This window comes from Temnothorax americanus, unplaced genomic scaffold (assembly GCF_048541705.1).
Source record: "Temnothorax americanus isolate GAGA-0224 unplaced genomic scaffold, ASM4854170v1 Scaffold23, whole genome shotgun sequence".
NCBI lineage: Eukaryota > Metazoa > Arthropoda > Insecta > Hymenoptera > Formicidae > Temnothorax > Temnothorax americanus.
In genome coordinates this window covers 250,039-321,974 of record NW_027509371.1, presented here as the reverse complement: position 1 = coordinate 321,974, position 71,936 = coordinate 250,039, and the positions used below count along the sequence as shown (strand labels likewise).

At 37.7% G+C, this 71,936-nt stretch overlaps 7 protein-coding genes, 3 long non-coding RNA genes and 1 pseudogene across 25 annotated transcripts in view; 5 read left to right on the top strand and 6 right to left on the bottom strand.

Moving 5' to 3' along the window:
- LOC143898290 (CCR4-NOT transcription complex subunit 6-like) overlaps nt 1–653 on the bottom strand; it is a 379,988-nt gene extending 379,335 nt beyond the window's left edge. For 9 of the 11 annotated variants that reach the window (XM_077407671.1, XM_077407669.1, XM_077407664.1 and 6 more), the window contains exon 1: nt 260–653. The gene's annotated coding sequence lies outside the window, so the exon portion shown is untranslated. Of the gene's footprint in view, nt 165–259 lie in introns of those variants that run through there. The other 2 variants (XM_077407661.1, XM_077407662.1) reach the window with 2 other exon arrangements.
- Nucleotides 654–5,090: 4,437 nt separating this feature from the next.
- On the top strand, nt 5,091–5,687 carry LOC143898298 (uncharacterized). Its single transcript, XR_013257165.1, has 3 exons — nt 5,091–5,184; nt 5,277–5,467; nt 5,573–5,687. It is a non-coding gene; the product is annotated as an uncharacterized LOC143898298 (long non-coding RNA).
- On the bottom strand, nt 5,352–6,034 carry LOC143898299 (uncharacterized). The gene is made up of 2 exons (XR_013257166.1): nt 5,709–6,034; nt 5,352–5,603 (listed from the first exon to the last, which is right to left on the bottom strand). It is a non-coding gene; the product is annotated as an uncharacterized LOC143898299 (long non-coding RNA).
- Nucleotides 6,035–7,104: 1,070 nt separating this feature from the next.
- LOC143898294 (uncharacterized) lies at nt 7,105–7,982 on the top strand. The gene is made up of 2 exons (XM_077407675.1): nt 7,105–7,335; nt 7,585–7,982. Exons 1-2 carry the CDS (start codon nt 7,270–7,272, stop codon nt 7,912–7,914), a joined length of 396 nt encoding a protein of 131 aa, XP_077263801.1. The 5' UTR covers nt 7,105–7,269; the 3' UTR covers nt 7,915–7,982.
- Nucleotides 7,983–9,391: 1,409 nt separating this feature from the next.
- Nucleotides 9,392–14,659, bottom strand: LOC143898309 (uncharacterized; annotated as a pseudogene). Its single transcript, XR_013257172.1, has 6 exons — nt 14,634–14,659; nt 14,495–14,575; nt 14,169–14,273; nt 13,931–13,990; nt 13,260–13,468; nt 9,392–10,201 (listed from the first exon to the last, which is right to left on the bottom strand). The product of XR_013257172.1 is annotated as an uncharacterized LOC143898309 (transcript).
- Nucleotides 14,660–21,612: 6,953 nt separating this feature from the next.
- LOC143898368 (uncharacterized) lies at nt 21,613–26,812 on the top strand. 5 transcript variants are annotated; one of them, XM_077407793.1, is made up of 4 exons: nt 21,613–21,923; nt 22,623–22,853; nt 22,940–24,370; nt 24,446–26,812. In XM_077407793.1, the coding sequence occupies exons 1-4, from the start codon at nt 21,728–21,730 to the stop codon at nt 26,401–26,403; spliced, it is 3,816 nt and encodes a 1,271-aa protein (XP_077263919.1). In that variant the 5' UTR covers nt 21,613–21,727; the 3' UTR covers nt 26,404–26,812. The 5 variants fall into 5 exon arrangements, with proteins under 5 accessions (XP_077263919.1, XP_077263916.1, XP_077263920.1 ...); XM_077407790.1 differs by having other exon boundaries at nt 22,940–26,812; XM_077407794.1 differs by having other exon boundaries at nt 22,610–22,853; nt 22,940–26,812.
- A 313-nt stretch (nt 26,813–27,125) lies between these two features.
- On the bottom strand, nt 27,126–28,125 carry Snrnp-u1-c (small ribonucleoprotein particle U1 subunit C). Its single transcript, XM_077407795.1, has one exon. The coding sequence runs from the start codon at nt 27,919–27,921 to the stop codon at nt 27,394–27,396; it is 528 nt and encodes a 175-aa protein (XP_077263921.1). The 5' UTR covers nt 27,922–28,125; the 3' UTR covers nt 27,126–27,393.
- A 13,165-nt stretch (nt 28,126–41,290) lies between these two features.
- Nucleotides 41,291–42,211, bottom strand: LOC143898308 (uncharacterized). Its single transcript, XM_077407685.1, has one exon. The coding sequence runs from the start codon at nt 42,209–42,211 to the stop codon at nt 41,291–41,293; it is 921 nt and encodes a 306-aa protein (XP_077263811.1).
- A 3,103-nt stretch (nt 42,212–45,314) lies between these two features.
- LOC143898307 (uncharacterized) lies at nt 45,315–47,309 on the top strand. The gene is made up of 3 exons (XM_077407684.1): nt 45,315–45,534; nt 46,077–46,260; nt 46,371–47,309. The coding sequence occupies exons 1-3, from the start codon at nt 45,315–45,317 to the stop codon at nt 46,927–46,929; spliced, it is 963 nt and encodes a 320-aa protein (XP_077263810.1). The 3' UTR covers nt 46,930–47,309.
- A 10,643-nt stretch (nt 47,310–57,952) lies between these two features.
- Nucleotides 57,953–58,945, top strand: LOC143898401 (uncharacterized). The gene is made up of 2 exons (XM_077407854.1): nt 57,953–58,140; nt 58,223–58,945. Exon 2 carries the CDS (start codon nt 58,376–58,378, stop codon nt 58,943–58,945), a length of 570 nt encoding a protein of 189 aa, XP_077263980.1. The 5' UTR covers nt 57,953–58,140; nt 58,223–58,375.
- A 574-nt stretch (nt 58,946–59,519) lies between these two features.
- Nucleotides 59,520–69,406, bottom strand: LOC143898402 (uncharacterized). The gene is made up of 5 exons (XR_013257192.1): nt 69,264–69,406; nt 68,722–69,123; nt 68,436–68,609; nt 68,231–68,322; nt 59,520–59,907 (listed from the first exon to the last, which is right to left on the bottom strand). It is a non-coding gene; the product is annotated as an uncharacterized LOC143898402 (long non-coding RNA).
- Nucleotides 69,407–71,936: the final 2,530 nt, after the last annotated feature.

The window sequence follows — 71,936 nt, the reverse complement described above, 5'->3', positions numbered from 1 at the left end:
CTATGCGGGCGGAATACGAGAGAAGCTCGCCGATCTCGACGCGAAACACAACGCCGGACCGCTCAAAGGTGATCTGGCCGCGCGTGAACAAAAATTTCACCAGGTGATGGCGAGTTTTTTCACCGTCAACCACTGGTCCTGCCCGAGAAAGCCCATACGCTCGCGGAGACGGGCTGACGCGTTCGTCTGATTTCCACGTACGGGACGCAGCGCCGACCGCCGAGAATGGCGTCCCGCGTGCGCGACGATCGTTACGTACCTTCATCTACCCCTTCAGCACAAACGAGACGCGCGGAAAGTTGTTACCGAGTGAAAATTTTCGCGTAAACAAAACTACCTTGACAAACACGAATCCTCCATTTATCAACTGCACCGATCGTGCGCCAAACGGAGCTGCCCGATTGGCCGAAACTTCCCGAAGCAGCCGACGCGACGTCGCACCGAGAGCGCAGGACACGCAAGTGCCACAAGCGAACATCGATAGGGAATATTTATCTGGGCAGCGATCGCGTAACTTTTCTCCTAGAGCGGAAACGTGAAAATTGGGATGCTAAAGCCAGAGAGAAACCTGAGAGAGGCCATCCCGGCATTTTTCGTCAATTTTTCTGTGTCGCATTTTCCGACGCGCCGCCTGAGAAAGTGCGCATCAACTACGTCGTTTCGCTCGGTAACCGCACATGGTTTGCGTCCGTGATAATGGTTCGTGTCCGAACTAGCCAGTTAGAGGGGGGATATGCTGCGGCTAGAGCACAGTATAACCATACCCAGTAGCGACACTGAGTGTCGGCACCTTTGATGTAGTTGTCCTCAAGTCACGTGGTACGTCGCCATATTGTCAGATGTACCGGCGCTACAATTGAAATGTACATATATAATTAAAAAATGTATATGAGTATATATAATCAAAAAAGATTTTTTGCGCAATTTTAATTATAATCCAAAGAATTTCTTGAAGTAGAAGAAATGAAAATAATACTTCTGTGTATTTTGTATCATTTTATTTCAAAATTTTTCGTAACTTATTGTGTAAATAGAATTGTAAAATGTATACAAAATATATATAATTATTGAGCTCAAAAGCGAATATAGATCATTGGGCGCAAAAGCTAATATTTTTATTTGTTCTGTCATTGAGTAAAAAATGCATAAAAATATTTAAAAAAATACTTATGTTTATTCCGAATACTTGCGTTAAAATTTCATAATTTTTACTGAAAATTTTAGTAATATATAAATATTAAGATATCCATTTTTTTTTAATTAATTGTTCCTCATGGACATCCTTCAGTAGAAAGAATGTGCTCCAAATGTCAATGTCAACTGAAACAATAATTGGAATAAGTGAAAACATGTAATATTCACTATCATTATGTGCTGTTACTGTATAATACTTACATAAAAAATAGTAAAAATGTTAAAAAAAGTAGCAGAAATGTTAAAAGGAGTAGCAGAAATATTAAAAATTTATTTCAGAAAGTAACACATGCATTTTGACATTCACAAAGTTGCCAAACACATTTAGTTTTATAACAATAAAATTATAAACGAACTTCAATAATAAATTTAATTAACGAAAACACATTTACTTTTATAAAAGTAGATATTAAATAATTTGCATTTATAAGGAAAATACAGACATTAAATTCTAATCGTGACGTAAAATTATAGTTTTTCTGTGTCCGGATTGCGATTTGAAACGTTTATTAATAAATTTTAATGTATAAAATAGTCGAACTCGAGCATATAATTTCAATAAATAATTATGCGGAAAATGTTGACACGGATGAATAAATTCAACTTCTTTAAAAATGGTAATGAGGATACGAATTATATGCTTTTGTACAATCAATTCCTCAATTTTAGAAAAAAATAAATTTTCCAACGTTTTAAGATATATTACGAAATCATCGTGCGGCATAGATAAATTTCCGAAAGGATTATCTTCAGTAGAATTGTAAGCCCTAAAGAAACAGTAATATGAAGTTTCATTTAAGTCGATGTACGAGTGTGCATATTGAGAACAAATCTCACACGAATGTTTTTGAAGACATTTACGTATTACGTATCCACAAATATATCGGAACGCATCTTGTTCGTTTACGTCCATCTGACGATAATCATGATCATCCAAAAGTATTGGTGTAATGTCATCTGTCTTAGGTTCAACATCCATATAATTCTTCTCTCTAAAGTTTGTAATAGCTACAAATATATCAGCACTGTCTCTTTCACAATTTCCAGTTTCAGCAGTACAATATTTCATAGAAAAAATTTTTCTGAATGAATAAAAAAACTGAACTGGGGTAGGATTAATAACATTGCCGTTCAATCCTCGAATAGCCGAAAAAAAGTGTTCCAAACAGTCCTGAGTAAAACGGCGTAATAATAGAAATTGCATTTCTGGAAACACATTTTGCAAATGTTCCCACATTTGAAGAAGAGAATTTATATTGTGTTTCATGCATTTGAAAACTTGAACTTTATTAGAAATATTAACACCAGTTTTATTAAATATCGTTATTTTGGATAAATAATCTTCAATTTTTGAAAGAAATTCTAATTGATATTGCGCTCCCCGAAAAGCTTGTTTAAATTGTGATGGATGTTGAACCGAAGATGAATTGAATAGATCAAAGTAATCGTTCATATTTTGGATAAAATCTGCTGTTCTAAGTGCAATTGGAGCAACCGCAGGTTTAAAAGCTCCAGAAATTACCATTTTCCTCAAGCTACTACTCACTGTAAAACTCAAAATTTGTGTAGCCAAATATACTTTCATTTTATCGAAATTTGAAAATTTCATATGCTTATCAGTGAGTTTAGGTGCAAGTCGAAATTGCCTAGTTTGATCTTGTTGAAATAAATCATCAACGCACTTCCAAGATATAGGTTTAGAGTCATACTCAATAATATTGTCATGGAAATTATTCCTGACAGCTTTAATTATATGAGGTGAATCAAAAAGATGTGAGATTCGCTCGTTATTAACAAAAAAAAATGGATTGTTCTCTGTCACACCTAAGTATTTAGCGGTTAATTTAAAATTCCCTCCCATGTCTGAAACAAACGCTACTACTATAAACCCCGCATTTTGCAGTTTTGTAATTGCTTGAGGAATAATGGTTGTTAATTTCCTAGCAGAAAATGAAGAATGAAGAAAGAAGTAAGCCAAAGGTTGTTTCCAATTGTTGCAAATCCCTCTGATCATTAAAACTGCAACATTACATGCTGGAAGATATGATTTACCATCACCCAAGTCTTCAAATCCAATGACTTCATCCTGACTTATATTATAATACAGATTTGCTTTAATTGATGCTTCATCAATGCATAAAATGCAATACTTCTCGAGAGGTGACGAAGAAGCCTGTAACTTTTTTTTCAAAACATCGAAAACAAAATCATGCAAACCTGGAGTAATTTTCAAATGTTCAATCATGCGTTGTAAGGTTCTTACACTGGGAAGGATAAATTTTTGTGCAAAAGAATTATAAATTCTGCCTCCCCCAGAAAACAATATATCTAAACAAAACTTTTTAAATGGAAGCGAATATTTTCGTCCTTTGGCTGACTTATATCTACTAAGACGTACTTGAGTTTTTACAAAATTTGCAATCTCTGGTGGTAGAAATTCGTCTGTAGCTTCACAATATTCATTCAAGGACATTTTTTGTCTTATTTTTGAAGTTTGTATCTTATTTTTCTGTCGTTCTAATTGTTGTTTTAATTTTCGAATTTCTCGATGTAACGCTTCAATTCTGCCTCTCAAAATTCTTTTGCGCGGGGAATGATTAGAAAATTTTGGCTCTGTTTGACTATATTGATGCAACTGTTGTGGTTCTGTTTGAGCATATTGATCCAAATATTGTAGCTCTGTTTGAGCATACTGATGTGACACTGATTCCACTTGCTCATGTTCATATTGCCCATGATGGTCGTTAACTATAATATTTAAAAATACTACATCACTTATGAAACTTAAAAAATTAATGATTATATTCCATTCATTACAAAGAAAGAACGAATATATAAATTATAATAACCATACATCAATTTTATTTTCTAATTCACAAAAATTTCATGTTACTAGCATTAGTTAATTCTATATTGAACTAAAATTATTACCTAATATTGACTGACATTCAACTTTGTCTGAAAAGCCAGTTTCAAATAATTCCAATTGTTGCTTATCATAGTTAGATTTAATGATATCACACTCAACTGAAATATAGTAATTATGTTCACAAAATTTTTGATATTTCCAACCATACACACACACACACACACACACACACAGAGTTCAAAACTGCTTACCTGATATTACTGTATTTTCCTCAGAATCATCACTCAAATTAAATGTTGCGTTGTTTTCACTTGATAATTCAAAAGATTTATCATTTTCCATTTGTTCGGGGATTGCATGTGGTTGAAGTCTGTTTTTCAAATCGTTTAAAAACATCGACGATTTAAAATGATCACCACAAACTTTGTAATTTTTATATAAATTTTCTGGTGACGTGTTAATTTCGCGACCACATTTTTCCAACCACAATTTTGCTCTGAAAGATGTTTTGTATAAAATATTAATGAAAAAACACTTGATATATAATTCAATTAACAAATCCGCTAATGGAAATTATTTTTACCTATCTGGGTCTTTTGGAAAACGAAAAAAACTGGGACCAGATTCACGCCCAGAAATATTTGAACAATTCTTCATGGCACAACTATATCCACCTCTCTTCATTAACTTCATTTTAATGTAGCACGTCACACCCGGAATTTTCTTATCACTAATAAAAAGACACAATTTATTCAAATAAAAAATATGTCATAAAACTGTGGAGGTTGAGGTTACCTACGATGTTCGAGACGCAACTGGGCGCAACCATGTTGTGAGATGTACGGACTCGCACATGCGCACTAAAATTTTATTCCGGGTCGGACGGCTGAGTGTCGCTACTGGGTATGGTTATACTGTGGCTAGAGTTCTATATAAAGAGAGAAGCGACATTGATGTCCGAACTTCTGATTGGTAATCTGATTCGTATTCTGATTGGATATTCCCTCCTAAGTTAGCAGCCATATTGGGACCGGAGCTGACCACGATCTTACATATACGTATGTACAACTGACATAGTTAGGTTAGGTGAAATCCAAGAGGCCGAAAGAGAAAAAGGACTGGTTAGATTATAATATTAAAATAATTATTGTTGTAAATAGACAGTCATATATATAACCCATTTGATTTATATCGGTTCTTATCTTTTTTACAGTTTTAAATATTAATTAATGATAAATAAATATGGTAAAAAGGTGCGAAGTTTCTGGCTGCCCTGTTAGGCAAGGTAAAGGGTTACGATTATTTTATTTTCCAAAATGTGAAAAGCGACGTTTACTTTGGCAATCTTGGATAAGAGTCAACCGACCTGGATGGAGCCCTAAAACGAATAGCCGCATATGTGAGGTAATTACCTAATTATCTTTATGTCACCATATGACATTCTGCTGTGATATGATTTTACGTTTTGAATAATGTAACATTTCTATTATTTTGTATATTTATTTTCAGTTGCACTGTATATTTGGGAAGCGCTCACTTCCTAACAAAATAGAAAAATATTAATGTTCAAATACATTATGATCTTATTGGAATAATGCATTCAATAAAATTAGAATCGATTGTATATATACAATACGTCATTTACCTCTTTGCATCGAGCTTTGCATGACATTTTCAATTTTCACCATCAATTATCACTCAATCACCACATTTATTCAATAAAAAACATGAAGAGAATAAAACTGCAACATGTATTAAACATATGTATCGAACATTTTAACTTCACGCTGACGGAGTATGTTTATATATATTAAATGGAGTTTGATGTTTGATGATATGGAGCGGTCCCAATATGGCGGTGCTGGAGGTGATGGTGGGGATGCGAAGTCTGTAGTGGGGGTTCGATGTCGCTTCTCTCTTTATATAGAACTCTAGCTGCGGCCGGTGCCCCGGCGCTCGCCGCTCGGCAAGCTTCAAGCGAGGAGAGAAGGACAGACATACGATTTACTTTACTGTCTCGGTTGTCTCCGTCTATGACGTAGGTGTTTCGCCGGCTATGCGACGTTGCCACGCATTTCGGGTATCGCGTACAGTGTCTCGCCGAGTGCCGAATCTCGAGTTGGCAAAACGACGAGATGCGCTACGTTACATTTATAAATATTTATAAATTATATATATATATATATATATATATGTGTGTGTGTATGTATGTATGTATGTATATATTGTGTGTGTGTGTGTGTATAATATATATAATTTATAAATATAAAAATTGTAAATAAAACAAAATAAATATTTATTAACATAAAAATTATTTGTTAACGTAATACTATTTTTATTAATTAAGGAAGGAAAGGATTTTTAGGTAAAACATTTACAATAATTAACTTAGACCAGCCGTTGGTGCTAATGAGCACTATAAAGTTCCGTCATCTGATCGTCTACGAATTAGTTGCTCGCATGATAGTATTAAAATAATTCTCAGACATTATACTTTAAAAGAATTACACGATTCGAATTTAGTGTTAGCTGCTTAGTGTTGAAATTAATTAATTAATCAATGGAGCGCGCGCTTCGCGGATAAACTAATTAATTTCAACGCTATACAACTAGCACTAAATTCGAGTCGTAATACTTTCTTAAAGTACAATGTCTCAGGATTATTTTAAGACCATAATCACGCGAGCACCTAATTCTTTGACGATCGTCAAATTATTGTAAATGTTTTACTGTTAGCAATGAACTCAGATTTAGGAAATATACGTTTTCGATCATTTTAGTAACGAATATATTCATGCAGCAATCTTTTTAAGTGATTGTGTCGACCGCGACGGTACTGTGTTCAATATATAGTGGTATATTTAAATAAATGTTATAATCTGTCAATATTTTATCGTTTTTTTAGAGCACTTAATTAGCACTTAATTAGCACTAAATTATAGTGTACTTATCTTTTCTGTAGGACCATTTTCTGATATGGGGGGGTCCAGCTTTACGGCAAGCTGGACCCCCCCATTTTTTACGCGATTTCCTGCTAAACGGTTCGAGCACCAAAATTCGGACTAGGGCACTTAATTAGCACCTAAATAGCACTAAATTTTTTACTTAGTGCGAACTTGATTTGCGCTGGTGAGGGGTCCAGCTTAATAGAGGTGCCTCTAGAGCCACGACGTCAAACGACGACTCCGGCGGTCGTAACGGCGCCCATGGCCACGGCAACGATGTCGACGACAGCAACGGCTCCGACGGCGACTCAGCCGATCGTATTAAACGTAAGTGTTAAAATAATGGGATAATTTCTTATCATTATTAATAAGTTGTTAACACTTTGCAACGACAGTCGCACATATCACATGTGACGCATACGTGACAGCGTTCGACAAAGTGTTAATAATGAAATTTATTTACGTGTATATATATATATATATATATATATATATATATATATTCCATTATATATATATATATATATATATACACGAAAATGTCATTTTACTTAAAATATTTATTTTTTGTTACAGCCTGAAACGTTAAGCTCGTTGATGCGGGCGGTATATAACGCGATGCGAGGGAGAGGCAGAAGCAGAGGCAAAGGCAGAGGCAAAGGCAGAGGCAGAAGCAGAGGCAGTGGCAGTGGCAGTGGCAGTGGCAGTGGCAGTGGCAGTGGCAGTGGCAGTGGCAGTGGCAGTGGCAGTGGCAGTGGCAGTGGCAGTGGCAGTGGCAGTGGCAGTGGCAGTGGCAGTGGCAGTGGCAGTGGCAGAGGTGGAGGTAGAGGAAGAGGCAGAGGCAGAGGCAAAGCTAGAAAAGAAAAAAAAATCACGGGAATTCAAATTCATTATTATGAGAAATAACTTTTATATCATACGTACTTCTTTTAATTTTTACTTTGAAATAAAATAACAATATTAATATACCTACATATAGGTAATATATTTTATTTATGCGTAGCTGTTCCTTTGACTCCTAAAAAATCCTTTCCTTCCTTAATTAATAAAAATATAGTATTACGTTACAAATAATTTTTATGTTAATAAATATTTATTTTGTTTTATTTACAATTTTTATATTTATAAATTATATATACAATATATATATATATCTATACATATATATATATATACATACATACATACATATATATATATATATATATATATATATATATATATATATATAATTTATAAATATTTATAAATGTAACGTAGCGCATCTCGTCGTTTTGCCAACTCGAGATTCGGCACTCGGCGAGACACCGTACGCGATACCCGAAATGCGTGGCAACGTCGCATAGCATGCGAAGCAGCTACGTCATAGACGGAGACAACCGAGACAGTAAATCGTATGTCTGTCTTTCTCTCTTCGCTCAAAACACAGTATATACAGTAGCGCAACTCCCTGTCGGCACCTTTGATGTCAGCGTGTACGAAATTCAACTGCACATGCGCGAGCTAAGTAGATAACCAATCAAAGATCTGCTCTTTTTAGCTGAACTTCTTGCACCGTTTATCTTACCTCTTTTTCTCTCTAACGAGGAGAGAGAAAGAGGCAAGATAAATGGTGCAGAAGCTAAAAGAACAGATCGCATACTACTGGGTCATGTTCCAAAACTCACTCTAGTTAACTAGAATGCTATAGTGTACGTGACGTAAACTACAGATTTTAGTTACCCAGAGTGAGTTTTGGAACATGACCCTGGGGGTCGATTCTGTATCTTGGGGGACGAGGTGAAAATTACAAAAGTGAACAGATTTACTAGATTTCGACAAATGAAATTGTATATTCTCTAGTGAATTTGCTCACTTTTGTAATTTTCACCTCGTCCCAAAATGAAAATAATGTAAACAATTAGCTAATCACATATAGTATACTTTATAGACAATAAAAAATATGTCAGAAAATAATTTTAAAAAACATAAAATTATATGAACATCGATTAATATAAAAACTAATATATGCACTTATATATATATATATATATATATATATATATATATATATATATAAAATTTAATGTATATAATATATAATGTACATTTTTGCGATAAAAAAATACACAAATGAGATAAAATGTTGAGAGAATCTAAATAATGAAGCAAATAACATGTAGAATAAATATTTATAATAATAATGTTATTATAATTAAAAAACGTATGTGTAAATATTTTTTTATTTAGTCTATAAATATATATACATTTATTTATTAAAATAATATATACTATTTATATTACTTATACTACATAATACTATTTATTGAAATAATATATATACTACTTAAATCAATATCATAAACTTTTCTATTAAAAAAATACAAATACATTAACCGAAATTAATAAATAGAAATCAAAGTACATTATTTGTACGCAATAATAAAAATATCTTATGTCGGAAAGAGAATTTATTTAAAAACATTAGAAATATGCATTACAAACACATCATCACGCATACATACACGTATAATATAATATATATATGCTCGGATAGTTAAATTTGTCAAGAATAGATTTAGAAAATATCTGCTATAAATTTAAGACTTATTTTCTATTGCTCAACTAGTGCAGCCATTTCGTTCAGTTATAGAAAACAGACCCTTAAGAGAGTGTCGACAGGAATAATATATAACAGGAATCTGCAGAACATGATGACAGATTTGACTGCAGAAACTGAGCAGCCGTTTCGTAATCATTTAAATAATAATTGTATTTTATTTAAATATTTACTAAATGACAGATTCTTTTCGGTTTCTGCAGATAATTTGTTATCAGATTATATCGGCAAAATCTGTCAGCAAAACACGAGTTTAATGCGGATACAGATGATACTGGATCTGTTGTAATATCTGCTGCCAATCTGTTATTGTCATACTATGGGCAATTTGTTTAATATAGGTATATATATATTCTCCACAGTTGAATCATTTGTCTATATTGCTATTTGATCCAAATTTTGATATAAATCAAAAGAAGGTGCAAAAGAAAAATAAAATCTCTCTTCTTTAACCTGCCAATATACTTGCCATGATACTTAATTTAAGTATGTAAAAGATGCACATTTATGCAATGGGGAAATGCTCCGTCTTCTTTGTAGTCTTCTATTTATTTATGCGGCAATTATGACTCTTTGCGCGAGAAGCACAGACACCTATTTACGTTATAAACAAAATATTAGATAGCAAGATTTAAAAATAAAGATAAATATCTTATTTTATATTTTATTAACACAATTATACGAATATATTACAAAAAAACTATAGTTAAAAACTATACATATTGTGCATATAACAATTGTATGTAACAATCAACTTTAAGAAACTTTAAACCTAAAAGACGAAACAATAAACACATGCATATGGATGTATGAGACGCGCACAAAGTACATAGTTATATATATAAAAAGTTTTACATGACAGTTAATTTCAAGAAACATTAAATCTAAAAGATGAAAGAATAAATCCATGCATATAGTTATATAAATGACACACACATACACATACAAAGTACACAGTTACAAAAAATGTTATGAGTTAATTTCAAGAAACCTTAAGCCTAAAAGACGAAACAAGAAACATATGCATGTAGATATATGACACACACACAAAACACAAACTTGGGAAAAAGTACATTATACTATATGGACATACATGCATATAAATATATATTGAAATATATCTTTATTTCTTCTCTCCTAACTCTCAATCATTTGTCTGTACCTTAGCTACTCGATCCACCTCGGTACGAGCCAAAGAGAAAGCGAGAGAGGAGAAAAATTTTCTATAATAATTAACCCTGTATGATTTCATAGAATATATAAATCGCAAACCTAAAGAACAAACGGGAAATAATAATAAGTTATAAAAGATAATCCATCATTTGACTACTAATTAGCCGAATTTCATAATAATACGCATATTATAGTGAAAATAAGACTGCATGCAAACAAACAAGTAAAGAATAAGTCAGAAAAGAAAAGAATTATAAATGTAAAATATTAAGAAGTTTTCTATTTTTTTTTAGTGACTTTTTTATCAACATTTTTGGATGCTTTATTATGTTGAGACAAAGTGTAGTAAATACGCGCGCACACACACACACACACACACACACACACACACACACACACACACACACACACACACACACACACACACACACACACACACACACACACACACACACACACACACACACACACACACACACACACACACACACACACACACACACACACACACACACACACACACACACACACACACACACACACACACACACACACACACACACACACACACACACACACACACACACACACACACATGCGCATAAATAATTTTATTAAATAAACTGTTGGAAAATTTGGACATGGTGCTTCAAAAGGTACGGCTTGTGCAAGTTCAAATAAATATTTACCTATCTTTTTTTGGAAATAATTACTTTCAAAAGTAGTGACAAATATTTTTTCTAATTCATGTATATAAAAACAAAAATTATGACTTGCTACGTTCAAATTTCCAAATTGATTTTCTTCTGTGGTAGTAAAAGCTCGAAAAGAACAATATAAACTAGTATCATCTATGACAGTCTTGTTTTCATTAAGATAAGTTGTACATGCTTCACATGTATGTATTTGTAGACATTTCTTAATTAAATACCCGCATACATATCTAAACGCATTTTCTTCTGGCAGATCCATATTGTAATAGTCATGATTGGGGATGTCTAAAATTGGACGCGTCGCCGAAGATGGAATGAACGCAGAAGATGATGAAGGACTCGAACATGATTCTCCAATTAAATTTAACATTTCATCTGTATCTACAGCACAATTTTGCGTATCTGTATGTTGTAAAAGTTTCATACTGAATAATTTTTTAAAAGCGCGAGTAAACTGTATTGGTGTCGGATTTAAGCAATTACCGCCTTGTTGTCTAATGGAACCAAAAAAATTTTCAATACAGTCTTGATTTATTCTTCGTGTGCGAAGATATGGAAAATCATAACATTTTAATTTATTCCAAAGTAGCATTATACTTCTAATTGTTATTTGCCAACATTCAAAACAATTAACTCTAACTCGTGAACCTTTTTCATTAATTACTTTTATATTTTTCATAAAATTTATCATTTGTTCTAAGAAATTAATTTGTCTTTCGCTTCCTGTAAATACTTTTCCATATTCTTTAGGGTTATTTATTGCAGAGGAATTTAAAATATCAAATAATTTGTCAAAATGATCGATGAAATCTATTGTTCCTATGCCTCACTTGAAAGAAAGCCAGAGGACATCTGAGTACACATGCCTGCAGCTACGCGATTACTAAAAATTTGAACGGCATATTTGACTTTCATTTTTTGAAAACTGGTAGGTTCAATATGATTTTTAGATAGTTTCGGAGCGGTTTTAATCCATTGCTTACTATCTATGTTTTAAAAATCGACAATATGAGTCCATAAAGCAACTTTGTCCATTCCAAATTCTATACGATGTTTGTATAAATTATTGCGTGTTCTTTTCATTAAATGGGGAGTATCAAATATGTACAATATTTCTAAATCGTCAACTAAAAAAACTGAATTGTTTATTGAAATGCCCAATTCACGAGACAGCTGCATGAAATTAGACCCCATATCCGAAATTAAAGCATGCACGGTAGCACCACAATTATGTAATTTACGTATAATGTCAAATATAATAGGTTTTAATATATCTGCTCTACATGTTGTTTCAACAAAACAAAAGCAAACTGGAAGTTTCCAATCACCTGCAATGCTGCGTGCCATAACAACAAAAGCATTTTTTGCAGGTTTCGCTGATCTCTCGTTGCCTGTATTTTCAAATCCAACTATTTCATCTTGTGAAAGATTATAAAATAAATGAGCTTTTAAACTCATTTCATCGATGCACAATATACAATGTCGTTCTAAAGGCGGTAATGAATTTAATTTCACAGATAAAGCGTCAAAAATTTTGTTGTTTATGCCGGGTTTATGTTGCCATGTGTGCGTGAATGAATGTAGACCACGAATGGAAGGTAATGCAAACTGTTTCCTTAGTTCTCAATAATTTCGCGGACTTAAAAAAAATAAGCTTAAAGCAAACCGTTTAAATTCAGGACTATATCTTCTCCCATGTTTGCTTTTAATTTTTGCGTCAATTTGTGCAGATAATAATTGTGCAAAATTAGTCGGTAGTAACTTACAGCCTAATTGACGAAGAATTTCGTGTTCCTTAGATTTTTCCTGAGACTTTGTCTTGCTTTTTTCCAGGTTCTCAACTTTCTTTCGAAGCCGTCTAAGCCTTTCACGCAGCATTTTATTTTCTGCTTTTAATTTCAAACGTTGTTCTCTCTATTTCTTCTGCCGCGAAGTTTCTTTTACAGCTGCTGAACACATGCTGCTGGATGTGCTTCTAAACAATAGAGAAATATTATAACATTACAGAAATTTATATTGCATGTATTGAAAAAAATAAAATAAAATTATAAAACTAGAAAAAATATAAATTTATTGAGAAAAATTAAGTAACAATTTTTTAATAATTTTACAATCCTGTACAGGAAAAAAATAAAGTACAAATAACATGAGAATTTTAAAGACTTCTAAATAAATGTAATTAGATACTGAATATATTATGTAATCATGTAAATAATTATTTTTTACATTTATTTTTATTGTTTTAAAAAATTAAGAAAAAAACGACAAAATAATATAAAATATAAAACTGAGAAATATAAGTTGAAATATATTTCAATGCGTGCATGTGTATTTATAAATTGAAATAATTACTATCATAAACTGTATATATCTTTACAAATAATACAATATAATTAAAATGCACACACTACATATGTTGAATAAAGTAAAAACTTACGGTTTAGCAATTTTAGCATTTCTATCCATGGCTAGCGTTGCGTTTGACGTCTGGATACTACTGAAACATATCACATACATTTTTCATACCCTACATTGATAGAAAAATAAAATATAATATATTTTGCAAAAAAAATATATTTTAACAGCAAAATCTATTTTTGTTATTATAAAAATATGTTATTTAGATAGATAGAGATTTAGATAAGTTATTTAGATATATAGAGATTGAGAAGAACCTGTTTGTTTCTTCTTGTTGTTCAACAACTTCAATCACTGCTTCATCTTCCTTATCATTTCTTTCTTGTGTATGTTCTTCTGATGCTGTTATCACAAGTGTATTGCTGTAAAAGTTATATTATGGATAGTATTATTATATTTCATACATTATCAAATATTGTTTATATTATTAAATGTATATTATTATTTTATATTATCAAATGTTTTTTATCTTATCAAAAATATATAGTATCATTTTGTATTATAAAATATTGTTCATTATTAAAAAGTTTAAATATTATTTAGAATAAACAATAATGTGCAGTATAAAAAGTTTATTACTTACTCTCTTCCAAAAAATATTGTAGGTACAGCATCAGGATGAAGAGAAGCTCTTTTTTGGCCTATTTTGTACCACGGTACTTTTCTTCAAAATGCAAGTGGCATAGTCGATAGTTGCGATGACCATATTCTGGGCCCATCACTTGCAAGTCGAGTCTTCCGGATGCATGTATCCATTGCAACCATCTAAAAATGTTATGCCAATTTGTTATTAACATAAAAATTGTACCTATCATGTTCCTTAAGAAATAAAAAAAAGTGTCTTTTCTCCGTACTATTATTGTTGCACTCCTTTGCAACACACCATAAACTTAATTTACGATTCATCTTTTTCGATATTTTTCCTGTCTTCTAAGAAGCAGCACCTGCAACAAAGCTAAGATCAAAAGTGCTTTTTGGAAGAGAATAGAAAATCTGTACAATATTATTTATATACAGATTAACTATTCTCTCTAAGACTAAATATAATTTTTCTTGGTTAACTGTCAATTTTAAGTTTTATTTCTTTCACTCTTTATCTAATTGAACACTGAACACTGAACACTTAACACTAAACACTGAATACTCCTGCTCACTTTCTCTATCTTTCACGTCTAACTCCGATTTCTCGCACACTTCACTTCTGTAAGATGTCTGTTACCGCCAATTTTAACCGCTATATAGGTAAGAGAGAAAGCGCTATAGAAGAAATAGAGAGAGGAAGTGCGACAGAAGATCAGTTCTGTGATTGGTTATCTACTTAGCTCGCGCATGTGCAGTTGAATTTCGTACACGCTGAAATCGGGAGAGTTGCGCTACTGTATATACTGTGACCATACTTACTGAACACAATTGTCGAACTCACTCCAGGAACCCAGTCTGCACGGTTAACATTAGCGATCCACAGTTTTCTTCTTTTCTTTTCTCGTGGGCATCTACACATTTGGAAGCCTTTGCTCGATGAGTTCGTACAATAATCCGCAGTGCAACCCGTCATATTTCTTTTCCTGTAAATAAAACATACGTATTTATAAATAATTGTATAGGTTATGTGATATGCAGCTGCAGCTGTCTCGTGAATTGGGCATTTCAATAAACAATTCAGTTTTTTTAGTTGACGATTTAGAAATATTGTACATATTTGATACTCCCCATTTAATGAAAAGAACACGCAATAATTTATACAAACATCGTATAGAATTTGGAATGGACAAAGTTGCTTTATGGACTCATATTGTCGATTTTTATAACATAGATAGTAAGCAATGGATTAAAACCGCTCCGAAACTATCTAAAAATCATATTGAACCTACCAGTTTTCAAAAAATGAAAGTCAAATATGCCGTTCAAATTTTTAGTAATCGCGTAGCTGCAGGCATATGTACTCAGATGTCCTCTGGCTTTCTTTCAAGTGAGGCAGTAGGAACAATAGATTTCATCGATCATTTTGACAAATTATTTGATATTTTAAATTCCTCTGCAATAAATAACCCTAAAGAATATGGAAAAGTATTTACAGGAAGCGAGAAACAAATTAATTTCTTAGAATAAATGATAAATTTTATGAAAAATATAAAAGTAATTAATGAAAAAGGTTCACGAGTTAGAGTTAATTGTTTTGAATGTTGGCAAATAACAATTAGAAGTATAATGCTACTTTGGAATAAATTAAAATGTTATGATTTTCCATATCTTCGCACACGAAGAATAAAATCAAGACTGTATTGAAAATTTTTTTGGTTCCATTAGACAACAAGGCGGTAATTGCTTAAATCCGACACCAATACAGTTTACTCGCGCTTTTAAAAAATTATTCAATATGAAACTTTTACAACATACAGATACGCAAAATTGTGCTGTAGATACAGATGAAATGTTAAATTTAATTGGAGAATCATGTTCGAGTCCTTCATCATCTTCTGCGTTCATTCCATCTTCGGCGACGCGTCCAATTTTAGACATCCCCAATCATGACTATTACAATATGGATCTGCCAGAAGAAAATGCGTTTAGATATGTATGCGGGTATTTAATTAAAAAATGTCTACAAATACATACATGTAAAGCGTGTACAACTTATCTTAATGAAAACAAGACTGTCATAGATGATACTAGTTTATATTGTTCTTTTCGAGCTTTTACTACCACAGAAGAAAATCAATTTGGAAATTTGAACGTAGCAAGTCATAATTTTTGTTTTTATATACATGAATTAGAAAAAATATTTGTCACTACTTTTGAAAGTAATTGTTTCCAAAAAAATATAGGTAAATATTTATTTGAACTTGCACAAGCCGTACCTTTTGAAGCACCATGTCCAAATTTTCCAACAGTTTATTTAATAAAACTATTTATGCGCATGTGTGTGTGTGTGTGTGTGTGTGTGTGTGTGTGTGTGTGTGTGTGTGTGTGTGTGTGTGTGTGTGTGTGTGTGTGTGTGTGTGTGTGTGTGTGTGTGTGTGTGTGTGTGTGTGTGTGTGTGTGTGTGTGTGTGTGTGTGTGTGTGCGTATTTACTATACTTTGTCTCAACATAATAAAGCATCCAAAAATGTTGATAAAAAAGTCACTAAAAAAATAGAAAACTTCTTAATATTTTACATTTATAATTCTTTTCTTTTCTGATTTATTCTTTACTTGTTTGTTTGCATGCAGTCTTATTTTCACTATAATATGCGTATTATTATGAAATTCGGCTAATTAGTAGTCAAATGATGGATTATCTTTTATAACTTATTATTATTTCCCGTTTGTTCTTTAGGTTTGCGATTTATATATTCTATGAAATCATACAGGGTTAATTATTATAGAAAATTTTTCTCCTCTCTCGCTTTCTCTTTGGCTCGTACCGAGGTGGATCGAGTAGCTGAGGTACAGACAAATGATTGAGAGTTAGGAGAGAAGAAATAAAGATATATTCCAATATATATTTATATGCATGTATGTCCATACAGTATAATGTACTTTTTCCCAAGTTTGTGTTTTGTGTGTGTGTCATATATCTACATATGCATATGTTTCTTGTTTCGTCTTTTAGGCTTAAGGTTTATATTGAAATTAACTGTCATATACCATTTTTTATAATTATATGTATTTTGTATGTGTGTGTGTGTGCGTGCGTCATATATATCTACATGCACGGGTTTATTGTTTCGTCTCTTAGGCTTAAGGTTTCTTGAAATTAACTCATAACATTTTTTGTAACTGTGTACTTTGTATGTGTATGTGTGTGTCATTTATATAGCTATATGCATGGATTTATTGTTTCATCTTTTAGATTTAATGTTTCTTGAAATTAACTGTCATGTAAAACTTTTTATATATAACTATGTACTTTGTGCGCGTCTCATACATCCATATGCATGTGTTTATTGTTTCGTCTTTTAGGTTTAAAGTTTCTTAAAGTTGATTGTTACATACAATTTGTTATATGCACAATATGTATAGTTTTTAACTATATTTTTTTGTAATATATTCGTATAATTGTGTTAATAAAATATAAAATAAGATATTTATCTTTATTTTTAAATCTTGCTATCTAATATTTTGTTTATAACGTAAATAGGTGTCTGTGCTTCTCGCGCAAGGAGTCATAATTGCCGCATAAATAAATAGAAGACTACAAAGAAGACGGAGCATTTCCCCATTGCATAAATGTGCATCTTTTACATACTTAAATTAAGTATCATGGCAAGTATATTGGCAGGTTAAAGAAGAGAGATTTTATTTTTCTTTTGCACCTTCTTTTGATTTATATCAAAATTTGGATCAAATAGCAATATAGACAAATGATTCAACTGTGGAGAATATATATATACCTATATTAAACAAATTGCCCATAGTATGACAATAACAGATTGGCAGCAGATATTACAACAGATCCAGTATCATCTGTATCCGCATTAAACTCGTGTTTTGCTGACAGATTTTGCCGATATAATCTGATAACAAATTATCTGCAGAAACCGAAAAGAATCTGTCATTTAGTAAATATTTAAATAAAATACAATTATTATTTAAATGATTACGAAACGGCTGCTCAGTTTCTGCAGTCAAATCTGTCATCATGTTCTGCAGATTCCTGTTATATATTATTCCTGTCGACACTCTCTTAAGGGTCTGTTTTCTATAACTGAACGAAATGGCTGCACTAGTTGAGCAATAAAAAATAAGTCTTAAATTTATAGCAGATATTTTCTAAATCTATTCTTGACAAATTTAACTATCCGAGCATATATATATTATATTATACGTGTATGTATGCGTGATGAAGTGTTTGTAATGCATATTTCTAATGTTTTTAAATAAATTATCTTTCCGACATAAGATATTTTTATTATTGCGTACAAATAATGTACTTTGATTTCTATTTATTAATTTCGGTTAATGTATTTGTATTTTTTTAATAGAAAAATTTAAGATATTGATTTAAGTAGTATATATATTATTTCAATAAATAGTATTATGTAGTATAAGTAATATAAATAGTATATATTATTTTAATAAATGAATGTATATATATTTATAGACTAAATAAAAAAATATTTACACATACGTTTTTTAATTATAATAACATTATTATTATAAATATTTACTCTACATGTTATTTGCTTCATTATTTAGATTCTCTCAACATTTTATCTCATTTGTGTATTTTTTTTATCGCAAAAATGTACATTATATATTATATACATTATATATTATATATATATATATATATATATATATATATATAAGTGCATATATTAGTTTTTATATTAATCGATGTTCATATAATTTTATGTTTTTTAAAATTATTTTCTGACATATTTTTTATTGTCTATAAAGTATACTATATGTGATTAGCTAATTGTTTACATTATTTTCATTTTGGGACGAGGTAAAAATTACAAAAGTGAGCAAATTCACTAGAGAATATACAATTTCATTTGTCGAAATCTAGTAAATCTGTTCACTTTTGTAATTTTCACCTCGTCCCCCAAGATACAGAATCGACCCCCAGTAGTATGCGATCTGTTCTTTTAGCTTAGAGAGAAAAAGAGGTAAGATAAACGGTGCAAGAAGTTCAGCTAAAAAGAGCAGATCTTTGATTGGTTATCTACTTAGCTCGCGCATGTGCAGTTGAATTTCGTACACGCTGACATCAAAGGTGCCGACAGGGAGTTGCGCTACTGTATATACTGTGGTATGGTACCAACATAATATATTTATTTGACTTATGTCCATTTTTACCAATATAGATTAATTTTAATCACGGTTTAACTTACTTTTTATTTTTTTCTAGTTCTTAAAATTAGAGAAAGATAAAAGGTAAGAGTTAAGCCAAAGTCAAAGTTAATCTGCATTGGTAGAAATGGATATTAATGATAAGAAGAAGTTTTAAAATAAATTTTGCTTATTTAAAAGTTATTGTTTTTTGCATTTTTTATAAAAAAGGATCACTATAAGTATTAATTATTATTTATCATTTTTACTATTAACTATTACCAGAGAGAAGACTATTACTTATTATTTTTAAGGACTAAATAGAATTAACAAAAATAACAAAGTTTTAATACACAAAAATAATCTATATTTTATTGTTATTCCTTATTTTTCTAATTAAATTATTCAATATTTTTTTCAGATTCTCTCATTTCTCAGACGAGATGTGGAAAAAACACGGGGAGGTAAACGCCGCTTGAAATCTACAGCAGTTCCAACTATTTTTGGTGATCGTCTGATACTAGTAAATACATCTGAAGAAAATGATGAATCAAGGAATATTCCTGTTCATGAAAATTTTAATGAAACATCGCAAGAAGCACAGGAAGAAATACCCGTAAATAATGGTAAGATCTCATTACATTACAGTAATACATTTATTAGTGGTAATATAAAAATAATCAAACTGATTTGTTCCAATTTGAAACAGGTAAAAACGTGGATTATTCCCGCGGAATTTGATCACGCCGAGGCGGAGTCGATCGAGGCACTTGATTTACGAAGCGGACACCGATGCGGATCACAAGCTGACGAAGAACGAGAAATACGAGAAATACGACATCTTCGTCGGATCTCAGGCGACGGACTTCGGAGAAGCGTTAGCGAGAGGCACGATGAGTTTTAACGAGGTGCAATCTCATAAAAAAAAGAACGTACTAACGAACAAATTATTTATAATACTTAAAGCTACTTAAGATCTAGTTCATCTACGAAAAAGAATATTTATCTACTTGCCTTAATAAATAGATGTTATATATCAGTGGGTATTCACATAATTAATACAGTAGATGGAAGGAATGCATGAAATGCTATAATTGCCAAAAATTGTGACTGAAGGATATAATATCGAAGTGTGTACCTGTAAATCTAAAAACAACTTTATTACTACGTTTACGCGAGCGTTACTTCTGCACTAATTTACTACTAATTTACTACAAAATTCCGTTTACACGAAGGACAATCCCGTTTACGCGAAGGAATTATCGTAAGTTACTATAGAAGTAACCCTCGCGTAAACGTAGTATATGCCCTGCAACTCAACAGTAAGAGAAATACACATTCACTGTTAATTATTTCTGTAGCTACAGTCGTTTCGCTGTTTATGTATAAAATTTTCGAAATTTCTTAACACTTTCGGCTTATTCTATTTCTTCGATATAAATAATTGTACAAATTATGTATATTTGATATTTATTACAATTTACGTGTGCAACTATTAATACTTTCTTTTCGGTAATATTGATGCCATATTCTCACTAAAATTCGCTTAAATACGATCAGTCAGCATCGGCGACTTGGTGACAGATTGGGCAATGTGATTGACCGATTAGAGTCGGCAGTCGCGATCGGCAGTCGGGTCGGCCTTCGCAGTCGGTAGTCTGATACGGGCTTAAGTCGTGAGTCGTAAGAATTGACCAATCACAGTCTATTATTCTTCTTGCGGTCAAAAAATAATTAACTGTGATTGGCCAATTTTTAAGCGGGAAGCACACACTTCTGCACAACGCATAATGCGTAAGCATAAGAAAATTGATTGGTCATCCATACACATGTGCATAAGGAAATAGACCAATCAGTTTTCTTATGCTTACGTATTATGCTTTATGCAGAAGTGTGTGCTCCCCGCTTTGTTACGAAAAAGTGTGTGTCCGGGGCTTTATGCGGGTTGTGGGTCGTGGAAAATTGACCAATCATAGTCGAATTTGAGGAGAATAATCGCCTTGGTGCCGATCACGAAAAAGAAGAAAATCGGGTTTTAATGGATCTAGCACGTGCATGCGGTGCATAGTTCGAAATGTCGAATACCGTTTTTGTGCTTGGCAGCTTGCCATAAAATTCATTGTTATATTTCAATACTTAGTATTAGTCGGTTGCAATCAAAATTTTTTCAATTACTTCCGAGATTTATCTAAGAAATATTCAGGAGTCATGTCAGACGGCATCACTGAGAGGAAGATCAATTCGTTCGAAGGTGAATATAACCAACGATTCTTTTTTAATTATGATGGAGAGGGGCTTCCTCACCAATTTGGCTAAAACTTCACAGTTTTGTGTATTTTGGTGCGTAAAACATGAATCTATAAGTTAAAATTGTCGCTCTCAATTAAGAAAAAAGTTTAAAGTACAAGTTGATACTTGTGTGGTTAGGATGTCTGTCATTTATTATACTTAGTATTTATAGACTAGAAGAGTTGTTTCAGTTATTCTCTGCTTTAACTAAAAACATAAATTATTATTTTCTTTGGAAAATATGGAAAAGTTGCAGTTTTGTTGTACTGAATATATACACAATATATTGAATTAAATGGTTAAAAAAAATAATAGAAATAGAGTTATTATGCTTTTTTTAAAGCAGAAATAAAAATTGGCATATTGGAAAGAGTCTATAAATACAAAGTATAATAAATGACAGACATCTTAACCACGCAACTGTTAACTTTAGTACTTAATAACTTTTTTCCTAATTGAGAGCAACAATTTTAACTTATAGATTCATGGTTTACGCACCAAAATACATAAAATTGTAAAGTTTTAGCCAAATTGGTGAGAAAACCCTTCTTCATAATTACCATTCTTTGAAACCAGCAATTATCTCACTTTATTACCAAAAATATATTATGTTTTTTATGATAACGACGTGAGTATTAATTATGACAGTTGTATGTTATAGATTTTTACAAAACCGACAACTTTGATGATAGCGAGTTGCAGGCTCGATTGTATGAAGGAATCTACTATGATTTCTCGATTCAAACTGATTCGGACATTAAAGGTGATTCAAGAACCACAGATGCTCCAAGGACGATTCAACTTGATAGCATGACCACTGAGACGAATGTTAAATCAGACATGCTGCAACACAAATCTGAAGAGCAACCTTTGGCATCTAAAACCACTGGAGGTAAAGCTAGTAAAACTAAGAAGTCGAAAATATTAATAGAATGTTATGATTAGAATACTTTAAAAAAGAATTCCATTGAATTGCAGAACAATTGATTTGCAATAATACGTATATACGATATTCAGCAGATTCTCAGATGATGCCCTCTACAGATCGGACAGAATTTACTCAAGTCAATACATTGGCTGGTAGAGAGATGAATCCTTCGGCACATGGATGTGACAATGGAAGTCCAGAAGATCTTCCAGTTACACAAGGAAAGGAAAACGAAGAAAATTCTTCTAAAAATTATAAATCTTCCAAATATACGAAAAATGAACATCAAGAAAGCTCTAAGAAAGACCATGATGATACAGCATATTCAAAGTACAATGTTGTTTCGAAATGTGTGAAGAAACAGAGGCTTTTAGCCAAACAAACCGATAAAGATCAAGACAATTCCGACTCTGAAGAATCCATATGTGAAGTACCTATTTCACCAAAACCAGAACCGCCGCTCATAGATTTGCAAGATTCTGATGAAGAAACCAATACAAGTTCAGGGATAGATTTGATTTTGAAAAAATGGAAGAACATTGCTTCGACAAAAACAAATTCAAGAAGTACTTCAAATCATGAATTAGAAGTCATAGAAATATTAAGTGGTCGTCAGAATACATCTTTCAAAAGTAAGAATACCAATACAATAAATCCCAATAAAAGTATCCAAACATCAACTTGTGTGCAAGAAGTTACAGAAGATATTGTTTTGAATTGTACAGCAATTCAGAGAGGCGCTAAAAGTGTAAGTGAAATTAAGCAGTTGTCTAAAAGTACCGTGGCAAATCAAGGAAGTAAATCGATTGAGGATAAAAATCAAAACTGCAAGAAAAAATCACCGCAGAATAAGTTGAAAGGAATTAACGAAAATAATGCTAATCTTCAACAAGAAATGTCTGTAATATCAGGAAAAAAATCACAAATAAGGATGCAACAAAATATTGACAAAAGTAATGTATACAATGTTAGGCATACAGATCAAGACAATACAAACTATGCATTGCGTGACTTGGGACTGGAGTTATGTAATCCAGCAATAGACGGGAAGAGACAATGCAATAACGAGGTTGACAACCATCCTAAACAAAAGCGACAGTGCACGATACAGCAGAATAACAAAGACGTTATGCCACAAGATAACAATGGTGGAAAAAAAAAGAACGCAACGTGTAACGAGTCAATGTCGGAGGAGATGAGACATTACTACAACTCGAGTCATGGCCAAGAGAATTTTGACGTTGGAAAGTTACAGCAAGGGATGTCGAAAGATCCACGAATGTGGGCGATCCTGGATGAAGACTTAATGCCGTGTCCTTCTAGCAGACGTAGATTTTGGAACGTCAAATGCACTAATTGCCATCAGGAGGGCCACCAGCGCTATGATTGTTTATCACCACGTAGAATATCGTGTTGCCACATGTGTGGTATGAAGGGCCACATGGAGTTTCGATGCCCGCAGAAGATGTGCCTGACATGTGGTAAGCAGCAGAACACATTTCGTAACACGTGTGAATATTGTCGCGTTCTACACTGTACTATGTGTAATTCGGTAGGACATGAACAAGAGCAATGTCCTGATCTTTGGCGACGATACCATCAGACGATCGACATGAATAGTGCACCGCAGGACCTGGGTAACGTGATGAAGCCATCGAGATTGTTGTATTGCTGTAATTGTGCCAAGCGCGGTCATGAATCGTCCACATGCAGGGAATATCGATGGTCTGAGAACTTTTCTACTCCAGCTGTCGTCACAAATTATACAGACGGGCCCACATATGGCCCATGCGCGCCAAGTTCCTCTGGATCTAATCCCGAAACTTATTTCTTGCCGTCTGGCGCGACAGGAAGCAAAACATTGATTCCACCAAATTCTACTAATATACAACATGCAAGGACCGAAAACGTGGAACCTTCTGCCAATATAGACGCGTTATCATCACGTATTAATTTTTATATTCTACCAAAAGAAGCTGAGGACATTTCACAAATGGAAGAAAATTCTTCTCCCGCAGTAATTAATATTTGGCCCATAAGAACGAAGCTCAGACAAACCAAAGTAAATAACGTAAAATTTATTGACATTATATATTCCTATGGTCATTTTCGCAACAAAAATCACCAGGACGCGCGGATGATTTTGAAAAATCTTAGTATGTATTTTTGTAGCAGAAAACCTATGTTAAAGAGTTTAATAAACCGCAAGATTGCTCCGGTTTTTCTTAACACATTGCTTGAGAAACCAATAGAGTTTGAAGTGAAGATAGGCTTTACCAACCGTCGGAATCTACAATTACACTTACTAGGAATGAAAGAATATATAGAGGAGTTGTATGATTTGTTGAGGTATTGGCTTAACCTCCGAGATGATGAGAAAGATTATGGGATAGACGTGACTACTCCACCTATAAATCCTATAAAGATGTTCAACTTCCTGAATTCAAGAATGCCGCAACTCGAGAAAATGCGTTTCATATGTTATGCTGAACATATAGGAGGAATGAATGATCCGCGATGGATTTATAGTTGTATAAACAATGAGAAAAATAAGTTAGTACAACACGAAAAGAATACGAAAATATATAATCAGTCGCGAAAAAAGTTGTGGCGATTGCAAACCAGGCTTCTGATGATTGCCAATACGGAATCTGAACCAAATCGTTTAGTACGTATGTTTCAACTTTTGATGAGGAAATTCGAATCGGATCGACATCTGATGGGCGAAAGACTTGACACTTCCACTTATCTTAGACTTATTCTGCTTTACAATCAGCTATTTGTACCTCACACATCGGAGAACGTACGGAACATGTTACGTCGCATCAAGTTTGAGGAAAAGAAGAAGAATGATGAGAAAAATTCACAGCAGATGCAGCAGGAGATAACGGTACGTGACCAAGGAAACGTTGTATACAATGTATATTCCTCATCCACGGCATCTTGCGTCCCACAGAATATCAACTTCGAAAATTATTCCGCAATTAATCAACAGAATAATGAAATATTAGTTGAGGGACAAAATATGAACAATATTGCGCTTGAGACGAGCAAAACAACGGATCGCAGTTGCGATGAGATAACAATATATTCTCCTACGCAGGATTCTAAGATTATTATGCCATTAAATATCGAGCCCGTGTCGCTTAAAGATTATGAAAGAAACGAAAGTCAATTATCAACAAGCGAAGTAAACATCGAACCTAATCTACTTGAAAATAAACGGAACATAAATGTGAATAACATGGTACACATACCACGTTTGACGAAAACACACAAAAAGAGATTGAAAAAATTAAATATTAAAATAGAGAATAGTGTAGCTACAGCGGTAGGTCTTATAAGGAAGGCTCGTGCTTTTAAAGTACCACATATGATGAATGCAGCAGACGAAATGCAAAGACGGATTAGGAATCAGACAATTAGGCCCAAGCATATCAAGACGTTGTCTAAATTGGTTCTGATAGAGGAGAAATATCAAAAAGAGGTAAATGTATATTGCAAACATTTGTAAAAGTAGTTTCTAAAAATTAATTACACGCTCGTTCAGTAATACAATGATATCACCGTCTGACATGCATCCGTATAATGTACGAAATGGTTTGGGAAGACATCTGTACATTTTAATTGCATATGGAAAAATGTTTGTGTTGAACGATATCAAACGACCTGACAAATATATAATAATATATTTGATAGAGGACAGAATATATATTATGGCAAAACTTGTAAAATATTTTACAAGTACACAAAATTTAACTATATATATATTATACTCCTTGTTATGTGAATCATTCTCGATGATTGTAAAACAATATTTTGAAATATTATTTGTTTTATGTTACACGCTACAATAAAATAAGTCAATTATTTTTTTTATAATGCTATATTTTTGGACAAATTATTAAAGAATTCTGCCAATTTATGCTTATTTTATTATATTCATTAGCATAACAATGAAAAGTATACCTTAAAATATTTATTTTGTAGCATTTCTGTCACATCTTAATTAACATTAATAATAATTAATTAATGAAGATTTTATCTCGTTTTGAAAATTCTAATGTTCTAATGTTTTAACACGCTTATCATTAAACATTTTACTATTGTATTTATATAGCTATCTTGGCAATATAAAATTTGACAATTTAAAATTTCAGACTATTCAAATTGCATATTTTACTTGCTTTCACTTTTTAAATTATTATTGTTATAATTTTATGCACTAAATGAGTGATATAAAGATGTATACTATATGAAAATTGTTAGTTACATTTGAAAAAAATTCATGAATCATTTAGATACAAATCAATGTTATAAACAAATGTTATAGAAAGTTCCAAATTATAGTTAGTGTTACGGTTTGTACAGAAATCTTAAATAATGTATGCAATTTAGTGTATGTGTAATATCACTCTAGTAATCACATTCACAACTAAAGTTCGGTTTGGTTTCAATCGAATCCAACATGACACACAAGAGATAAATGTCCTTAGTCTGATTGTTATTTCTTCATTGGTGGTGGGCCGACCATCGGAGGCGGCGGTCCGTTCATCGGTGGTCTCATGTGTCCCATAGGACCTATAGGGCCCATCATAGGACCCATCGGCCCCATCGGTCCCATCATAGGTGGTCTCATGCCCATCATAGGAGGTGGCATCGGTCCGTGCGGTCCCATCATCATCGGACCTCCTGGCCCCATCGGACCAGCTGGATGCATACCCGGCGGTGGCATCATTCCCGGAGGTCCCTGTGGCGGTACTCCGGATCTTGAGCCGAGGTTGGAGCCGAGGTTCGGCGGCGGTGGTATCGCCGCGCCCTTGTTGGCCGCAAAAGGGTTGGAGGCAATCTTACCGGCCTTGAAAGCGGCCGTCGTCGCGTCGATCAAATGCTGGGCCTGTTCCTCCATCCATTTCTGGTAGAAATACTTTACGTTATCCTTGTGCTTACGACCCTGGCAATGGGTCTTCCGTACGCTTGGCGAGTCATGTGTTAAATAAGTGTCACAGTAGTCGCAATAGTATTTCGGCATCGATGCGCCTATCGATAAATTGCGCTGAGCTGCTAAATCAATGCAACTTTCCGAATTTTTCTCGATTTAAATTGCAATTGCTGAGAGCGAGAGAGAAAGACTAGCCAACAATAACTAGAAACTTCTAGGTTATGTGCAATATATGGTTATGTATCGTCAGCAGCCTGCAGCAGCCTTGTCCTTGTGGCTCATGGTTGCGTTCCAAAATTCACTCTGGGTAACTAAAATCTATAGTTTACGTCACGTATGTACACTATAGCATTTTAGTTAACTAGAGTGAATTTTGGAACGCAACCCAGTAGTGTAGGGCGCGTTCAGCAGACCAAGCCGTTCAGTAGCAGTCGAACGTGATTGGCTCTTACTTTTAGAACCAACTAATCAACGTAGAGTGTTGATAAGACGTAGGCTGCGGTCCACTTGACGCTACAAAAATGCTTCGAAGCATTCCTCTTCTCTTTTCTTTCAATGAAAGAACGAGAAGAAGGACGCTCCAAAGAATTTGTAGCGTCAAGTGGACCGCAGCCGAACTCAACAGTTGTGTCTGCTGAACGCGGCCAATCATAGTATAATCACAGTATACTGTGATTATACCAAGTTAGCTTTCAGGCTGGTTTCTCATGGGGCGTAAGATGCGTATGCGTAAATTGCGTCAGCCAATCAAATCGTCTCAGTATTTAATCGTATCATACGCGTATAGTAGCTGAGACGATTTGATTGGCTGACGCAAGTTACGCATACGCATCTTACGCCACCTCTATGAAGTTGGCCGGACAACTTCAACGTATCGAACTTTCATTAATTGGAATCGATTGGTGGTCGTTTGGTGGTCTTTGGTAGTCTAGTCCGATCGTTTGGTGGTTAGTCGTTTTCCTGTAAAATAAAAATGAAATTTCCGGTGTGAAGTTAGCCGGGCAATTTTTATTTTTCAACCAATTTAACTTTTTTATAGCTCATTCGACGCGGAATCGTTTGATGGTCACGAATATCGTAATTTAAACGTTTGGTGGTCAATGGTTTTCCTAAGAAATAGAAAAAACCGTATTTTCACGCCATTGGTCGCATGACTCCGTGACGTTGCTTGGTAATTTGATGGATAAACATTATTTATCAATCAAATTGACTTTCATACGGCTCAATCGACGCGGAATCGTTTGGTGGTCACGAATATCGTCATTAAAACGTTTGGTGGTCAATTGTTTTTTTAAGAAATAGATAAAACCGTACTCTCACGCCATTGGTCGCATGACTCCGTGACGTTGGCTCGGTAATTTGATGGATAAATATTATTTATCAATCAAATTGACTTTCATACGGCTCAATCGACGCGGAATCGTTTGGTGGTCTCGAATATCGACATTAAAACGTTTGGTGGGTCAATGGTTTTTCTGAGATATAGAAAAAACCGTACTCTCACGCCATTGGTCGCATGACTCCGTGACGTTGGCTCGGTTATTTGATGGATAAACATTATTTATCAATCAAATTGACTTTCATACGGCTCAATCGACGCGGAATCGTTTGGTGGTCACGAATATCGTCATTAAAACGTTTGGTAGTCAATCGTTTTCCTAAGAAATAGATAAAACCGTACTCTTACGCCATTGGTCGTATGACTCTGTGCTATTAGTCATACGACCAATGGCGTGAGCGCACGGTATTTTCTATTTTTTAGGAAAATGATTGACCACCATACGTTTTAATGACTATATTCGTGACCACCAAACGATTCCGCGTCGATTGAGCCGTATGAAAGTCAATTTGATTGATAAATAATGTTTATCCATCAAATTACCGAGCCAACGTCACGGAGTCATGCGACCAATGGCGTGAGAGTACGGTTCTTTCTATTTCTTAAGAAAACCATTGACCACCAAACGTTTTAATGACGATATTCGTGACCACCAAACGATTCCGCGTCGATTGAGCCCTATCAAAGTCAATTTGGGTGATAAATACAATTGTTCCGACTAATGGCACAGAGGTGATATGTCCGGCATTATGCGCATACGGTTTTTTCTATTTTTGGGGAAAACGGTTGACCACCAAACGTTTTTATGATGATATTCGTGACCACCAAACGATTCCGTGTCGAATGAGCTATAAAAAAGTTAAATTGGTGGAAAAATAAAAATTGTCCGGCTAACTTCACACCGAAAATTTCATTTTTATTTTACAGGAAAACGACTAACCACCAAACGATCGGACTAGACTACCAAAGACCACCAAACGACCACCAATCGATTCCAATTAATGAAAGTTCGATACGTTGAAGTTGTCCGGCCAACTTCACAGAGGTGAACGTCTCCCTCCCGCAAGACGTTTCGCTGTTAGCGCCTGCTGCTAGCTTCAGCTATACGAGTTTTCGCCGTTTTCGGGTTACGTTCATGTGCGGACTTCGATGACAGCGACGAATAGTGGCTATGCTAGAAACTAAATGCATCTTTGATAAGCGACCATGCCCCCACCACTAGAATTAGCGGTAGTCTCCAGACCTGTAGGGGAGAGTGGGCACCCTTGAACCACGTTTATTCAAATGACATTAAAAATGGTTTTTAATAACTTCATTAGAATATAAATGGTACTATTCGATGTTTAATATAATAAACTTTGTTTTTAAATGATTTAAGAAGTAAATTGTCAGAAATATTTTGCAAAAATAATGATATTTCGAAATGCTGCGTTTGTCACAGTGGACCCCACGCGTGGGATCGATTGAGCCACAGCGTAGGGTACACTGTGACATGTAATGTGAAAGTCGCGGCATGTTTTTCAACGTAGTTTATTATTAACTACTCTTTCTACAAAAAAGAAAAATCAAGTGCTAGAGAACCAATTTATCAATAATCATGTCATATTTGTTTCATCAGATGACCTAAGAAATTGAAAACTGAAAACAAAGTCCTATAACCTTACTTTTTATCGTAACCTAGCAGAGATAAACAAATATTGCCTCACAGCGACTCGATTACATGTGATCTGTAAGTAAAGGGCAAAAAAAAAGAGAAAATAAAAGTGTGGATATGATTATCGATGAAAATTATTTCATTTTAAAGGAAACATTAGGCACTAACATTTACTATTCCGCGATCGAAACACACTACGGAAACTCGCGCTGTCACGTACCTAGGTTAGGTAGTTCTGTAAACGTAGCACAGAGGACCCCATCAACCTGCGTCACACTGGACCCCACTAAACATCGATATTATTTATCGTAAATATTTCAGATACAGGACAATTAAACGTTTTTGTGCGCACGTTGGTATTGAACCTAGATTCCGACGAACGTCTTATGAATTTTTTTCTAACTGTAGAATCTCCAGAAATCCATACATATCAAAAAGTTATGACAAGTAAAAATTTACTTTGCAAGGCTCCAATTACTTATCTGTCTTTAACTAAAGTATACATGCTTATTTCGGCATAATTTTTTATGGAAGTTATATATTTTGAAAACAAAAGTTTTCATACCCACCGTGACTATTTTGCAGAACGTTAAAACAGAAAACTCGCACTGTCACATTGGACCCCGTGGCTCAAGGGAGCCCACTCCCCCGTCACTCACCCCTATGTATGTAAGACCGTGGTTCCGACGCATTCCGACGCGCCACCTGAGAAAGTGCGCGTAAACTACGTCGTTTCGCTCGGTAACCGCACATGGTTTGCGTCCGTGTTAATGATTCGTGTCCAAACTTGCCAGTTAGAGGGGAGTAGTTATAGTAAGGGAGTTCCAAGCCGGGAGCTCCGAGGAGGGGTGAGGGAGGGGAAGGTATCGGATTACGCGGGAGGTGAGGGGGTGAGAGAGAGGGGGTATCGGATTTCGCAGGGGTGAGGGGGAGGGGGGGTATCGGGTTACACAGGGGTATTAGGTTACAAGGAGATAACGCGGGGGTGAGGGGTGAGGGAGGGGCGGGGTATCGGGTTACACAAGGATATCGGATTTCGCGGGGGTGAGGGTGAGGGGGTATTGGGTTACACAAAAATATTGGATTTTTCGCGGGGTGAGGAGAAGGGGGGGTTGACCTTGACATACCACCGGGATGACTCACCGGGATGAGTCACCGGGATGACTCACCCGCGCCGCTGGTCCGCGCCGCTGGTCCGCGCCGCTGGTCCGCGCGGGGGGGAGGGGGTCCGCGTTCGCGGTCGCGCCGCGGGTCCGTGTGGGGATTCGCGGGGGTCCGCGGGGGCCGCGTGGAGGTCCGCGGTTGCGCCGCGAGGTCCGTCGGGTCATGGGGGCTTTGTTCGCAATGACGCCGCTAGGCGGCGTACAATGGGTAAGACTAACTCGATAGCGCACTGTGTAGGGAGCGTGTTTTGTCGATGACGCATCGAACCTGTCGGGATATGTTCGTCGTAAACAACATTTTTCTAGGAAAAAAGGGGGTGTTATTTCGTAGACTAAACAATTTCGCGCTATTTTTTACAACGCAGTACGTAAAAAACAAAAGAAAAAAATGACGTCATCGGGACGATGATCGACCCGATAACGTATCGAACCTGTCGGGACATGTTCGTCGTAAACAACATTTTTCTAGGAAAAAGGGGGTGTTATCTTGTAGACTAAACAACTTCGCGCTATTTTTTTTACGACGCAGTACGTAAAAAACAAAGGAAGAAATGACGTCATCGGGACGATGATCGACCCGATAACGCATCGAACCTGTCGGAACATGTTCGTCGTAAACAACCTTTTTCTAGGAAAAAGGGGGTGTTATCTCGTAGACTAAACAATTTCGCGCTATTTTTTACGACGCAGTACGTAAAAGACAAAGGAAGAAATGATGTCATCGGGACGATGATCGACCCGATAACGCATCGAACCTGTTGGAACATGTTCGTCGTAAACAACATTTGATAAAATATAGGTAGGGATGGACATGCACGCAAAGAAATTACATCGTTTATTTAGTTGTAAAAAAAAGCCTGTTTATTTAACTCTTTTTTACATAATATATATTACATACTAAAAAACTGAAGCTGCGAGCTCACAATCGACGATCTGATTCATATTGAACGCATCGCTAGCGGACTTCCGGTTTCGCCATCGTGGCGTGCGCACGGTGGCGAGTTATCTTCCACTTAAAATTGTGAGTGATTTTAATTTGCGGATAGTTGAGTCATTTTTTGAGCGCCCTGTGTGAGCACAGGCGCGTCCGCTGTCTGCCGGGAGTCTTTTTGTGTGGGGCTACTGTTCGGTACATTGCGTGTGAGGAATATTTCTTAACGAAGAGGGGCGTTAACCTCTTTCGGCCGACATGTCGGCTGGGGGCAACCCCCCGTCCCCCGTTTCGCCTACTTTTGAAGATGCAAGAGAAGATTTTCAAGATTTTATATCGCAACCAAAGAATTATCAGGGTGAAATGACGGATAATATGGAGTTTGAAGATGAATCAAGAAAGCGTCCCCTTCCCTCTTCCACTGAAGAGGAGGAGGCTGCAGGATCCATGGTGAATAATAAGAGCAGTAAGAAGAGACAAGTCGTCTTGAGTACTATGTCTTCCACCGCGAAGAAATCAAGTAAACAAACCCCGACGTCTACGAGTAAGTCAAATACGAAAAGAGAGGTTATCCCACCAATTAAGAATCAGGACAGCAAGTCCGGTTCAACTGAGTCGACTACTTTATATGGAGCTTACACAAAAGCCCCCTTTATAGTTTTGTTCCGCATTCCTTCGACAAAGGATCAACCCAGGAAACGTTTCTCAATGATTACAATGGCTAAAAAACTCAGGTCAGCAAACGTAAAATATGATAGCGTTGCGCCTTCTTCATTCAACACGTGGAGGGTTACATTTCCGTCAAAGGCCGCGGCTAATATGGCTCTGAGGAACAAGTTCATAAGGGATGAAGGATTTATAACATACATTCCGAAATACAAATTAACTCGTCAATTTGTTATAAGAAGCATTCCTCTCGACATATCCTTGACTGAGCTAAAGACTGTAATCGAGGAAGAGAATCAGGATATCCTAATCTCGGACCTCTTCAGGCTGAGGAGGAGGGATCGCACCACTGGTATTTGGTCGGACTCGGAGGCGGTCTGTGTCCAGAAATTGGGCGAAGAATTACCGGACCATGTAAAGATTTATAAAACAATTGCTCATACATCACCGTTTCAAAGGTCGGTACGACTCTGTTTCAACTGCGGCCTATTTGGTCATCTATCTAAATTTTGCGAAAGGAATCCCAGATGTCTGCAATGTGGCAGTGAGAACCATGTTAGCTCCAAGGAGAAACCTTGCTCCGAACCAAAGAAATGTATCAACTGCGAGGAAGAACACGCTACTAGTGATAGAAAATGCCTTAAATATATAAAGAACCTCGAGATTGCAAGAGTTATGGCCGTTGATAATCTTCCCTTTATGGAGGCAAGGGCCTTAGTTCAGAAAAGGGAAAATAAAAATTGCCCGTTATATGAGGATCGGCGTCCGCCAGCGTTTTCTTCAAGAAACTTCCCTCTTCTTCCGCCGAGGGGTGGCACGTCTGCGTCTAACTTTGCGACAAGTCTACAATCCAGTTCGAGAGGAAGAACATTTGCTGCTAGCCTTGAGAAGGTGGCTCCGGAGATCTCATCCAAACTCTTGGAAATAATGGAAAAGGCGTCTACCATGAAGCAACTGGACCAACTGGTGACTAGATTAGAGAGAACCATGAAGCTCCACGAGGAGAATATAAAAGAATAGAGTTTTGCCAAAAGTTTTTTTTTTTTCTTTTTACATTTTTACGCGTTAACGCTCTCTGGTTTTATTTTAACTACAGAATCTTTAATAGCTTAGTAGCTTAACCTGTTTGCTTTGCCTTAGAGCTTTGCATTTTTTTCTTAATTTTTAAAACTTCTTCATTTTTATATTTTTACTGTATAGGTAAATCTTCTTCTTTTACATTTTTTTTACTTTTTCTTAACTTACTCTTTCTGGTTTTTTCTTATTCCATATTTTGAAATGGATAAATTTAGGTTGATACATTGGAATGCAAAATCCTTGTTACAGCGTTTTCAAGAATTGGAAAGGCAGAGTACATTATTCGATTGCGCTGCAATTTCGGAAACATGGCTTAAACCACAATTTAATTTCATGTTGAGAGGGTTCGATACGATAAGACGGGATAGGGTTATGAGTAGAGGCGGAGGGGTGGCTATTCTGGTTAGTCATGCCCTTAAATACAGAGAGATTTCTGTGCTGGAGGATTGCGCAGGTAGAATAGAAGCATGTGCAATTGAAGTTTTTTTGTCCGATTTTAATCTTATTATTATATCTTGCTATAGACCCCCTCAGAGTGGTCAAATTTCTGAAAACGAGTGGGTAAGATTTTTCACTCAATTTGATAACAATAATGGTCGTAGTAGATGTATGTTCGTAGGTGATTTCAACTCTCACAGCCCGGTGTGGGGGTCTTCTTTCCTCTGTCAATCGGGTAGGCCACTGTCGTCTGCGATTGAGGATACTGAACTCGTCCTAGTAAGTGACGGTGCCCCGTCCTTCTTGGGCAACGCTTCGTGCGGCCCTTCAACCATTGATTTGGCGTTCTGTCATGCTTCCATTGCTCCTAGACTGAGATGTCAGACTTTAGATGACGCCTGGGGATCGGATCATTATCCGGTTTTGATTACGTCATCAATGAACAGAGGCCCCTCCTCTTTTCTACGTAAGCGAACCAAATTATACAATAAACACACAGATTGGAATCAGTTTAGCTTTATTATGGACAAAAATCTTAGAATCTTGATGTCGTCGGATCTGCTTAGCCCCTCGGTCTTGTATTCTTCGTTCTTGGCAATTGTGGAGGGAGCAGTGGGGGAGGCTACCCCGGGGAATCCTCGGAGCCCCCCTCCCTCTCCTCCTCGTCCTCCGTGTATTTGGTGGAACGAGGAATGCGATGCATGGATAGCGGAAAGAAAGTTAAAATTACAGATTTTCATGGAAACGGGTAGAGCTGTAGATTATGAGGCCTATAGATATCAGTGTGAGGTAACAAGAAAAGGGTTGAGGAGGATTAAACTTGAGGCTTTTAGGGGTTTCGCAGAATCCCTCAAAAGAGATACGAACCCCAAGGTGGTTTGGGACACCATGAAGAAGTTTGATTCGAGATGGAATAGGACGGAGACAGGTAGAGCAGTTCCTGTAGAGAAAATCGACAATGTCCGTAATCAAATTGAAGAACTCTTCCCCCCGTGGGCTCCCACTCCGCGACCAGACGAATCCTTGAGTTCTCCGGGAACGGATCCTTTCCTGGACTTGCCCTTTTTGCCTGAGGAACTTGATTGGGCTTTGGAATCGGTAAATTTAGGTTCTAGCCCTGGACTGGATGGAATCGATTATAGAATTATTAAGAAATTTTCCCCGTTGGGCAAGGCTTTTCTTTTAAAAATTTACAATCTCCTTTACAAGGAGGGCAGTTTTCCGGAGGAATGGAGAGATTACTTGGTTTTCTTTATTCCAAAACAAGGAACCAATGTTAAATTTCGACCTATATCACTCTCATCGTGTTTATGTAAAGTCATGGAAAGATTAGTGACGAATAGACTTCTTTGGTGGTTGGAAATGAATAAACTTATCCCGGATTCGCAATATGGGTTTAGAAGACAGAGAAGCTGTCTTGACAACTTAACAATTTTATACACGGACATTTTGATAGGATTTGAAGAGAAAAGGGCTACTCCAGCTGCGTTTTTAGATGTGAAGTCAGCTTATGACTCCGTCCTCCCGGATATTCTCATTGATAAGTTGGCTACTCTGGGTCTCCCCCCGCAGAGCAAAACATTTATTTATAATCTGATCTCTTTTAGAAGGGTTTCATGTAGCTTTCATGAGTTGGATGAAAAAAGGTTCGCTTATCGGGGTCTTCCGCAGGGTAGTGTAATGAGCCCGATACTGTACACAATATATGTTACTGAAATAGATAATATGAGTCACGGTGATGTGCATATGCTTCAGTACGCAGATGATATTTGTCTTTATTCAACCTCCCCGTCGCTGGCTATTGGAATAAAGAATTTAGAACAGGCCATTAAATATATTGAGAAGAAATTAAAGGGAATTGGATTGGTATTATCTCCACTAAAGACACAGTTTTGTATCTTTAATAAGACTAGAATGAAAATGAGCACCCCTTTGAACGTTTCTGGTACTTTAATTCACCCATCTGATGTGGTACTTTTTCTAGGAGTCTCCTTTCATAAAAATCTAAATTGGAAGTTTCATATGCTGAAGCTAGAAAAGAGATGTGCAAACTCAATCAGAACTCTTAAATGTTTAGGTAGGAAGTGGTGGGGCTCTGACCCATACGTCCTTAGGAAGGTTTATAGGGCGTTAATCCGTTCAAGACTTGAATATGCAGGTTTCCTTATGAGTTCTGTCTCCAGGGACCTGTCTACGAAGGTGGACAAAATCCAGATGAGAGCAATTAGATTGGTTATGGGTTACAGATGTTCAACTCCCCTTAATGTTATGCTTGCAGAACTTCGTGAACCCTCCCTTTATTTTAGATTCAAATACCTGGCATTGGGTTTTCTCTTTAGAGTTTGGTCCAGTGTATCACATCCCCTGAAGGACAGATTAATACACTTAAACAACAGCAGACTTATCGAGCATGGTAAACGCATGAGTGACCCCTTCTTGGAGGCTCTTTCCTCTTTTAAAGAATATATGGAATATATCCCTCAGAGGGAACATCCGATTTGCTATCCTGAGAACTTTGAAGCTCTGTTCGCCCACATAGAGGTAGACAGGGTCTCTGGTGATTTAATTAAAAAGGATTCTGTTCCCATGGCTAAATTTAATGAGATTTTTGGTCAGGTCTTGCTCTCTAATCAAGCTATTTTCACGGATGGATCTACTAACATGAGGGAGGTAAATTCCTCTGGCTTTTCGGTCGTTTCGCAGTCCGGTGAGGTATTATTCAGCGCATCCTCCTTTGGTTTCCTTTCCTCCTTTACGGTGGAATCAATGGCTATTCTAAAAGCCCTTCAGATTTGTGAGGAACATGAATGGTCTGAGGCTTTTATTTTCTCGGACTCACTATCTAACTTACTGGCTATCTCTTCTTGCTTTAAGCCTTCCCAGACCTCTTTCTTGATCTTAGAAATAAGAAACCTTTTGGTTAAATTTCTAAAAAGGAACTGGAATATTAATCTTGTTTGGATCCCATCGCATGTGGGCATTAGGGGGAATGAACTTGCAGATGGGGCCGCTAAGTCAGCCTGTAATGGCCCAAATGGAGATTTCAAAGAAATTCCTCATAAAGAGTTAAAGCGCTTATGGAAAAATGAAATTAACAAAGAATCAATAGAATGGTGTTTTGAGGAAAGGATCTTCAGAGGGTCTAGGTTCTTCTCATTCTTCTATGATCAGAATAACGTTGACTTTAAAAAGGCATGGTTTGATGAATTTATCATTAAGAGAAGGGCATTTACTTCTATTAACCGCTTGAGATGTGGACACTCGTCCCTGCATGATAGTCTGTTTAGATTCCTCATGGTGGATTCCCCGGACTGTCCATACTGTGGAGAGTTGGAGACTCCAGAACACGTTTTCTGGACTTGCTTTAAATATGATGATCAGCGTGAAACCCTGATAAAGGCTTTATCTGGACTATTCGGTTATGGCCCCTACTCGTTGGAGTTTTTACTTCAACTCCCCTCACCGAGAGTGGCATTCATTTTGGAAAAGTTTATATGTTCATTGCCGATCTTTATATGATTAAAGACTCTCTTATTAGAAGTTAATAGATAATTATATCTAAAGATGATTGAAGGATTTGTACGAATAGATGCAATCGAGGTGTGCTCTGTCTTAACTTTGAGACAATTTTATCTTGTTTGTTTAAATTAGTTAACGCCCAACTGATTACCACTGTTATCTGAGCGTAATTTTACGAGAATTGTAAGCCTAAGTCTTAAGGTTTAATTTTAATTTTAATTTTAATTTCAAATTTAAAGTGCAACACGATAGGAAATTTCTTATTTAGTTATTTATTTGTTGTGCGATTCTTAATTTTTTCACATAAAGATTCGAATGGCGTGTCGAATTATAAAATTTATATGTTTTAGGTTAGGTTTCAAGGAGGATCTTCCTCCTAATACTTGTAGGGCTTTGCGCGCGGCCGCGTGGGTGTCATAACGACACTCCCTCTCGAGATAGCTATTCTGAATAGACCTGTAGCTTTAAATAAATGTAGATTAGGATTGGAGCACCTCTATTGAGGTGTGCGTGTGATACAACCTTAAGATAAGTACCCAACACAATCTGTGATTCAACCCATGTAAACAGACCATATGGGCTCCTCCCATGGTCATATTTCTTATATTTCAATAAAAAAAAAAAAAAAAAAAAAAAAAACGCATCGCTAGCGTATATTACATTCGACGCTTCCTTGGGATCCTTCACAGTGGGCGCGATATCGGAGAACTGCGCAAACTTTGCATCGACCGTCGCAAGTATTCTGATCAAACGATCGAATCTCGCATCGATGCACCGATCGAGATCGAACATACGATGCATCGTCGATTCGGTCATTCTCAAGCATACGTTTGCAGATTCGAGACGTATGAGTTTGATGTTATTAACCGTACAAACTCTCACCGTTAGCGGTCCAACGTTTATAAAACTATGGATATCTTTGAAGTCATTGCGAAAGAAATTCTGAATATTTTGCCGTTGTTCGTATAGTGTCTTCCACGTTTCGAGAGACAACAGCAGTTCCTTTCCTCGGCGAGGATCTCCAACGGCGATCTCCACGTAGCTCGGTGGACCCACGTTGATACCAATTTCGAGGAATTTGTATTCCATAGCTGTCAGCACGTATCGTCTGCTGAGTATACGAACCGCGCGACGATCCAACGAAATGCTGTATAAAATAAATGAAATTAGTTTTATTTATCGTAAGTATTACAATTTGCTAAAATATAAAAAACTGGGGTAGGCTCTATATGTTTTTTTATCCTAAACGAAACTTACCTATTACATTTCTTCTCATACGTTTGAGTTTCAACGTCGTGAATCGGCACGTAATAATTCATGGTATTCATGCGTTTTGCACTGTTGTTGCTGCTGCTGCTGCTGCTATTGCATCTTTCAAAGGAGAACATTTTCGCTTTCTAGACTCTGAGAAGTTGACCGTCAGTACAAACGATCGCGACAAGACTGATCATATAAAATTAATCGAGTATATCCAAAGTAATGATGTGTTGGGGGAAAGGGAGAGGGGGAAATAATGTTTATAGAACTGCGCAGTGGAATTTTTTTAGGAGAGGGGGAAGTAAAGCCTACTCTAACGGTGATGATTGGAGAGGGGAAGGGGAGTAAGAAATAAAACATTATAAAAAGTTATATATAATTTATTTATTAAAAAAAGATCGCAAACCTTTATGGTGTCGCGCGCGACCACCAGTTAAATAGTTTTTATTACATTTTGTAACGCGCAATTCTTTTCATGTTTTCCGCATCGCATAGTATTGGTGTCATCTAGTTTATTGAAAGATTCGATATCTTCGTAATGCGCATCCAGAGTCTCGACGATTAAGTTTTTTCGCGCATAATTTTCCAGCAGATCGACCAGCCATTCTCGTTTTTGGCATCCCTTGACGTACACAAGAGTCGGCATCTCGTCGTCATCGTCTTCTTTGTCTTCTTTTTTGTCTTCTTCTATACCAAGCACGGCCGATGTAATCAGACGTTTTACCATACTGTACGGCACGTTTCCGTTTTCCCATCGTAATCCATGGTGATTGCGAATCAACCAGATAGCGCACGATTTGTCAGATTTTGTGAGGAGATTCCACGGCATGGGGTAATTAAAGATGTGATGCGTCAGAACGCAGCCTTTTCTCAGCACCGCCACCTCCTTCACGACAAATTTCATCCCGACGAGGAATCCTTGCAGGTTCACGAACGTTGGTACGGACATGACGAGATTTCTTTATCTTTCTCTCGCTCGTCGATGCATCATTCGAGAGGAATGACGCGCAACTCTTCAAACCGTCTCGCGACACTCTGATTTATATTTCCCCCTCCCTTACTCCTCTCAATAATTGTATCGGAGATTGATGGAAAGAGAGAGAAAATATTTACGTCGACGTTGCCGCGAACATTCAGACTATTTTGCGCACCACGTTCGTCAACGGGTTGTACTCAATCACGCGGTCGTGTATGATGAGACAGTACGCGGAGGTATTCGGCGGTACGTTCTCCATGCAGTCGAATTCTAGTCTAACATCCACGGTAGCGTTTTTGACGGATTCGTTTTGGCGAGAGCAATCGACGATCACAAACGGACCGTTACGTAGAAAAGTCGAAACGGTGAGACTCGGCTCGAGATATTCGTATCAGTAGTATCCCTTGCAGAAACGTGCGTACATATCGTACAGAATCGCCTATCTGTGTTTACCAAAGTCCAAATTCAGATCGTCGTACGGATAAACTTCCGAGTTTAGATAGAGTTTTACGTTGGTCAAGTTGCAGTCGTCGAATCGGCTTGTGTCGGCGGACATGACGTTCTTCCGACCCGTCTGCAGAGCGAAGACGACGTATCGCGGTTTCTCGAGCTGGGTCGCGGTCTTAATGGCCCACGAATGCTTGGTCGTGTTTTGCAACAGGCGATACTCGTACAGATCCCACGAACGGAAACCCATACTTAAATATCGTCCGTCTTCCAAGGTGCGCAGCATCGACAGCTTGTTGATCTCGTTCAATACCACATGAGGCATTCGCCATTGTATCTTGAGTATTTTGATAGTAGGCTCCAACGCGAGACTTCCCACCAGGGAATTGTTGTCGTTGCGCGCTCGTATCAAGATCAATTCGTGACGAGCGTTGATCACCACGCGTTTGTAATCCTCGCAAAATCCCAGTAACAAGTTGAGCGGTACGCAGAAATTGAAATATCCGTTCGGGTTATTATGTGGTTCCCAGCCCGCGTTTCGCAGGATCACGCTTCTGTCGGACGATACCGTAACGTAGTTCATGAGCGTGCTGGTTATTCCTACGTTTCTGCAACGATCAATTTCCATACCGTCGAGCTCGTATCGAATCTCGTCAAACATGAACGCGACGCAATTAGTACCCAATACCACGTTATCGGCTTGACCGGCTGCTCTGGTCACCGTCAATGTTCCTTCGACGTAGAGAAAACTTTCGCACGGCAACGTATACAGATCCTGCTGTTGTATGGGTATTCGTATCTCGTCGCTATACTCGAACGTTGTGTTGGCGTACGGGTTGTACGTGTGAGTCTCGATCTTGACGATGCGATCGTCAAAAACCGGCTCGCCACCGATGTTAAGAATTTCAGTCATTGTTCAGATGTTTCGTACCGCGAATCCCAGAGATTGTAAAAATTTAACGTTCGATGCGTTGAGCTTCTTTCTCGTCTCTGTTTTCGTCTCAGTTTTAACGCTACCGAATGTCGATTTGATGATATCGTCGATCGTCGCAGTCGTAATGATATTCTTATTTGTCGCGTGCTCCGAGTCGTTCAACACGAGCATGTCACACGTCGCGCGTTATCGCTGTAGCCGTCGTACATGCAATCTGACGGTGATCTCTTCTCCTCGAAAATCGAGCAATCGTCCGTCTTGATCCGTGACGCGTATCGTTAGATCCGTAACGCTTCGCGCGATGATCGGCAGATAAATGATCTGCGCCGGCGTTTCCGATATCTTATATCCCGGTGGTACGCTCGGTGAAAATTCGTGTATCGTGTGAACGCGTTTGCCGTTGCTGTACGCACCCGCGGTTACGTTACACTCCACGCGGATAATGTTTACGTTGATAATATTAATCGACGCCTCCGACTCGTGCCACTGTCTCGGCTGCAATATACGCTTCGACGAGAATCCCAGCAGCAATCCGACGTTGTTCGGTTTGTTAAAGTTCACTCTGAAAGCGCACTTGATCTCGCTCTTCATCGTATTGTAATTTGCGCGGAGCACTATCGGGTATTCCGCGGCCTCGTCTTTGTAGCTGTTCGCGCGAGCGGTCGCCTCTCGCGCGATATTCGCGACCGACGTACGATCATCGTTGGAACGATTTACGCGTCGCGGGCGTTTTCGTGAAATTTCGCGTTTCAAAAACTCATTTATGGCTCGTATCTCGTACGATCCCTCGGGAATCGTAATTTCCGTGTCATCCTCGTCGAAATAAAATTTATTGTTCGAAGAATTCACGTTCGGAATCGTGTGATAAGTCTCAAAGCACGTTAGACCGAGTTCGTAGTCACCGTCGCTCAGATCCACTGCGGGAAAATAGTGCTCCGCGAGGATGCTGCTCTTCCCCGTCAGCGTGAACGTTATAGACATGTCGGCGGAAACCGTTAACGAATACTGAGTCACCACGGAGCACCGTCAGGCTTTAAATTAGCGTCGATCGTCCGGAGAAATTGCAGGCACAATTGGCCACAGATGTTCTGATCGTATCGCTGATAAGACGTGCAATTGTACTCGATCTTCGTCACGCTCGGCCCGAAATATCGCACCAGTTCTTTCGGTGGTCGAAGATTGCCGAAACTGTTGAAATATACGACTCGATCTTCCCTCTTCGCGTACGCTACCCAATGAGTACCGGGACCCGCTGCGTCGTCCAAATTCACGATACCGCTCTCGTTTCGACATACACCGCCGATCGGTAACGAATCACGCATGAAGACACCTCTGAAGAACGGTACGCGCAAACGCCTTGCCAGTCGATTCAATTGTACGTTAGTCGTAATACCCGCGGGCATATTTAACGTCTTTTTGACGTTTTTTTTTTTTTATTTTTTGACGCTACTCCTCGCCCGCGTTTGTGCGGGCCGAGATACAGCCCTCGTCCGTATTTGTACGGAGCGAGATAAAGTCCGCGACCTTCCGCGGCGCGATTGTGACGTTGCATCTCTTCCAGCTGACGCCGCGCGGCTTTGTTATCGTTCACGGCCTTTACGACTGCCGCCGCTCCGCCGGCCAGAGAACCGAGAACTCCCAACAACGGTAGAATCGGCAATACGCCGCCTCGTTTCGCTGTCGGAAGTATCAGTTTTTTCGTTAGATTTTTTTTCTTCACAGTTTTCGATTTCTTCGTTTTTAAACCCATTCCGAGCTTCGTCTTAGCCTTCATGGTCGCCCAGACGGCTGTAGCGGCAGCTCTCTCTCCGAGAGTCGAATCTCTCGCGGTAATGCGTTTTCGCGCTTCCGCAGCGAGTATCTCGTCCGCCGCGTGTCTCTCGGTGAGATCGCGGTTACGCGAATAGGCTATGTCATGCTCGCGACACGCCGCGTCCAATGGATTAATACCTTGATTGCCTCTCGCCAATCGTTCTTGTAAACGAGTTCCCGGACCGCAAAATTGATAGCTGGGAATGTGTAATTCGAACGGAAGTGCGTTTATCGCGCGATTTAACAGGTCTCCACCATTTTTTTTCGTTGACATTCGCCGCAATCCTTTATCATTGGCGCGGGACCGTCGATGTGCGTTCGCTGCCACGGTCGATTGTAATGTTCGTAACAGCGACGATATGCTTGAACCAAATCCGCCTTTATATGTTCCGGAAGCTTGTCCCACACGTAGTGGACGTGATCGCCGCACGTTTGCAGCAGAACGGCTTTTGGCACAAATTGCAGCTGTTCGGCGCTCAAACCGCGAATATCGGAAGGTCTCGACAGTAGGACGAACATTTTTGCTACTGAGCGATTCGCGGTTCCGCTCGCCTATAAATAGTCGTTCGAGTCAGCCAGAAAGTCGGCAGTGTGGAAAGAAATGAGATTCGTGCGACAACCGTTGGCGATTCGCGTGACGAATTGCGACGACAGATCACGGTCGATGGAGGGCAACGTGGAGAAACGCAAGCACGGTACGATGTTACCGACTACTATACGCGCGATCATTTGCGGCCCTTCGAATTGCGGTAAAACCAATGTTCTGATTAGCTTGCTGGAAAGTCCGCACGGTGTACGTTTCGAAAACGTGTACGTGTACTCGAAATTGCTGCAACAACCGAAATATCGATATTTGGAGAATTTGTTGACATCGATCGACGAAATCGGCTATTTTACGTTCTCCAATAACAGTGACGTCATTCCACCGAGCGACGCACGTCCAAACTCGATCTTCGTCTTCGATGACGTGGCGTGCGATAAGCAAGACGTTGTGAGAGAGTATTTCTCAATGGGCAGGCACTCGAGCGTCGACTCCTTCTATCTCTGTCAGACGTACGCGAGAACGTGGTGCGCAAAATAGTCTGAATGTTCGCGGCAACGTCGACGTAAATATTTTCTCTCTCTTTCCATCAATCTCCGATACAATTATTGAGAGGAATAAGGGAGGGGGAAATATAAATCAGAGTGTCGCGAGACGGTTTGCAGAGTTGCGCGTCATTCCTCTCGAATGACGCATCGACGAGCGAGAGAAAGATAAAGAAATCTCGTCATGTCCGTACCAACGTTCGTGAACCTGCAAGGATTCCTCGTCGGGATGAAATTTGTCGTGAAGGAGGTGGCGGTGCTGAGAAAAGGCTGCGTTCTGACGCATCACATCTTTAATTACCCCATGCCGTGGAATCTCCTCACAAAATCTGACAAATCGTGCGCTATCTGGTTGATTCGCAATCACCATGGATTACGATGGGAAGACGGAAACGTGCCGTACAGTATGGTAAAACGCCTGATTACATCGGCCGTGCTTGATATAGAAGAAGACAAAAAAGAAGACAAAGAAGACGATGACGACGAGATGCCGACTCTTGTGTACGTCAAGGGATGCCAAAAACGAGAATGGCTGGTCGATCTGCTGGAGAATTATGCGCGAAAAAACTTAATCGTCGAGACTCTGGATGCGCATTACGAAGATATCGAATCTTTCAATAAACTAGATGACACCAATACTATGCGATGCGGAAAACATAAAAAGAATTGCGCGTTACAAAATGTAATAAAACTATTTAACTGGTGGTCGCGCGCGACACCATAAAGATTTGCGATCTTTTTTTAATAAATAAATTATATATAACTTTTTATAATGTTTTATTTCTTACTCCCCTTCCCCTCTCCAATCATCACCGTTAGACTAAGCTTTACTTCCCCCTCTCCTAAAAAAAATCCACTGCGCCGTTCTATAAACATTATTTCCCTTTCTCCCTTTCCCCCACCACATCATTACTTTGGATATACTCGATTAATTTTATATGATCAGTCTTGTCGCGATCGTTTGTACTGACGGTCAACTTCTCAGAGTCTAGAAAGCGAAAATGTTCTCCTTTGAAATGCAATAGCAGCAGCAGCAGCAGCAACAACAGTGCAAAACGCATGAATACCATGAATTATTACGTGCCGATTCACGACGTTGAAACTCAAACGTATGAGAAGAAATGTAATAGGTAAGTTTCGTTTAGGATAAAAAAACATATAGAGCCTACCCCAGTTTTTTATATCTTAGCAAATTGTAATACTTACGATAAATGAAACTAATTTCATTTATTTTATACAGCATTTCGTTGGATCGTCGCGCGGTTCGTATACTCAGCAGACGATACGCGCTGACAGCTATGGAATACAAATTCCTCGAAATTGGTATCAACGTGGGTCCACCGAGCTACGTGGAGATCGCCGTTGGAGATCCTCGCCGAGGAAAGGAACTGCTGTTGTCTCTCGAAACGTGGAAGACACTATACGAACAACGGCAAAATATTCAGAATTTCTTTCGCAATGACTTCAAAGATATCCATAGTTTTATAAACGTTGGACCGCTAACGGTGAGAGTTTGTACAGTTAATAACATCAAACTCATACGTCTCGAATCTGCAAACGTATGCTTGAGAATGACCGAATCGACGATGCATCGTATGTTCGATCTCGATCGGTGCATCGATGCGAGATTCGATCGTTTGATCAGAATACTTGCGACGGTCGATGCAAAGTTTGCGCAGTTCTCCGATATCGCGCCCACTGTGAAGGATCCCAAGGAAGCGTCGAATGTAATATACGCTAGCGATGCGTTCAATATGAATCAGATCGTCGATTGTGAGCTCGCAGCTTTAGTTTTTTAGTATGTAATATATATTATGTAAAAAAGAGTTAAATAAACAGGCTTTTTTTACAACTAAATAAACGATGTAATTTCTTTGCGTGCATGTCCATCCCTACCTATATTTTATCAAATGTTGTTTACGACGAACATGTTCCAACAGGTTCGATGCGTTATCGGGTCGATCATCGTCCCGATGACATCATTTCTTCCTATGTCTTTTACGTACTGCGTCGTAAAAAATAGCGCGAAATTGTTTAGTCTACGAGATAACACCCCCTTTTTCCTAGAAAAATGTTGTTTACGACGAACATGTTCCGACAGGTTCGATGCGTTATCGGGTCGATCATCGTCCCGATGACGTCATTTCTTCCTTTGTTTTTTACGTACTGCGTCGTAAAAAAAATAGCGCGAAATTGTTTAGTCTACGAGATAACACCCCCTTTTTCCTAGAAAAATGTTGTTTACGACGAACATGTCCCGACAGGTTCGATGCGTCATCGACAAAACACGCTCCCTACACAGTGCGCTATCGAGTTAGTCTTACCTAGAGACCATCTAATAAGAGTCTGGCCACAACTGGATGGTCGCCATTTATGCGTGGAATCACACGAGTGAGAAAGCAATATGCTCACCGTTTCACTCGGTTGACGCATGCGCACACTTAACCTACCTCTTCGTGACGTACCACTTCATGAATAGCTGTATTTTAACATTACAAATCTTTTTTTAAAATAATTATTATCAAAAAATACCAAATAATTTATACGTGGTCTGATTAAACGTATTTTTGTCGACTTCGATCTTCTAAGATCATAACCTTTGTATAAACTTTCATTAATAAATAATAAAAAATTAATAATTCCATCCATGTTAAAACTATATGTTTTTGAGAGAGATATATATTTTAATTTATATCACAGTATAGAGTATATATCACGCATCAACATACATATAATGACACATTATGTATATTTTTACATCGAGAAATGTTTTATGAAATTTACAAGTTATAGATCTTTTGTACTAAAGTAACAAATCTGCAAAATCAGGATACGACATGGCCCACGAAACATTAAGGACGTTCACCGGCAAAATCGTTTTCTTAGAATTTTTCTTAAACTTTCAGTATATGTTTAATTAAACGCGTTTTATACGTAGGCGTTTTATTCAATGCCCCTTGCGGTACTAAAATTCGAGATATTCAGCTTCAAAGTTCCGATTATTTTTTTAAACTTTCAGTATATTTTTAATTAAACGCATTTTATACGTAGGCGTTTTATTCAATGCCCCTTGCGGTACTAAAATTCGAGATATTCAGCTTTAAAGTTCCGATTTTTAACACGGGATCCCTATGTTGAGCTCTCTCGACACGGACATTTTAATGATTAATAAGTAGTTTTCTTAGAATTTTTTTTAAAAAAATAGTATAAGATGCCTCATATTATTAGTAACGTGTGACAATAAAGTTCGATATAGCAAGCGGTATTTATTTTTGAGAAATAGTCGTCTAAAGAACACTATCGGACATAATTTTTGTCTGCTCGGAGGCAGAAAGAGGGAGAGATCACTGCGAGACTTGGCAACGTTGCTACCGCTGCGACATATAGGTTAAGTAGAGAACGTCAAGATCTTATGGGCAACGTTATTTAAATCAAGTTATTTAATATTTTTTCTTTATGAGAGAGATTCATTATTATTTACTTTTAAAATGCTCAATAAACAAGTAGAACGTACTCATTTATGATTGGTATTGAAGAAATGGAAACGGAACAAAAATTTGCCAGATCGAGTAAAGCTGCGCGGCTAGACGAGTTTCAAACTTTTACGCACGGAAGTAGTTGTCAACCATATCATTACTCCGTGAGTCTGAGTTGAGCACAACTGCCACCGGAGAACGTCCTTAAAGGTCATTCAAGTCATATTGTCAAATACTTTTGCGTGTTATTATAAAGAAAGCAAATTAATTAGGTTGTATGTAAGAGTAATAATAAATAGAAAAATTTTTATGCCAATATAATTATGTCTGTAGTGTATAATAAATTACATCATCATCTAATACTCATCTGATTAAATGGTACATTGCGTAAATGAATCGTAAACGCATGACGCGTAAACAATCCTGAGACATTTATTTCCATGTATGTACACTTTATAAGTTTACACTTTACATAAAAGAATAGTGCATAGCCATGGATTTACTATTGTAAAAACGCAATGATGAAGCTCTATGTTTCTTTTTAAGTTTCAATCTAATCGTAGCAAACCTTTTGAATAATTTTTGGCGCAAATTATGGCAGTTTAAGACGTGATCTGCTGGAACGGAACAAAATTTGTCAAACAAAAATTTTAGCAAATTAACGTCACGCATTTTTGAAAAATACCGTTGATAATGTCGATAAATATTTTCCAATTTTAAGAATACCCAAAATGTTTCCTCATTAACAAAGTGCAGGGTATTAGTATTGTAGCATTTTAAACGTACTAATTTAGAAAATTTAAACTGTACTGGTACTTTAGAACCTGCAGATTGTATACATTTACAACATGTAATTGTTGACCGTTGAACAGCTTTCAAACAGTATCCTGCAAGGTTGTACAAACAATTCATCTCTATGTTATTGTATTCAATTATATTGTCATAATCAAATGGTGGAATGTGATCAATGATTGAAGCAGCTGAAGCAGATTGCGATAATTCAACCGAATTCGTTTTTGTAGTCATTTTTGATTTGTCGTTTAAATAATCCAAAAAACCAGAAAAAAATTCACTATCATCTTGATCGTAATTACTCTTTGATATTGATTTCAAGTACATTACCATAGCTACTATTTTCAAATCGTTCTTGAATTGTAAACAATTTGAAATTACATTTTTTTGACGCAGTTGTGAGAAAAGATTCTCCAAACAATCCTGCGTAAATCGACCAGTTAATACAAATTTAAATTCACGATTATTTATAAGATAATCCACGAGATTTATAACTGACGTTGTTGAAATGATCATACCTCTTTGCACGGGTTTAAAATGTTCATTTTTCCCTATTGTCATGGTAGTAAAAAGGTCGATCATTTCACGCAGAAAAGAAATTTTCTCGTTGTAAATTTCTTCATTTTTTTTGCCTAGCGCTATTTTACAATTTCTCGAAGTCATATATGAAAACCACTTAGATATATTTTTCACAAACCATGCAGTGGTAATATATTCCGGTTTTTGGTTTTCATCGGCCACTAATAAAAACGAAGTACTAATGTTTGGGCAAAACATATTCTTCGCTTTGTCCACTCGCATTTTGTTAAAAGTATTATTATTCCTTATATCTAATTTAGGCGTTAGAAGAAATTCTAGACCTTCCTGTAGCCTAATCAATTCGTCGAAATGTTCAATTTTGACCTTATCGGATGGTAAATTATACTTAATAACAAATTTCTCAGGTATGGTAAAAAATTTGTTACTGAGTAATGATTGTTTCAAATTTTTAAGCAAATGCGGTACATCGGCTATGAAATATAAAAATCTGTTAGGATCGCATGGGTGTACGATGCGACTAGTTACCTTCGAATACTGACCCGTGCTTATCCCACAAGATTTCCATACCCCCATATTCCCGGAACCCATGTCGAAAGTTATACTATTGACGCGAAGACCAATTGCTTCAGACATGTGTATGATCTGGAACATAATTTCTTTTAAAGTTTCACTATCAAATGAATTCCCTGTAAAGTAATAGCCTACGACATACTTCCACCTGCAAGCTGTCCCAGTTAACATTAACACTAGAGCATGCGTGGCTTTACCTTCTGTATGTGGAAAAGTTACATCGCCAAGGCTTTTGTTCGTTGAAGGATCAAAAACATGCCCAGGTGTTATGCTCATTTCATCTACAACTAATCCGCACTCGCGATCAGTATCATTTTCTAAATAAGGTACTTTCAATTTCAGAAAATCTAACATTTCCTTTGAAATACCACTCTCAAATTTAAGGTTTTCTAATTTTCGTCTTAATGTACGCATACTCGGAAATGGCATGTTTTGTCGGAGGAGCTCTTCATATCCGCTGGTACCACAGATGAATTTCAATTGCAGGGCACGTTCAACGGTCTTATTGGACCAATTCTTTACAGTTCTCCGTTTGTTACATAGAGCTTTAATTTGGTCCTCATTAAATACCATTTTCAAAGCTGTCCTGTATTTGTCTTGACTTATAATATATTTCAATCGACGCACCATATCTTTCAGTGCTTTTGATTGTCTCTGAATCCTTAAAAGACGCTTGGTTTGAATGTCAAGAGCTTTTTCTAATTTTTTTTCCCTCTCTTGCTGTTAATGAAAAAAAAAGAATAAGTTAACATTTTTTATTGTATGTTAACATAAATATTTTGATAAATAGAAATATTAGTCTATCGTTAATGTCAACACTAAAAACAAAATTTTAATTGGTTTCTAGGTCATAAAAGAAACGTCAAAGTTAATGTACATCGTCATACTAAAAAAAATTATAGTATAATAATATAATAGTATAATAGATAGTAAAATAATAAGTACAGTTATATTTACCTTAGCAGCAGTTTGGTGCTCTTGGTCTGTAACATTTTGTTCTTCATTCAAGACTGATTCAGCAAAATTTTGTTCATTTTGCGTTGAATTTGTTAAAGGTAACTGTCATAATGCAAAGAATTAGTGATTGCGTACAGCTACAATTATTATTTCGACAGTATAATAATGAAAAAAGTTGTCACCTCATCTTCAGTCTGTCTAAATGCAGTTTTCTCTGTAAGCCAGTATCCAAAAATTGTTGGCACTGCGTTTGGTTTTAACTTCGGTTTTTTATCACTCCTTCGCTCCCACATTTCTGGAGAAAAATGCACCTTCCAAAAACACATTTGTAATTAGTATGTTAAATAAGTCTAAAGTATAGAACGTTCTTAGAACAATTTGTCAGTTTCGTTATTTTATATATTATTCTATAACCTACAATTAAACACATCTAATATACATGACCTGTGTTTAGTCACTTTTTTTAGTTTAAAAAAAACTTACCTCGCATAAATATGAGCGGTCAGTTGGTATTCAGTTCTTCACATTCATATTTGCAACCCATTGTGCCCGACGTTCAGGGTTTTTCGGAAATATTTTACAAATATAGCCTTTGGCGGTAGAATTGTTGCAAAATGGGGCTGAGCACCAAATCATGATATTTAAATTATCAAAAATATGAATTGACCAGCACTGACAAAAGGCTTCAACACGTGGCTTCACGATGACAATGGGCGAAAGGTTAAAACACACGATGAATACACGATGATATTCGCGCGATGTGCGATCTCAACTGAGTGAGTGAACGAGAACGCACGAATTCTTCCGAAGTTTGCCGAAGCACGCATAAATGGCGGACCAATCAAAATGCGGGACAAGGTGGCCAGATTCTTATTAGAGGGTCTCTAAATAGCGTTTTTGATTTGCGACTCAAACCGACTCGGGTCGCATCATGTATACAGGACTCTAGCATCATTGACGTGGAATACAAACATATCTATGTATGTATTCCACGTCCATTGATGCGACCCAAGTCGGGTCGAGTAGTAAATCGAAAACGCCATAAAGTCTTACCCATTGTACGCCGCCTAGCGGCGTCGTTGCGAACAAGGCCCCCGTGACCCGACGGACCCCGCGGCGCAACCGCGGACCTCCACGCGGCCCCCGCGGACCCCCGCGAACCCCCACGCGGACCCGCGGCGCGACCGCGAACGCGGACCCCTTCCCCCCACAAGGCATTTTTGAAGTCGAATTTGAAGTTGCAAGTTCTATTCCAACTATATAGGCCATCAAACTAATATTCAGTAGGCAGACCGAAAAAGAGTTTCGACGAATGCTGTGATCGTGCAAAACGGATGAAACTAATAAAGCGAATTACGCGCTACTTACCCACAACAAATGATCGATGCCGCTTCAAGTAAAATATACAAAATCAGAAAAATGGTTTTGATGCTAACACTGCTCTGGCATTAATAATAATGGATGCTCAGTTATCAAGACGACAGTATGAAACAATAAGAGCTGCGACGAAGAAAATTGGATTCGATATATTTCCATCGTATAAAAATATCCAAAAATTAAAACAGGATTGCTAACCCAGACGACATTAATATTACAGAGAGTTCGGCGTCAAATAATTTACAAAAATTACTAGATCATACTGCAAAAAGACTATTTGAGACAATAGATAAGAAAAATATGGTTGATGTCAATGAATTAACATTGCTCGCGCGAAATGGGGTTGTGATGGATCATCAGGTCAGAGCGAATACAAACAAAGTTTTATGGACAAATAAATATCTGATAAATATATGCGTTTATGACTTCATTGGTGCCCTTACGTCTTACTTCATTTTACGATAAAAATATTATTATTTGAAATAATGATCGACCTTCTTCAACGAGATATTGCAGAGCAATACAATTTGAATACACAAAAAAAAACTGCTGAAAAAATATAAAAAGTGAAAAGCAACGTATGGATGACGAAATTGCTTAATTACGAGAAACAGAAATAGAAAAGTTCGGAACCACATTCAAAATAAATCATCAAATGATATTTACGATGATAGACGGTAAGGTAGCTCAAGCTGTAACCCACACGCCTTCATCATCTTCGTGTGCTTCATTTGTGGATCCAAACCATCTCAAATGAACATCTTAACAGAAATTAATAAAAGGTGTAACAAAGAAGAGGCACTCAAATTAGGAATGTCACCCTTGCACGCACGAATCAAATTCATGGAGTGTTATATATTACATATATTGCCTACAATTTGTCTTTCAAGAAGTGGTCAACAACGCCAGAAACACGCGTTCAAAAAGAAGAAACAATAAAAAGAATACAAGACGCTTTTTATAATAAACTTGGACTAGCTGAGGGTAGACATCGTTAAACAAGGTTCCGGATCATGCATCTAATGACGGAAATACTTCTCGACGATTTTTTGCTCATCCAAAAATCACAGCAGAAAGAACTGGAGTTGACGAGGAATTGATCATCAGAAGATTTTCCACACTATTACAAAACGATTAATTATGGTGAAGAAATAAATTCAGAAAAATTCGGTTCTTATGCGTACAAGGCAGCGGAAATATTTATTGAAAATTATTCCTGGTACTCTTTATGCCAATTACCGTTCATAAAATTCTTCTTCACGGTAAGGAAATTATAGAAAATGCAGCGTTATGCTGTTGGAACATTTATCGGAAGAAGCTCAAGAGGCAAGAAATAAGGACTATAAACGATATCGACTTAATCATAGTAGAAAATGTAGCCGTCTGTTTACAAATGAAGATGTTATTAAGCATATGATGCTCGTGTCATCCGATCCGTTAATAACTAGTATAAGAAGTAAACCACATAAAAACAATTTAGACTTAAACGATGAGACGCAAGAATTACTTTGCTTTTATACGTAAATTAAATGTAAATTGAATTTTTATTTAATTTTAATCAAATACTTGTTCCTATCATTAATTTATAAGAACATTTATAGAACCTTTCAATGTTGACTTATAAAAATTGAAGGTTCTATGATCATTCATTGCATATTTTACAAGTAACATAATTTTTTCCGCGATTCGCGCAAACGGCTCCACTGTGCGCCGGGCCGGCCGAGCGCGGCCGCCGCGCGGCCTGGCGCGGCCGCAGCATATCCCCTCTAACTGGCAAGTTCGGACACGAACCATTAACACGGACGCAAACCATGTGCGGTTACCGAGCGAAACGACGTAGTTTACGCGCACTTTCTCAGGTGGCGCGTCGGACCACGCAACACTAGAGTCCCTTTATAAGAGTCTGGACAGATTTTGGGAGTGCAACAACATGGCGTGAATGTCACGTATATAGGGACTCTATTCTAGACGCCCTAGATGGAAGAAAAACACTATGGCGTCGATGACTACACGTAATCGTTGTATTGTTGTGATATCGCGAGAGAATTCTACAGAGGCTGTGAGAAAGTGTGTTTGTCTATATTTTTATTTTGACTTGATAGAGATAAGATAACCAAAACTTTAAAATACCTGAAAAGAATATTTCAATAAAATAAATTATAATAGTATACAATTTATTGATAGAGAAAATTACGAGATGTATATATAGATAAATGCATGACATTGTCATTTTCATTTTTTATTAATTTTGTAATTCTTTATTTCAAATTCTAAGACACCTATTCTGTAAATGTTAACGACATCATTTCGTGCTTTGCGCAGGTATGTAACACTACAGTGCTACAGCAAAGCACGTAACAATATCGTTAATGTGTACTGGCACGTATTATGCACGTAACTTTGCGGAATGGATTCCTGTCGAAATTATACTGTTTTCCCTAAAAATACAATAGAAATGTAGGAAATAACAATTCCGATCGGAATCCATTTCGAAAAGTTCCATAATACGCACCTTGAGAGAGGCTCCTAAGGCTCGTTATTTTACCGCTCGTGATTGGTTCCGCCATGGTGTTGCACGTCCAATGAAAATAAGGACCAGTCTGTCCAGACTCTTATAAAGGGACTCTACGCAACACTAGAGTCCCTTTATAAGAGTCTGGACAGACTGGTCCTTATTTTCATTGGACGTGCAACACCATGGCGGAACCAATCACGAGCGGTAAAATAACGAGCCTTAGGAGCCTCTCTCAAGGTGCGTATTATGGAACTTTTCGAAATGGATTCCGATCGGAATTGTTATTTCCTACATTTCTATTGTATTTTTAGGGAAAACAGTATAATTTCGACAGGAATCCATTCCGCAAAGTTACGTGCATAATATGTGCCAGTACACATTAACGATATTGTTACGTGCTTTGCTGTAGCACTGTAGTGTTACATACCTGCGCAAAGCACGAAATGATGTCGTTAACATTTATGCCCGATCTACAATAGCTGTAGTAAGCTGTAGTAAGCCTCAAGCCGTAAGAAATTGGCCACTTACAGGCGAATGTGAGGAGAATAATCGACTGTGATTGGTCAATTTCTTACATCTTGAGGCTTACTACAGCTTACTACAGCTATTGTAGATCGGGCATTACAGAATAGGTGTCTTAGAATTTGAAATAAAGAATTACAAAATTAATAAAAAATGAAAATGACAATGTCATGCATTTATCTATATATACATCTCGTAATTTTCTCTATCAATAAATTGTATACTCTATTATAATTTATTTTATTGAAATATTCTTTTCTGGACCCCTATTCTGTAACTCGTAACGACAGTGTCGATATCGTTACGTTGTCGTTGCGCAGGTATACTATATGGAAAAAAAGCTGCGCAACGACGATATAACGATACCGACACTGTCGTTAGAGTTACAGAATAGGGCTTCAGGTATTTTAAAGTTTTGGTTATCTTATCTCTATCAAGTCAAAATAAAAATATAGACAAACACACTTTCTCACAGCCTCTGTAGAATTCTTTCACGATATTACAACAATACAACGATTACGTGTATTCATCGACGCCATAGTGTTTTTCTTCCATCTAGGGCGTCTAGAATAGAGTCCCTATATACGTGACATTCACGCCATGTTGTTGCACTCCCAAAGTCTGTCCAGACTCTTATAAAAGGGACTCTAAGCGCGGCAACTAGAGTCCTTTTATAAGAGTCTGGACAGACTTTGGGAGTGCAACAACATGGCGTGAATGTCACGTATATAGGGACTCTATTCTAGACGCCCTAGATGGAAGAAAAATACTATGGCGTCGATGACTACACGTAATCGCTGTATTGTTGTGATATCGTGAGAGAATTCTACAGAGGCTGTGAGAAAGTGTGAGTTTGTCTATATTTTTATTTTGACTTGATAGAGATAAGATAACCAAAACTTTAAAATACCTGAAAAAAATATTTCAATAAAATAAATTATAATAGTATACAACAATTTATTGATAGAGAAAATTACGAGCTGTATATATAGATAAATGCATGACAGTTTTTTCTAAAAATACAATAGAAATGTAGGAAATAATAATTCCGATCGGAATCCATTTCGAAAAGTTCCATAATACGCACCCTGAGAGAGGCTCCTAAGGCTTGTTATTTTACCGCTCGTGATTGGTTCCGCCATGGTGTTGCACGTCCAATGAAAATAAGGACCAGTCTGTCCAGACTCTTATAAAGGGACTCTAGCGGCAACCGACTCGGAGCGCCGAGCGATGCCGAAAACGGCCAAGAGCCGCCGAACGCAATCGCGGCGTCGGGACGCCGTACTTCCCGAACGCTCCGCCGCTCCATCTCGGCGCGCGCGATTGCCGTCGCGGATACCCCCGCCACGCCAACACGCCGTCGCGGATACCCCCGCCACGCCAACACGCCGTCGCGGGCGTATATAAACCGAGCAATGTTGCTCAGTTTTAGATTCCGCCGTGAGCCAGCAAACCGATCCGACCGATTCTCCGCTGCTCACGAATCCCGAAATCCCACATACTACGTTTACGCGAGCTTTACTTCTGTAGTAACTTACGATAATTTACCCGTTTACGCGAATTACCAGTGGTTGTTAGAATGCAATAGCATTATCAATCACGAATATCACAAACAAAACGTTGAGTTAATTGCAGTAATATCACTAATTGCAAATACAATAAGAGCAAAACAGAAAAAGAAGAGGGTTTGGGTGTCAAAAATATTTGCAGAAAGAAAAAGACACGGATTCTATCATGCAATATTGCCCAATGTAAGGTTGGAAGATCTTCGTTTCCAGAATTACACAAGAATGACAGCCACACAATTTGAAGAACTCTTGTCAATAGTAGGACAGGATATACAGAAACTTGATGTTTTGCGTGAACCAATAAATGAAGAGCAACGTTTGATAGTGACTGTAAGGTATATGTATAACTAACTCATATTAACTAACAATAATGTGTATTGTAATTTATGACAAACGTAATCTGATAATAAGTACATATCAAAGCAGTTATATATATATATTTCTTATTATATTAACAGATATCTTGCCTCAGGAGATAGTATGACATCTTTGTCATATTAGTTTCTCATATCGTTAAGTAGCATTACACGGATTATACGTGAAACATGTTCTGCTATTTGGGGGCGTTTATATCCAATTGTACTGTCACAATGTGACACAGACGACTGGAGAGAGATCGCAAACGACTTCGATAATGGATGGAAGTTCCCTCACTGTGTTGGTGCGATTGATGAAAAGCACGTTGTCATTCAAGTAATTTTTAAATTGAAAACATTATGTATATAATAAATTCACTGAGGCAAACTAACTGTACTTTATAATAATATGGTTTCAGTGTCCTGACAACGCGGGATCAGAATATTACAATTATAAAGGCACTCACAGCATTATTTTACTTGCAATTAGTGATGCTAATTACATAATACGTTGTGTTGACATTGGAGCCCCTGGAAGGCAGAGTGATGCAGGTCTGTTTAAAAATAGTGCCATGGGCCTGTTATTGGAAAGCAAAGAATTCAATCTCCCACCTCCTGAAGCATTATATGAAGATGATCCAATTTTACTACCCTACGTATTGGTAGGAGACGAGGCATTTCCACTAACCGAATACATGATGCGACCATATCCAGGCAAAGACATGACATTAGAGAAACGATTGTATAATTATCGTTTATCACTTGCTCGAAGAACGGTCGAGAATGTGTTTGGCATTTTAGCTAGCCAATGGCGACTGCTAAGACGACCAATTCTAGCAAAAGTTGAAAATGCAATTAAAATGGTTCAAGCAATTGTATGTCTTCACAACTGGCTCAGAAGACATGATGTTGAACGAGAAACTTACGTAAGACAAGAACTTACAGATCGGCTTCTAGCAGACGGAAATATTGAAGACGGTTTTTGGAGAAACAATGTTGCAGATTATCGTTCATTTACTAACATTAGATGTACTCACGCAAGAGCGCATTCGTTGCGCGCAGCTAACATTCGAGAAGAATTCTGCAGATATTTTAATGAAGAGGGGGAAGTTGCTTGGCAAAATGTGCAAATATACAAGTGAATAATTTATGTAGTTTTATTATGTAGTTTTATTATCAAAATAATAAAGATATGCTCATTGATAACAAATATCTTATAACTAACACAGTCTCATATTACCTATTCTAGTAGACTAGCATACAGGTTATTGCGATACTGAAATATTATTTTAAAGATAAACATTTTAAAGATAATTTATATCTATATATAAATTATCATATATATCTATATATAAATTATATATATATAAATCTATATCAATATATCTATATATAAATTAACGTTAATATATTGTTAAATGCAGTTGAAACAAGAGTACTTGTCAGTATCACATCTTCATGCAATTATACAATATTAAAATATCAAATAAATCTCATGACATTGCAATATGGATATTACTTCAAATAACAATAGTAATACTTTATACTTATCACGTACAAAACTTATATTGTAACTTTATAAACGAAACAGTGTTAAAACATTAAAAGTATACCATAAATTATATTCCAACGGAATACACAAAAAACATAAATATACGAAAGTAGGAACGTAACAATTGCCAATATGTTACCAAGCGAAATACACAATTATTCACGCTCGTTCTGTTTTTCTTTAGTAACGTCTTGTAGAAATTTCAATAACAGCATATTCTGTTTGTCTTTATTAAATGTGAGCAATATTTGTTTTATATACAAAAACATACCATCCAATGCATCTATTTTAGGTGGCTTTGGAAGGTTTATCGCAGGCATGTTTTTTTTTACAAATTGCTTCAGCTATACGACTCATTGAGGCACTTAGTGCCGGTTGTTCCAACCTGTTGGTAAACTAACTAACAGTTAAATCATATATATGTCTTTATTTATCTTTTACATTAGACAAAGATAGACATATGATTTAACTATTAGTCAGCTTACCAACAGGTTGGAACAACCGGCTCTTAATCATCTTTGGTTTTAGCTCGACGTTTAGCAGGGGATTCATCTGAAAAGACAGTGTTTGCATGTGTCTTTAATGCATATGAATTAACAACACATTTTATGATACACTCGGTCGGATCAGCAAATACGTTATATGCTCTATAATAATAGTGTTACGCCCGTGAAGTACGCCCGTGCCGCGCGTCATGTGAATCGCTCGCTACGTTGTGTTCGTTCTTAGCGACGGCTGTTGTTGATAATTATGACGTTGAATTACGCTCCGGGTTTCCGTCACGATCGGACGTATTAACCCGAGCTCCGTGTACAAACGAATCTTCATTAAACGAATTCCTTCTATATAAATAACGAGCCTTATTTATTGAGCGAGTGCCGGAGTGCGCGTCGCGAGTGTGTGCTAGAGCGAGAGAGTGGCTAACGCCCGGCGAGCGTAACATTTTGGGGGCTCGTCCGGGATACTAAGGATGAGCAACGAGCCGCGATAAAACGAATGGCGAACAGGAATATCCGCATCGCATGGCTACGAGGAAGAGGCTCCGGCTGGAGACACCTCAGCACGATACCGCCGAGGCGCCAGCGATCACGACGCTCACCGAAACGCTCCAAGCCGTCATCGAGGAGGTTCGTCTCCTGCGTGTGGAGCAGGCCCGAAGGGAGAAGGAGTACACGGCGACGATCCGCCGTCAGGAGGAGGAGCTCCATCGACTCCGAGGGACGAACTCCAACGATTTCCAGCTAAGTCGTTTAAATAATATAGCGTCCGGAGATTCGGGGCCGCGAATCGCGAGTGACGTGGGGCGCGTGTCTCACGCGAAGGAAATGAGATCGCGGGCAGCGCGAGCGAGAGCCGCGTACGTTCGACCGAAAGAGGCACGATCGCGGGCGACGCGAGCGCCGAAAACGATCCAATCGATTCAAAGAAGTGCGATCGCCGGCAACACGAGCGAAAGTGACGCACGCCCGAGCGAGAGGAGCGCGATCGCGAGTGTCGTGAGTGATTACGTCGAATGCTCGACTGGTTGGGACATGAATACGGCCGATATTCGAACCCGTACCGCGCGCGCGGGTGACGCCACCACAGGGGCGGGCGTCGGGCTCGGTTATAAATTAAAGCCCGATACTTACGACAGGACAGTCCCTTTGCAGGAGTATTTTTCACAATTTAATTTAATTGCCCGAGCGAATCTCTGGGATGACGCGATGAAAACGGTCGCGCTCGCTTCGAGCCTGAGAGGGAAGGCGCGCACGATTCTTGAGTCGGTTCAAAACATTGAATGTTTGGAATTTGCGGAACTGAAATCGAAGCTCGAGTTACGTTTCGGTGAGGGGCGTCTAAAGGTGAAATTTCATGGGCAGTGAAAAGCAGCAGCAGATTTTTCTGATTGGATAAAAAATAGAGATTTTCTCGAGTTTTTAGAACTTCTCTATTTTGTAGCCAATCAGTACGATCTGCTGCTACTTTTCACTGCCCATGAAATTTTACCTTAACGCAGAACTATTATTCCGCACTTACGAACCGCAGACAAAAATTCGGGGAAGATTTGGCTGCTCTCGACTCCGACATTGAGCGACTGTCGCGCCTCGCATACCCCGAGTGCCCCCACGAAATTCGCAAGAAAATTGCGTGTTCGCAATTCGTCACGGCTATCGCGGACCATTTTATCCGACGCACACTGCAGATGGAGGGCATAACCTCTTTGTGTCAGGCGGTTGAGAGAGCGAAAGCTTTAAAAATTATTCAGGGAGAAAGTTTCGCCCGTGAGAAATTTTACAGAGACTCCGCGAAGGAAGGATACAAGGGGGGCATGAATAATGAGAAGCGGGAAGTAGAGGGGAAAAGTGAACAAAAGAGTAATTCTCAGAAAGGGAACGGGCGAGGCGGCAAATTTAGCGCCAATCGCGGGGAGTGCTGGACATGCGGTAAGTCCGGACATTTCCGGTCTGAATGTCCTGACCAGAGGGGAAACGCGACTTAGTCAAACTTTGCGGGGTGAGTTTGGCAAGAGTTATCAATGCCCCGTTTATTGATAAAGAAAATTTTGTTTTGAAAGTGGAAAATAAAGATATTTCAAATAAGAATAGATTTAAGCTGTGTTTTAATCATTTTTATTATAAGAGGAAAGTCGACGGGAGGGAATGTCTTTTCAAGGTAGACACGGGCTCTGATGTCTCTATCATAAGTAGTAAATTCGTGCAGGCAGGGAAAGTAAAGCTTCTTATAATGAATCTGAATCTAAGATATCCCACAGGGGAAAAAGTTGCAATAAAATACGAAGTAGAAGTAAAAATTGAAATAGGTAGCCATACGGTTGTCATTCCTTTGCTAGTTGCCGAAATTAACGACGATTGTCTTTTTGGGTGTCGATTTTCTTAAAATAGTAAACTTAGAAGGAATTTTTGATTTCGATTTCGGCACTGAGAATTCGGAAGTACAAGTAGCTCAAATTGAGAACGATTCAGACAGAGTCCCGGCTTCCTTGAGAGAGCTCTTCAGAAATAGTTCCCGGGGACTTGATTCGTCTCAAAGAGAACGTTTTGCTCAATTCTTTGAGAAATTTTGTGATGTATTTTCCGAGAATACTGTTGCGGGAAATTGTGAAGTTGTAGAACATGTTATAAAAATGCAAGACTCTCTCCCAAAAAAACAGGTACCCCGGCAAATTCCTTTTCGGTTGAGAGGGGAGGTGGATAAAATTATTAAGGAAATAAAGGCATGTGGTGTGATCGAGGAATCAAATAGTCTCTGGGTTTCCCCTGTGGTATTGATACAAAAGAAGGATGGAACGATAAGGTTTTGTGTGGACTACCGAGTTGTAAATGTCTTAACGGAGAAAGATTCATATCCCCTCCCCAGAATCGACGTAATATTCGATCATCTAGCAGGTAACATTTGGTTTTGTACATTAGATTTAAAGAGCGGTTACTGGCAAATTAAAATTCGCCCTGAAGACAGGGAGAAAACGGCTTTCTCTTTCGGCAGAGGACTTTGGCAATTCACGGTGATGCCTTTTGGTTTATGTAACGCCCCGGCGACCTTTGAACGCCTCATGGAGAAAGTTTTACAGAAATTATTATTTGAAATTTGTTTGGTCTACTTGGATGATGTTATAATTTTCGGAAAGACTTTTGAAGAGATGTTGAGGAATTTGGAAAAAGTGTTCCTTCGTTTACAAAAAGTAAATTTAAAGATCAACCCTAAGAAATGTGTTATTTTGTTTGGAAAAGAAGTAAAGTATTTGGGGCATATAATTTCGGCTAAGAGAGTTGCCACTGATCCTGAGAAAGTCGCTGCCGTTGAGAAATGGCCGGTTCCTCACACAAAAACTTCATTACGAAGTTTCCTTGGATTTTGCTCGTATTATCGAAAATTCATCAGAGGATTTTCTTCGATTGCTAAGCCCCTGTATGAGTTAATCGGAAATCAGATAAAATTTTTCTGGAATGAGGTTCACCAGAACTCTTTTAATGAATTAAAGCGTGTACTTTCCTCTCCTCCGGTGCTTTCTTTTCCGAACGAGGAGGGCGAATTCATCCTTGATACTGATGCCTCCAACATTGGAATTGGCGCAGTTTTATCTCAAAAACAAAATGGGGAACAAAGAGTTATCGCATATTTCAGCCGCGTGCTGAGTAAAGCTGAACGGAATTATTGTATAACTCGGCGTGAACTTTTAGCGATAGTAGATTCTATTAATTTTTTTCGTCATTATCTCTTAGGATGTGAATTTTTTATCCGGACGGATCACATTTCTTTGCGTTGGCGTTTATGTCTTTCAGGGATTTAGATGGACAGCTGGCTCGGTGGTTAGAGAAACTACAGTAATATCGTTTCGTAGTTGCCTATAAGAAAGGACTTTCTCACGGAAACGCTGACGGATTATCAAGGCGTACGTGTGAGTCGTTCGGCTGTGAATACTGTGCCAGAGTGGAAAAAAAGAACTCCGTGGCGAAGGAGAGTGATGTTGCTCGGATTGTACTAACAGTGAAAGATCTCTCGGAATGGCGTTTCGAGCAAAGGGCGGACCCAATAGTCCAGTCACTATGTACATTTAAAAAAGACATAATTCTGACCCAGGATTTTTCTTTTGGGGGGTGTTGGGGGGCTCAAGAAAAGCTTAATCTCAAGTTTTCGACCTCTGTTTCCCGCTTGCTTTTTTTACGGGAGTAAAAAATGTGAAAAAATGGTTTTTTCGCGATAACTCGGTTTCTAATAAAGTTACAAGGTCGAATCGGATCTCATTTTAAAGCTTTTTTTACGCTCTACAAATTATGTCGTATGACATTTTTACGTACGATCGATTGTTTTTGAGGCATCGAACAAGAAAGGGAAATAAAAAAGTATGATATTTAGTTTTTTTCTTTTTACTCATTATTGTCGTCCGAAATTGCAAAAATGCTTCAAATAAAACTTGTAGAGCGTAAAAAAACCTACAATATTCATTTGTTATTCATTTCATTTAGTTGAAAATTACGCCTTGTAGAGCGCCTCAAAGTGGAGAGTCGTCGCCATCGCGTCAGCGGCGCGTTGGTTACGTCGATACGCGGCACCGAACGCTTTCGCTAAGATTTCCGATTTCATTGACGCAAAAAAGTTTTTTTTCTATTTTATCATTTTTCGCACACGAATCTGTATAAACGCTTCAAATAAAACTTGCACAGCAATAAAAATCGTAAAATGTTCTTATTTATTACTTTAATTTCGTTGAAAATTCCATATCGCACTACGCCTGCAAATAAATCTTGCAAAGCCTACAATTATTATATTTTGAAACCGTCAAGTTTTCTTAAGGGAATCAAACACGTATTTGCCATTGCAGATAGTTGTTTTAAAACAAAAATTACACTTACCGTTTCATTGAAGAATACATGAAAGCGTGCAGTTTTATATCTAAGTGACAATATTCTTGTTCATTAATAAATAACAAGTTATTCATGTCTTGAACGTTTTGGTGGTGGCTGATTGTCGCCATCGTCTTCTTGAAGTTGAACCTCGTTCGGGTGTTGCTCGTCGTCTTCGTCGTCGTTAAAATAGTCATCCATCTCACTTGCCATAATTTCTGCCGGAGTTATCGAATTCAGGCATGTTTGTCCGGAACAGTGATAGCAAATCATCGAACATTTAATGATTCGCCATTGCCACTTCGCCGAGAAGCCAACGAAGCTAATCTTTTATTCGAATACGTTTTGTAACACGCCCCGTGTACAGCAACTTCGGTCAATGTCTGCAACTTTCGATGATATTCCGCATCTCCTCTTTGCTCGCTCGCCAATAAAAGAGATTTAATACCTCTCGATTTCACCACTTGAACGTCTGTTATCAAAGGTTTTTCACATATAAAACAATCCGAGTCACTCATTGTTGTTCACTAAAAACTGCACTGACAAAATGTCCAAAAACTGCATTAACAAAATGTCCACAAAATTCTCGTTTCGAAAAGCATCCGCTCGCTGCGATATACAGAAAACGACTGGCAAATGCAATAAAAAGGACCGGCGCCGCGGCGAGCAGATGTTTACTATATATAGTAAACATTTGCTAGTATGTTTACTTTATATAAAACCATGAAGAAAACAATGAAGTCTGAAAGCGTTCGGTGCCGCGTATCGACGTAACCAACGCGCCGCTGACGCGATGGCGACGACTCTCCACTTTGAGGCGCTCTACAAGGCGTAATTTTCAACTAAATGAAATGAATAACAAATGAATATTGTAGGTTTTTTTACGCTCTACAAGTTTTATTTGAAGCATTTTTGCAATTTCGGACGACAATAATGAGTAAAAAAAAAAAAACTAAATATCATACTTTTTTATTTCCCTTTCTTGTTCGATGCCTCAAAAACAATCGATCGTACGTAAAAATGTCATACGACATAATTTGTAGAGCGTAAAAAAAGCTTTAAAATGAGATCCGATTCGACCTTGTAACTTTATTAGAAACCGAGTTATCGCGAAAAAACCATTTTTTCACATTTTTTACTCCCGTAAAAAAAGCAAGCGGGAAACAGAGGTCGAAAACTTGAGATTAAGCTTTTCTTGAGCCCCCCAACACCCCCCAAAAGAAAAATCCTGGGTCAGAATTATGTCTTTTATAATCCGTTTTTTTGTACATAGTGACTGGACTACAAGCATTTCAATTATATTTTGTGGAAAGGAGGCTGGTGTTCGCCCACCTCGTGCTGAGTTGCATGGCTGCGGAAGACATCTCTGCTCAGATTTACTGGTTATATTGGGACGCCATAATTTTAAAAGATGGCGTACTTTATAAAAGATGGGAAACTCCGAACCTCAAGTCAAGTTTTCTCCAACTCATTGTCCCACGGAAATTTGTCAGAGGAATTCTAGAGGAATTACATGACTCTCCGTTTGGAGGGCATTTCGGTATAAACAAAACTTTAGAGAAGATTTGAAGACGGTATTTCTGGGCGACCTGTAAACAAGATGTAGAAGACTGGTGTAGAACCTGTAAGGTCTGCGTTGCCAGAAAGGGTCCTTCAGAGAAGAGGAAATCCCCCCTGCAAATTTACAATGTTGGGTCACCATTGGAGAGAGTTCAGATGGACATTCTTGGCCCTCTTCCAATAACAAAATCCGGTAATAAATTCCTTCTTGTTTTAGTGGACTGTTTCACGAAATGGGTGGAAGCTTTTCCTTTAAAAAACATCAGAGCGAAGACAATTGCAGAGGTTTTTGTGAATCAGTTTGTTTCCAGACATGGAGTTCCCTTAGAGGTTCATACCGATCAAGGGAGAAGTTTTGAATCGAGACTTTTCGCAGAAATAATGGGGCTTCTTGAAATAAGGAAGACAAGGACGACTGCCTTGCATCCCCAGTCTGACGGACAGGTTGAACGCCAACATCAAACCATAACTAATTATTCAGCGAAGTACGTCTCTGAAAATCAGAGGGATTGGGACCGGTGGACCCCTATGTTCCTCCTGGCATATAGATTCTCGAAACATGAAACAACTGGAATTACCCCTGCAGAATTATACATTGCTCGGGATCTTAGATTGCCATCAGATCTTTTGCGAGAAAATCCCTTAAGTTTTCATAAAGAAGAATCTCCGTTGAATGGAAATTTTGTAAAAAAATTAAAAGGAAAGCTGGAGGAAATTCATTCTAGCGTACGTGATCAGTTGGATTTAAAATCTTCCCGGATGAAGACACGTTACAATCGCGGGGTTCGTCAGGTTTTTTTTCATGAGGGGCAGAGAGTCTGGCTTTATAATCCTCGGAGAATTCGGGGTAGAGCTCCGAAATTACAGAGTAGTTGGGAAGGTCTTTATTTGGTAATTAAAAAACTTAGCGACGTTTATTGTATTCGTAAATCACCTCGGCATAGGAGCAAAGTGGTTCATTCAGATAAGTTGGCTAATTATTTGGAAAGGAAACCGAATTAAGGGGTTAGTTTAGATCAGAGCCCGTGGGAATGTGTTGGTATCCCGTGAAATTTGTAATGTGTACTTAAAAAATTGTGAAACAATGTGTGAAGTGTTATAATTTTATTTTGTCATTTAAATGTTCTTTTGTTTCTGTGCGTTCTATTTGGTTTTTGCAGAGAAAGGGAATCCGGTGAGGTCGACGGTTCTTGTGGAGACAATGGCCGAAGACTTCTTCGGAGGATTTTTCCATTGACAGAAGACTGCCTTGCTCACGGTTTTTTTGAGTCGTGGTTTTTCACGTGAGACTCTGAGCAAATGCTAAGGCAGGGACTTGGGGAGCCTTAAAAGGCGTTGGATCCACACGAGTTTTCCCCCCCTTGTCTGAAGATATAGAAGAACGGCGACGTGAAGAGGCGGCGAGGGAGTTACTTTGGGAAGAAACGGAGCTTCTTAAGATCATCTCGAGCCTACGGAGAGGGGAGCCTGGCCAGCTCTCTCTGGAAGAGGAACGAACGAGGACCGGAGGTGAAACCACCAGGGACCAAGAGGGACGGGGTCCGGTAACCCAGGGCAGCAGCCCGGGGAGGACAAGTTAACCGTCCAGTGCTCTGGGGTTCGCAGTGAAAAGAAGCTGGAACCGTGGAAAGCTACCCTCCCGGATTGTCGGGGCGACAATCTTAAAAGAGGGGGGGTAGTGTTACGCCTGTGAAGTACGCCCGTGCCGCGCGTCATGTGAATCGCTCGCTACGTTGTCTTCGTCCTTAGCGACGGCTGTTGTTGATAATTATGACGTTGGATTACGCTCCGGGTTTCCGTCACGATCGGACGTGTTAACCCGAGCTCCGTGTACAAACAAATCATCATTAAACGAGTTCCTTCTATATAAATAACGAGTCTTATTTATTGAGCGAGTGCCGTAGTGCGCGTCGCGAGTGTGTGCTAGAGCGAGAGTGGCTAATGCCCGGCGAGCGTAACAATAGTAATACCTTGATTAAGTTCTTCGTTGTTGTTTGCGCTAGTTTCTTCGACAAAAGTATTGTTGGACTCACGAATTGGAACCGTAAGATTAGAAATGGACCTGTACAATATATAAGACATGTGTGTGTGTGTGTGTGTGTGTGTGTGTGTGTGTGCGTGCGTGCGTGCGTGCGTGCGTGTGTGTGTGTGTGTGCACATGACATTGATACGTACGGTTTGTGTTTTGACACCGAACGTAAGAAGGACATTGCTTCAAAATGTTTCCATGGTGATTTTTGTTGTGACCTTGCTGATCCGCTGGGTTTTTTTTTGTCAGCAACTAATTTACTGTACGTGTTTTTCAGGGGGATTTCCACTTCTTTTTCGCCTCTTCAGCACTTAAATGACCTAATACATTTGTTACAATGGGTTAAATAAATTTGTTAATACATACTTTTACACCATTTAATGTAATATTATTGCTTTTATTTGGTAATTCAGGCTTATGTAATATAGGTACCTTTAAGAGCGTTAGAAATGTCTGCCCACAACTGCAACTTTGCCACGGAAAGACAAAGGCAGTGTGTAATCGTATATAGGGGGTCTCTTTCTGACTTCTTCGATCAATTTTGCTTCCTCATAGAGGAAGCTTTGTTTTCGTGAAATCGTTTACGGATTTTTGTTTGCGTATAAAGTTGGATCTAGTCTATTATATTTTTGTTTACTGCTGTTGAGCACAATACTGATGTTTGTGAATCATCATCTGAAGGACAGCAATCATCCACTGATAGTTTAATAGACTTTGTCACTTCATTGCTTATTTGTATTTGTTTCAAATAGGATTGACCAAGTGACTCTTTATTTATTAATACGATTTGTTCCTTGCCATCACATATTACTCTCGCCAGACATTCACCTCTTTCTGCAAAATCACACACATACTGCCTTATACTTACAATGTCTTTCAATATATATATATATATATATATATATATATATATATATATGTATATATACAATAGTTGTATATTATCGTATAATTTAATGAATTATAAGCCATACCATTCGTAGGATAAAATATTTAGGAATCAGACTCGATGATAATACTGTGCCATTTACTACGTTTACGCGAGCGTTACTTCTGTAGTAACTTACGATAATTCCTTCGCGTAAACGGGATTTTGTAGTAACTTACGATAATTTACTCCGCGTAAACGAGTAATATATCGTAAGTTACTACAGAAGTAACGCTCGCGTAAACGTAGTAATTGTTGCACACATTGGTGACTCGATCTTAATATTTTGTCTCGCAATTGTTGCCGTGCACACGCCGCACGTTATATCTGATGCCTATAACATACAATATTTTAATTACTTATCTCAACAAGAGATATGCCAAAACAGGAACATAACCTACTTATCTCGTCACTCGCCATTGCAATAGGAATAGCGTCAAGACCATGAAGTAGTATAAGAAGCATGACTCCGTAGTCACGAAGTGGTCACAAACAATGTTCCGTATGGAGGAATGTTCGCTAAATGGAATAGCTTGCAACATTTCGTCGCCATCTTAAAATTGTGACAGCTGTTGAGACACGAAAAGGTCAGAAACACATGATCACACGTGTATACGGTAATAAATGTAAAATATATCAGAAATGTGTTTCATAAGTAAATATAATATTTTATAAACGTATAAAAACGTTTTTCATTGGGTCTATACTAAAATAAATAATAATACGCGTAAGTATATATTATATAATTATAAATAAGCAAAAATAAATGTTAAAATTAAAATGAAATATATAATTTAAATACGTTTACCTTAATTAAAATTAATATAATTAAATATATTTCAGAAAGACGAATCCCGGATACAAGTAGAGAAACATAAGGAACTTAAGAATAAAACACAATGGAACATAAGAATAGACATATATATTTTAAATATTTGCAAGATAATTTGGAGTTGATAACTCTTCCGTCTACAGAGTGGAGTTATTCAAGAGAAAAGTTTTTTGGTTTCCAAAAAGTAGAAAGTGATTATAGTGTAAAAAAAGAATTAGAACATATACAGGGTGTATCACACCACACGTCCCACCCGAATTTTCCGTAAATGTGAAGTGACATTAGGAAATTGGACAGAAATGTTAAACCTCAAATCCTATCCGAAGAATTGAATAAAAGTATTTCCGTTTTCCGGAACTAACCGAAAGTATAAGTAGCAACTGAGAGTCAATTTTGAAATCTCAAATGGGAACATATGTATAGGGTTGAACACATGTAGGGTCCAATAAAAGATGTTTCTTTTTTCAGACACGAAACTTTGTATTATTATTTCGACATCATCACCTTTCGATTTTCCAATCGTTTCTCCTCAACGGTTGGAGATACCGTGATTATGTTCAAATAAAAATAATTCTGTTTTGAAGCTCTATCCAACGATACCCTACACGACATGTTCTCATTTAAGATTTCAAAGTCGACTCCAGTTGCCACTATTTCCGATCAGTTCCGGAAAACTGAAATACCTTCATTCGATTTTTTGGATAAGATTGGCGCTTAACATTTCTCTCCAACTTTCTGTCACCTTGCGTTTACGGGTAGGGCGGATAGTTTGATACACAGTGTATCAAGAGACACGGCAGTGTCTCGCGCCAAGTACACGCGGAGCGAGACCGACCGTGACCCTTTTACGCGACGCGACGGGTTGCGAGTACCCGAGATGTTGAGATCTCGATAATGAGTGAATGGATCAAGTTCTAAGTAGGCTTGTTCGATAGCTTGGAGTCCAATTAGGGGGGGGGGGGGTTTCTCTCATAATATTCCGCTACGTGCCCTACGAGCGGAGATATTGCGACGCAAAGTCCAAATGGGAAAATTTATTTTTAAGATACTTCCTCTTCTTCTTCTACTTCTAACGCCGACGTTTATATATATGATGACGTCATAATCAGAAACGTTACTTTCACTTTTTCGACGCTGGCGGCGCAGGTATCGCCAGTTTCGATATCGCGCGCGTATTTCGAAATTAGGTCGATAGACTTATCGGTCAGGAGGAAAATTTCTATTTAGGTAAAAATTAGGTATATATATAATAAATATTGAGTCAACGGAAAAGAAGGTTCTCTACGCTTGGCGGAAAGTGCCGCTAGGGAATTTTTAAGTCGATTCTTATGACTCAAGCTTGAATTTGATGTCTATGTATCCCAGGTTGCCGATGACGAGGTCCAGATAGTGCGCTTTATAGTTTTCGGTGTCCAGGTGTAATAATACGTTGAATTCGATGTCTACGTGTCCCAGGTTGCCGATGACGAGGTCCACATAGTGCGCTCCGTAGTTTTCGGTGTCTACGTGTATTAATATCTTGAATTCGATGTCCACGTGTCCCAGGTTGCCGATGACGGGATTCAGATAATGCGCTTCATAGTTTTCGGTGTTCAGGTGTAATCGTACGTTGAATGCGATGTCTAGGTGTCCCAGGTTGCCGATGACGAGGTCTACATAGTGCGCTCCGTAGTTTTCGGTGTCTACGTGTATTAATACCTTGAATTCGATGTCCACGTGTCCCAGGTTGCCGATAACGAGGTCCACATAGTGCGCTTCATAGTTTTCGGTGTCCAGGTGTAATAATACGTTGAATGCGATGTCTACGTGTCCCAGGTTGCCGATGACGAGGTCCACACAGTGCGCTCCGTAGTTTTCGGTGTCTACGTGTATTAATACCTTGAATTC

Bases quoted from the DNA above. Each gene is read 5' to 3' on its own strand.
- LOC143898294 (XM_077407675.1), top strand. From the start codon at position 7,270: ATGGCCACGGCAACGATGTCGACGACAGCAACGGCTCCGACGGCGACT. The intron at 7,336-7,584 runs GTAAGTGTTAAA...TTTTTGTTACAG, and splicing joins CTCAGCCGATCGTATTAAAC to CCTGAAACGTTAAGCTCGTT.
- LOC143898368 (XM_077407790.1), top strand. From the start codon at position 21,728: ATGCGGTGCATAGTTCGAAATGTCGAATACCGTTTTTGTGCTTGGCAG. The intron at 21,924-22,622 runs GTGAATATAACC...TGTATGTTATAG, and splicing joins GAAGATCAATTCGTTCGAAG to ATTTTTACAAAACCGACAAC. The intron at 22,854-22,939 runs GTAAAGCTAGTA...ATTGAATTGCAG, and splicing joins GGCATCTAAAACCACTGGAG to AACAATTGATTTGCAATAAT.
- Snrnp-u1-c (XM_077407795.1), bottom strand. From the start codon at position 27,921: ATGCCGAAATACTATTGCGACTACTGTGACACTTATTTAACACATGAC.
- LOC143898308 (XM_077407685.1), bottom strand. From the start codon at position 42,211: ATGACTGAAATTCTTAACATCGGTGGCGAGCCGGTTTTTGACGATCGC.
- LOC143898307 (XM_077407684.1), top strand. From the start codon at position 45,315: ATGTCCGTACCAACGTTCGTGAACCTGCAAGGATTCCTCGTCGGGATG. The intron at 45,535-46,076 runs GTATGGTAAAAC...TTATATGATCAG, and splicing joins AGACGGAAACGTGCCGTACA to TCTTGTCGCGATCGTTTGTA. The intron at 46,261-46,370 runs GTAAGTTTCGTT...TATTTTATACAG, and splicing joins TATGAGAAGAAATGTAATAG to CATTTCGTTGGATCGTCGCG.
- LOC143898401 (XM_077407854.1), top strand. From the start codon at position 58,376: ATGGGCCTGTTATTGGAAAGCAAAGAATTCAATCTCCCACCTCCTGAA.